This window comes from Rattus rattus, chromosome 5, assembly GCF_011064425.1.
Source record: "Rattus rattus isolate New Zealand chromosome 5, Rrattus_CSIRO_v1, whole genome shotgun sequence".
In the NCBI taxonomy this organism is placed as follows: domain Eukaryota; kingdom Metazoa; phylum Chordata; class Mammalia; order Rodentia; family Muridae; genus Rattus; species Rattus rattus.
The window spans coordinates 109,747,661-109,819,749 of record NC_046158.1 but is presented as its reverse complement, the minus strand read 5'-3'; the positions used below and the strand labels follow the sequence as shown (position 1 = coordinate 109,819,749).

The 72,089-nt window shown below is 37.9% G+C and overlaps 1 protein-coding gene across 1 annotated transcript; it reads right to left on the bottom strand.

The window, feature by feature from the left end:
- Positions 1-35,934: 35,934 nt before the first annotated feature.
- Nxph2 (neurexophilin 2) lies at positions 35,935-59,737 on the bottom strand. The gene is made up of 2 exons (XM_032902608.1): positions 59,714-59,737; positions 35,935-36,770 (listed from the first exon to the last, which is right to left on the bottom strand). Exons 1-2 carry the CDS (start codon positions 59,735-59,737, stop codon positions 36,036-36,038), a joined length of 759 nt encoding a protein of 252 aa, XP_032758499.1. The 3' UTR covers positions 35,935-36,035.
- Positions 59,738-72,089: the final 12,352 nt, after the last annotated feature.

Sequence of the window (72,089 nt, the reverse complement as noted above, 5' to 3'; positions counted from 1 at the left end):
GAAGAAATAAAGAAATTAAAGACTTCTTAGAATATAATGAAAATAAAGATACAACATACCCAAACTTATGGGACACAATGAAAGCAGTGCTAAAAGGCAAACTCATAGCTCCGAGTGTCAGCCAAAGGAAACAGGAGAGAGCATATATCAGCAGATTGACAGCACACCTAAAAGCTCTAGAGCAAAAAGAAGCAAACACACCCAGGAGGAGTAGAAGGCAGGAAATAATCAAATGCAGGACTGAGACCAACCAAGTAGAAACAAAAAGGACTATACAAAGAATCAACAAAACCAGGAGCTGTTTCTTTGAGAAAATCAAGAAGATAGATAAACCCTTAGCCAGACCAACCAGAGGGCAAAGAGAATGTATACAATTTTAAAAAGTCAGAAAGGAAAAGGGAGACATAACAACAGAATCTGTGGAAATTCAAAAAATCATTCAGATCCTACTACAAAAGCCTATATTTAACAAAACTAGAAAATCTAGAGGAAATGGACAACTTTCTAGACAGATACCAGGTACCAAAGTTAAATCAGCGGCAAATAAGCCATCTAAACAACCCCAGAACTCCTAAAGGAGTAGAAGCAGTTATTAAAAGTCTCCCAACAGAAAGGAACCCAGGATCAGATGGGTTTAGTGCAGAATTCTATATACTGTCCAAAGTATTCCACAAAATAGAAACAGACAGAGCATTGTCAAATTCCTTCTATGAAGCCACAATTACTCTTATACTGAAACCACACCAAGACCTAACAAAGAAAGAGAACTTCAGAAGTGGGGAAGATGCTTAAACACATAGGCACTGGGGAAAATTTCCTGAAAAAACAAACAAACAAACAATGGCTTATGCTCTAAGATTAAGAATTGACAATTGGGACCTCATAAAACTGCCAAACTTCTGTAAAGCAAAAGACACTGTCATTAGGACAAAACGGCAACCAATAGATTGGGAAAAGATCTTTACCAACTCTACATCTGACAGAGGACTATATCTAAAATATACAAACAACTCTTAGAGTTAGACTGCAGAAATCCAAATAATCCTATAAAAAATCAGGTACAGAGCTAAACTGAGGAATATTCTCAGCTGAGAAATATCAAGTAGCAGAGAAGTACCTAAAGAAATGTTCAACATCCTTAGTCATCAGAGAAATGTAAATCAAAACAACCCTGAGATTCGATCTCACACCAGTCAGAATGGCTAAGATAAAAAACTCAGGGGACAACAGATGCTGTCGAGGATATGGAGAAAGGCGAACACTCCTCCATTGTTGGTGGGATTGCCCAGTGGTTCAACTCCTCTGGAAATCAGTCTGGAGGTTCCTCAGAAAATTAGACATTCTTCTACCCAAGGACCCAGCTGTACCCCTCCTAGGTATATACGCAAATGATGCCCCAACATACATTAAAGACACATGCTCCATTATGTTCATTGCAGCCTTATTTATAATAGCCAGAACTGAAAAGAACCCAGATGCCCTTCAAAAGAGGAATGGAATAAAAAAATCTGGTACATCTACACAATGGAGTACTTCTCAGCAACCAAAAACAATGACTTCATTAAATCCATAGTCAAATGGATGGAACTAGAAAATACCATTCTGAATGAGGTAACCCAATCATAGAAAAACACACATGGTATGCATTCACTGATAAGTGGATATTAGCCCCAAAGCTCGAATTACCTAAGATGCAATCCACAGACCACAGAAAGCTCAAGAAGAAGGATGGCCAAAATGCAGATGCTTCCAGTCCTTAAAAAGGAGAACAAAAATATTCTTAGGAATGCATTTGGAGGCAAAATTTAGAGCAGAGACTGAAGGAACAGCCTTTCAGAGCCTGCCCCACATGTGACCTATATATATATATATCTCCACCAAAACTAGATAAGATTGATGAAGCTAAAAAGTGCATGCTGAAAGGGATCGGATATAGAACTCTTCTGAGAGACACAACCAGAACATGTCATATATAGAGGTGAATGCTAGCAGCAAAGCACTCAACTGAGTCTGGACCCCCTTGGGGGAATTAGAAGAAGGTTTGAAAGATCTGAAGTGACTTACAACCCCATAAGAACCACAGCTTCTAGGGAATAAACTGCTACCCAAAGACTATACATGGACTGACCCAGGGCTTCAACTGTATATGTAGCACAGAATAGCTTTGTTGTTGTACCAGTGGAAGGGGAAGCCATTGGTCCTGCTAAGGTTGAACCTCCAGTGCAGGGGAATGTCAGAGTGGGGGGTGGTAAGTGGGGACACCCTAATGGTGGAGGGGTAGGGGATAGGGGGCTCATGGACAGGAAACTGGGAAAGAGAATAACATTTGAAATGGAAAGAAAAAAATATATCCAATAAAATAAATAAATAAATAAATAAATAAATAAATAAATGTCGAACAAAAAGAAAGAAAAGAACAAAGACAATTAGACAACATTTAATATGACTTTAGCCAATTCTTAGGCTGAAGCAGCTTTTTTATTTTCCAATCGGCTTTTATACCACTTTAATTAGATGCAGAATGATAAGATCACTTCTGAGCCAAGAAACAAGCAATTATAAACAAAATTTTATAAACACCTTTCTAGGGGCTAGTCAGGATGACCAAGACAAAAAACTGCCACACAGGCTTCTGCTGAGCCTGCCTTGACCTTTGCATTAACTCAAATGTAAATGTTCTTAATCAGGGCCCATTTCCTGAGCTCAAGCTCAAAGCCATATTCCTGCCCTGGACTTATTTCTTTTGTCCTCATAATGTCAAATTCCCACCAAGTGTCTAGAAGCAAGTAGCCCCACAAAGCTCTCTATAATCAGGGAAATTTAAATTAAATTTACAAATAAAATTACTTTGAGTTTTCATCTTAATTGAGTCAAAATGGCCATGATCAAGAAACAAATGGTAATGCATGCTGGTAAGGATGTGGAAAAAGGGAACATTTATCTATTGCTGATGGGAACGCAAACTGGTACAGTCACTACACAAACCAGTATAGCAGTTTCTTAGAAACATGACAATTAATCTACCTCAAGATTAGTTATATCATTCTTGCGTATATGCAAAACAGATTGCATTCTACTACAAAGATACTTGAATATCCATGTTCTTCACAATAGCCAGAAACTGTAAATAGCCTATATGTACATAAACTGGTAAATGGCTAATCAAAATATACTTACACAAAAGAATAGTATTCTGCTGTTGTTAGGTAGCTGTTGGGTGGAGCCTAGAGGAATTGCTAACACTTTTCTATTTAAAATTTTGTATGTATGGTATATGAACATGTGTTTGTTCTCTCATGCATATATATACATATATATAGGTACATGCATAGAGGGACAAAGATTGACGTTGGGTGTCTTTTTCTGCTGGTTTCTACATTATTTATGTTCTATGGCTAACATAAAGTGCTTTTTTTGTGTGTTGTGGGTGGGGAGCTACTCTAATTAACTAGCTTGCTTGTGGGATTCTGTCTTTGCCTCCCAACTACTGTGATTGTAGGCAGGTCACCATGTTTGCCCAGATTTATGTGGATTTTAAGAATCTGAAGCACAGCTTGTAAGGGTCTTAAAATCACTGAAGGAAGACCCCAGACTCAGAGACTATACAAAGACAAAGCGTTTATTCTGCAGAAACAAACAGAATGCAGGAGTCAACAATTCTCAAAAATGGTGACCCCAGAGAAAGGCACACATGCCTTCTTATAGGGAAACAGGGGAACTCTGTAGAAAGATTGACTAATCTCTATGTGATTGGCAGGGGCCAAAGTGATGACATTAGTATAATGTTGATTGACTATTATTGTAGTTTTTCTATATTTAGAGAGTGGGTTAGGTGATCTAAAATTTCATTGGTGGGTTCTAGGGGGTCGCAGGTGGTCAGTGGTCTGCATTTCTATGTCATGCATGCACAGGATGAGATAGGGCTTTCCAATACAGATGGTCCATTCTGAGATAAGTTATTTCCTGATTTTTGTGGTCATCCTGAAAGAATAAAAAATGCAGCCAAGAAGTCAGAAGTTTAAAAATGCTATCTCACCCCTAAGGAGCCCTAAATACCTCAAATTCCAGACCCTGTAGGTAAAAGGTCACATTTCTTGAGCCGGCTCTCCCAGGAACTAGATAAAAGGGAGTAAGATATGGCCCTTAAGTATGTGAACCTGACCTAATAAATATAACAGGAAGTTTCTCCCAGGAATTAGCTGACCATCAAGTTAGATTACAATCTTAAAAGCAATCTTGAGAGACAGGAAGCTTCTCCTTGTGATTTTTCACTAGTATTCTCGACATTTTCCAATGATACCATCCCTATCCCCTTGGGTTGTGGCTTCTTCCTTTAAATACCCCTTCTCTCAGCTACTCGGGATTGAACTCCTCTACCCCTGCGTTGGATACAAGTCTCGACCCCAGTGCACTGGTTCCTATCAATAAACCTTGTGTAATTACAGCAAGGACGGTCTTACGAGAGTTCTTGGGGGGTTGCATCATCCCGAACTTGAGTGAGGGTCTCCCCGCTTTGGAGGTCTTTCAATCCTCAGGCTGTTCTTTGGAAGGGGATTTGACAGCCTTGTTTTTGGATTTTATGGTCTATTCCTGGAGTTCGTTCCTTATGATCTTCTTTAGAAATCAAGGTTAGTGATTCCCTCCAGAAGGAGGAAGACCAAAATGAGGATGCTTTAGACCTTCTTAGAAGGGGGAACAAAAATACTAACAGGAGGAAATATGGAGACAATGTGTAGAGCAGAGACTGAAGGAAAGGTCATCCAGAGACTACCTCACCTGGGGGATCCATTCCATGTATAGACACCAAACACAGACAATATTGCTGATACTAAGAAGAGCATGCTGACAGAAGCCTATTTTAGCTATCTCCTGAGAGGTTCTGCCAAAGCCTGACAAATAAAAAGGTTGATGTTCAGAGCCAATCATTGGACTGAGAACAGGTCCCCATTGGAGGAGTTAGATAAAGAACTGAAGTATCTGAAGGAGTTTTTCACCCCATAAAAACAACAAAATCAACCAACCAGATCCCCCAAAGTTCCCAGGGAATAAACCATCATCCTAAGAGAACACAGGTATGGAACTATGTTCCATATGTGGTTCCATCCACATATGTAGCAGAGGATGACCTTGTTGGGTGTCAATGGGAGGTGAGGCCCCAGTATAGGGGAATGTCACTATGGAGAGTGGGGAGTGGGGAGCAGGGAGGGAGTGGGTGGGTGGGTAGGTGAGGGAGCACTGTCATAGAAGCAAGAGGTGAAATGGGATTTCTACTTTATTAATTTCAGTCACAAGTTGTATTGTTGTCATTTACTTCTCTTTGGTATAATTATTTCTTTTTCTTTTTGAAGTATTTGAATATGTAAGTTGCAATATGAGATGTCTTCACATTTTTATGCTATGAACTTTACATTTAGCACAATATCATTGTGTCCTGTAGTTGATGGTATACTGTGTATTCAGAAAGAGGTTTTCTGGAGGGGAAACCAGGGAAAGGGATAACATTTAAAATGTAAATAAAAAGTCCAATAGGGAAAAAAGATGAAAAGATATGAAAGCCAAAAAAAAAAAATGGTTTCCAGGGAGCCAACTGAAATTGCAAGTAATATCATTTTTACTTTCCCAGGGATAACTGACACATTAAAAGCTACTTTTTATTAAAAGAACAGTCCTTCTGTTCAGAGTATTATGGTTGAGTCTACTGAATACAGATTTCTTTAATGTGGCCATGGACACTAGAAGACCACTAAACTTCCAATCCCAGCATATAGTAGAAATCAATATTTTATTACATTAAAAACAAAAAGGAAAAGTAAACTAAATTGCACAGTAGCAGCAGATAAAGGAAGGACTGCTTGACTGCTACCAGAGAGTGAGGAAGAGCCTCCAAGCTAGGTCCGTGGCAGTCCTCCTCAGATACAGCTGTTAGTAAACACCTCAGAGTTGGATAGGGAGAAGTGTATCTTTTTTGTACTAAAAAAAAATCACTGGCTCTTTGTAATTTGTAGATCTGAAAACAAAGGTAAATTCAAGTGTACTCCTCTGGTTACTTTCTATTGCATTCAAAAAAAAAAAAAAAAAAAAAAAAAAAAACAAACCAAAAAGAAAAGAAAAGAAAAAAAGAAATCAAAGGCTGGTCCTTAAATTGGAGACAAATAGAATTTATGTCATCATTTGAAGTCTTCACATTTGAAAAGAAACACTTCATAAACTAAACCACCTCTACAGCCCGAGGAAGCTTTTCTTTAAATTTGTATATTTTTGAGTATCATCCTCACTTTAGCAGCAGAACACTTATGGCATGCTTTCATGTACCCTGTTCACATCTCTTGTATATCCTAAAAGTCTTTTCTTTACAATTTCCTTCCCACGATTTGTTGATTCACCCTAACACCCAACTACATTAGATAACCCACAGGCTGCCACATAACAAGGTAGGCTGGCTGTTGACTTCTTTCTTCATCTGCTTCCCCAGATCCAATCCCATGTAAACACAGAGAATAAATACTCTCAGACAAACAAACAAAAAAGAAAAGAAAAAAGGGAAACATACACACTCACACACAAACCACCAGAATATCTACCACCCACAACAACAACAACAACAACAGCAGCAGCAACAACAACAATAATAAAATAACAGGAATCAGCAATCAGTGGTCATTGACATATCTCAATATAAATGTTCCCAATTCCACAATAAAAAATACAGAATAATAGAATTCATGTGAAAATAGGATCCATCCTACTGCTGCATCCAAGAAACATAGTTCACCATCAAGAATAGATATTACTTCTGCATAGAGAGTTGGAAGAAGTTACTTCAGACAAATAGATCCAATATCCAAGATAGTGTAGCTGTTTTGTAAGGCTTCAAGTGAGTCTTAACTTGGGAGACTGCCCAAATGAGACATGAGAACAAAGTTTGAGGCAATGCAAGAGGTTTATTTTTCTGGCATGTTGGAGTTGACCCTCAATTAGCCCCATGGGGCAAGTGACTAGAAGGTGACCCTGAATGGCTATAACAAGCAGTTTTTATAGTTTTTAGGGGTACAAGTTACATCAGCAACATTACAGTTTAAACTTATTGGCTAAGCATATTGACCTTTGAATTATTGGCAAGCAAGCATATGACATGAATTCAAACTCTATCTGGTACCAGAGGGTCAGGTGACTATCTGTACAATCTGCAGTTCTTTAAGAATGTCCCTGTTCCTCCTGAGAACTGTGGGTGGAGAATGGAACTTGGCCTACCCTTGACCCAAGGCAGTAAGCTGTTACTAGGCCTAATCTTGACTTGAGGTGGTGGGCATAAGGCTGATGAAAGCTCCTAGGGTCCTTCACATGAACCCAATAACCTACCTACTTTCTACCAGGCCAAGCCTCTTCATAGCTCTTACACTTCAGCAAGAACTAGGGTCCTTAAGTTTTAATATATAGCAAAATAGACTTCAAAACAAAACTAGTAAAAAAGGATAGGAAGAACACCACATACTCATTTAAAGAAAAGTCCACCAAGCTGGCAAAATGATATTTCATGTAGCAACTATGTCCCAAACAAAAGAATATCCAAGTTTATAAAAGAAACACTACTACAGATCAATCATGTAATAACTATCAGCATTAGTAGTGGGAGACTTTAATACCCTGTTGTCATAAATGGACAGGTCATGCAGACAAAAACTAAAGAGAGACATACTGGAGCTAAAAATGGTATAAGCCAAATGTTCTTAATGAATATTTGTAGAACATTTCACAAATTAAAAGAGTATACCTTGTTCCTAGCACATCATGTGACTTTCTCTCAAATTGGCCACCTTCTTGGACACAAAGCAGATCTCAAAAGATACAAGAAAATTTCAATAACTTCCTGTAACCTAGCAGAACTTCATGAATTAAAACTGGATGTCAAAAACAGAAAGCACAAAAAGTCTACAAATTCGTTGAATCTAAACACTGTTCACTGAATGAAACATATGTCAAGGCAGAAATAAAGAAATGACTTTCTGAATACTCAGTATACCATCAACTATGGGACACAATGAAATTGTGCTAAATGTAAAGTTCATAGCATAAAAAACTGGAGACATCTCATATTGCAACTTACATATTCAAAAACCTCAAAAAGAAAAAAGAAATAATTATACCAAAGAGAAGTAGATGACAATAATCCAACTTATGGCTGAAATTAATAAAGTAGAAACAAAGAGAATAATTCAAAGAATCAATAAAACAATGATTTGTTCCTTGAGAGAATCAACAAGATAGACAAACCCTTATTAAAACTAACTAACAGTCAGAGAGAAATTATCCAAATTAACAAAATCAGAAACAAAAGGGGACACAGCAATATATATTAAGGTTCACCAGAGAAATTTGAAAACATATTTTAAAAATCTGTATTCTAGAAAACTAGAAACTCTAAAAGAAATGAATAACTTTTTTGATAACTGCCATTGTCAAAGTTAAATTGACACCAGATAAACAATTCAAATAAACCTATGACCCAGAGTGACATAGAAGTCTTTAAATGTCTCACATCATCATCATCGCCATTGTCATTGTTATCAACAACAACAACAACAACAACAACAACAGGGCCAGAATTCTATCAGTCTTTCAAAAGGAATTAATGTCAATATTTCATAAAATAGAAACAGAAGGAGCATTGCTAATTCATTTTTAAGGCCACAATTACTCTAACCTTATAAATATTCAACAAAGGAAGAGAATTTATAGATTAATTTCCCTTATGAAAAAGGATGCAACACAATCAAAATATTTGTAAATGAATCCAGGAACATTTCAAAAAGGTCATCTACCATGATCAAGTATGTTTTATCCCAAAGATACAGGGATGATTCAATATATGAAAATCAAGAAATGCAATCCACCATAAACAAACAGAAAACAATAAACCACATGATCATCTTATTAGATACATTTGACAAAATCCAGAACTTTCTCATAACAAAAGAGATTAGAGATAGCAGCAAGACTATAGTCAACACCAAATTAAATGTAGACAAACTCAAAGGCATTCCACTAAACTCAGAAATAAGACAAGGTTATCAATTCTTTCCATATCTATTCAATATAATACTTCAAGACTTAGCTAGAGCAACAAGAAGGAGAGTGAAGTATCAAATTGGAAAGGAGTAATTCAGAGTTTCTTTATTTGCAGATGATATATCTACATATACATTAATCTTCATACATAAGTGAAGCTTAAAGTGCTGCCAGGGTCTTCCTACAGCAGATATATAATTGGATTGAAGTAGCTGGATACACAATTAAATCACAAAAATTAGTAGCCATCAAATATAGAACAAATTGAGAAAAAAATCAGTCTTTGGATAGCCTCTAATAAGTAACATAGTAAATCCTACAGATTCAAAATAACCCCTACCAAAATTATGACACCATTATTTACAGATCTTGAAAATGTAATCTTCAACTTTATATGAAAAACAAAACAAGGCAAAACAAAACAATAAACAAAAATATAAGAAAAAAAGGACTGTTAAAAGTCTCACCATTGCCAATTTCAAGTTGTACTATGAAATTATAATAACAAAAACTGCATGGTATTGGCATGAAAAAGATATGTTGATCTATGTGACCATATCGAAGACCGAGACATAAATCCACACACATAAGGACACCTGACCTTGATAAAGAAACAAGAAATATGCACTGGAAAAAGGACATCTTCACTAAATGGTACTGGTTATATAGGTGTCTGAATGTAGAATGTAAAGAGTTTCATCCTTGTGACCATGCCCAAAACTCAATTAAAAATGGATCAAAGACTTGATCATATATTCAAACACTCTATTGAGTGTTATAGAATAGAAAGTAGAGATTAGACTTGAACCCACTGGCATAGGAGCAGACTTTCTGGAAAGAACACTGATAACTAAGCTCAACAATTAATAAATGGAAATATATGAATCTGAAAAACTGTAAGGGAAAGGACACATTCATTTGGACAAAGTGGCAGCCTACAAAAGGGGTCAAGATTCTCACCAACTCACAACCATATAGTAGAAGACTATATATATATATATATATATATATATATATATATATCAAGAAATTATCAAAAATCTAGTAACTTAAACAAAAACAAGGTACAGATCTAAAAAAAGAATTCTCTATATAGAATATTTAATGGCTGAGAAACACTCAAAATGTTCAATACCCTTATCTTTCAATGAAATGAAAAGACTATTTTGGGATTCCATATTACATCTCAGATCAAATGACAAGTTGGTATATTTATAGCTCTGTGTTCTATTCAGCCCATCATCAGAGAGGATTCTTCCTGAAGAAGATAGGAATAAATACAGAAACTTAAGCCAGAAATTATGGAGAGAAAGAGAGAGAGAGAGAGAGAGAGAGAGAGAGAGAGAGAGAGAGAGAGGCAGAGAGACAGAGACAGAGAAAAAGAGAGAGACAGATACAGAGAGATATAGAGACAGAAATATATCTTGGAACACACAACTTGAAATAGGATGTCATCATCAAATCCCCCCTCTCAGAACTCAGGCAACCTCAAGAAAAGGAACACAGAATATATGAGCTAGAGGATATGGAGAAAAACACTGTGATTAATTAAACAAGATGCATATGAGGTCACAGCGACTGAAGTGGCAAGCACAAGGTTTACATGGGTCTGCATCAAGTCCTCTGTGCATATTTTATATATTTCAGTTTATTATTTCTGTGGAACTCCTGAGTGTGTGAACAACTGGGTCTCTGATACTTATTCCTATTTTTCTGGATCTTTTCCAGCCTCAGTGTGATGGTTCTTGCTTTATCTTACTATATTTTATTTTGTCATGCTTGATTGTTATCTATTAGAATCCTGCTCTTTTTTTTCAGAAATATATATGTTTTATTCCATTAATAAATAGTGCCTTTTACAAAATTAAAAGTCATATAATAGATACAGCATACTCAATGCTGTCACTAATACAGGTTAAAATTCAGATGTCTTGAAAAGTTTTTGAACAAATTTTGCTAAACATGATAGTATGAGGGTAAGAAGATAGAAACATTAAGTCAGTGAGTTGAAATTCTAAAGATTTTTTTGAAATTGCATGTGAAGTTAATTGCTAAGATAAACATTTTATTTTAATTAAATATGAATATGAATGAAGACATGTCAGCCTCAGACATAATTCACCTTCATTATATTATGACTTTTTTCCATTTTTTATCTTTATTAACTTGAGTATTTCTTATTTACATTTCGATTATTATTCCCCTTTCCGGTTTCCAGGCCAACATCCCCCTAACCCCTCCCCCTCCCCTTCTATATGGGTGATCCCCTCCCCATCCTCCCCACATTACCACCCTCCCCCCAACAATCACATTCACTGGGGGTTCAGTCTTGTCAGGACCAAGGGCTTCCCCTTCCACTGGTGCTCTTACTAGGCTATTCATTGCTCCCTATGAGGTTGGAGCCCAGGATCAGTCCATGTATGGTCTTTGGGTAGTGGCTTAGTCCCTGCAAGCTCTACTTGGTTGGCATTGTTGTTCACATGAGGTCTCGAGCCCCTTCAAGCTCTTCCAGACCTTTCTCGGATTCCTTCAACAGGGGTCCCGATCTCAGTTCAGTGGATTGCTGCTGGCATTCATCTCTGTATTTGCTGTATTCTAGGTGTGTCTCTCAGGAGAGATCTACATCTGGTTCCTGTCAGCCTGCACTTCTTTGCTTCATCCATCTTATCTAATTGGGTGGCTGTATGTAGGTGCCACATGTGGGGCAGGCTCTGAATGGGTGTTCCTTCAGCCTCTGTTCTAAACGTTGCCTCCCTATTAGCTGCCAAGGGCTTTCTTGTTCCCCTTTTAAAGAAGGGGTGAACCATTAACATTTTGGTCATCCTTCTTGAGTTTCATGTGTTCTGTGCATCTAGGGTAATTCAAGCATTTGGGCTAATAGCCACTTATCAATGAGTGCATACCATGTGTGTTTTTCTGTGATTGGGTTAACTTATCCAGGATGATATTTTCCAATTCCATCCATTTGCCTATGAATTTCATAAAGTCATTGTTTTTGATAGCTGAGTAATATTCCATTGTGTAGATGTACCACATTTTCTGAATCCATTCCTCTTTTGAAGGGCATCTGGGTTCTTTCCAGCTTCTGGCTATTATAAATAAGGCTGCTATGAACATAGTGGAGCATGTGTCTTTGTTATATGTTGGGGCATCTTTTGGGTGTATGCCCAAGAGAGGTATAGCTGGGTACTCAGGTAGTTCAATGTCCAATTTTCTGAGGAACCTCCAGACTGATTTCCAGAATGGTTGTAGCAGTCTGCAATCCCACCAACAATGGAGGAGTGATCTTCTTTCTCCACATCCTCGCCAGCATCTGTTGTCATCTGAGTTTTTGATCTTAGCCATTCTGACTGGTGTGAGGTGAAATCTCAGGGTTGTTTTGATTTGCATTTCCCTGATGACTAAAGATGTTGAACATTTCTTTAGGTGTTTCTCAGCCATATGGCATTCCTCAGCTGTGAATTCTTTGTTTAGCTCTGTACCCCATTTTTTAATAAGGTTATTTGTCTCCCTGGGGTCTAACTTCTTGAGTTCTTTGTATATTTTGGATATAAGCCCTCTATCTGTTGTAGGATTGGTAAAGATCTTTTCCCAATCTGTTGGTTGCCATTTTGTCCTAACAACAGTGACCTTTGCCTTACAGAAGCTTTGCAGTTTTATGAGATCCCATTTGTCAATTCTTGATCTTAGAGCATAGGCCATTGGTGTTTTGTTCAGGAAATTTTCTCCAGTGCCCATGTGATCGAGATGCTTCCCCACCTTTTTTTCTATTAGTTTGAGTATATCTGGTTTGATGTGGAGGTCCTTAATCCACTTGGACTTAAACTTTGTACAGGGTGATAATAATCCTGCTCTTATAGTGGGAGACAAAAAAAGGAGTACGTCTCCAGGGAAGGAGAGTTGTGAATAATAGAGAAACTGGAATAATAGAGGGAGAAGAAAATGTAATCAGAACATATTATATGAGAAAAGAATCCTTTTCAATAAGAGAAAATGAAAAAAGTATATTTTTAGTATGAAGAAAATGTAATTGATGCTATCCCTGAAATGACAATATTGCTTATTTAAATGTTTGCATATGCTTTATTTTAAATGTACAACATGGTGTTTAGAAATCTGGGAAAAAGGCATCAGAAGTAGTTGTTTCTGAAAAATAAGTTCAAAACTTTATGGAAATAAATGTTCTTCAGAAGGATTTGAAGAACCTTAAGTGGAAGCACTTCTACCTGAGAACTAGTTTTTAAGGTACCAGAAACCACATTCTTATCCAGCTGTGATGGTTGTGAAATACAATGGTCGGCATGTGATGAAGATCCTAAAGGTGAAGTACAAGTGTGCATACTATGAAGATAACTAACAATTATCTAAGTGGACTTATAACACACTCAACAAAAGAGAAATCATGTTGGAAACCTAGCCAATTATGTAGGGGTAGAGAATTCATGGATCCTGGAGGAGAACCTACAACCACCACTTTAGCAAAACCATATAGTCCTTAATTACATTCTAAATATTTGTTGTCACACTCCCAGGTATAGACAGTCCTTATACCTCATCAAAAAAAAATTCCTATTGAAACAGAGACAGACCACTACCAAAAACAATACTCATGTAAAATGCAGTTTGTAGGCTAGTAACAATAGAAAGATCTACAAAACACTCCAGCATTTAAAGTTCTGGGAACACTGCAGAAAGGATAGAATTATTGCAAGAGAGGATCAGAATTTTGCTATGTCTCCTAGCAAACAGAGTCATTGTTTTCTCATGACATAGGGGAATAAAACATTTGCAAAATACAGTGTCAGAAGCTATGCCTGTGAAGGAAACCAGGCCCACACCTAAAATAGTAAAAGCAATATATAGCAAACCAGTAGCCAACATCAAATTACATGGAAAGAAACTTGAAGCAATCTCATTAAAATCAGGGACTAGGCAAGGTTGCCCATTATTTTTCTACCTATTCAATATAGTACTCTATTGTATTGAATATAGTTCTAGCCAGAGAAATTCAACAACAAACAGATACAAATTGGAAAGGAAGAAGTCAAGATATCACTCTTTGCAGATGATATGATAGTATACTTTAGTGACCCCAAAAATTCCACCAGAGAACTCCTACAACAGATGAATAACTTCAGCAAAGTGACTGGATATAAAATTAACTCACACAAATCAGTAGTCTTTCTCTACTCAAAGGATAAGAAAGGCTGAGAAAGAAATTAGGGAAATGACACCCTTCACAATAGTCACAAATAACATAAAATACCTTGTTGTAACTCTAATCAAACAAGTGAAAGATCTGTATGATAAGAACTTCAAGTCTCGCCACAGTTCACTGCTCCCAAGCACCTTGGGAGAGAGAGCTCGCCGCCCGGACAGGTGGGCACTCCTGAGACTGCAGAGTGAGAGAGACCACCAATACTTCCCACCCCTGCACATGTCCCTGGCCCAAGAGGAAACCGTATATGGCCTCTGGGAATCGGAAGATAGGAGCACTGGAATGGCAGACCCTCTGCAGTCCAGACGCTGCCCAGACCTGAAGGGAATCCATAAGAGTTCTCTGCACCCAAATCCTGTGGGAGGGAGAGCCAAACCTTCAGAGGGGCAGACACAACTAGGAAGCCAGAAGAGAGTACACTCTACCCACATTTCTGACTCCAGAGGAGAACACCTAACGCCATCTGAGACACTGGTGCATGGTGCAAAGGACCAGTAAATATCTTCAACAAAATCATAGAAGAAAACTTCCCTAACCTAAAGAAAGAGATGACCAGAAACATGCAAGAAGCCTACAGAACTCCAAACATGTTGGACCAGAAAAGAAACTCCTCCCATCACAAAATAGTCAAAACACCAAATGCACAAAATAAAGAAAGAATATTAAAAGAAGTAAGGGAAAAAGGTCAAGTAACATATAAAGGCAGACCTATCAGAATCACACCAGACTTCTCACCAGAGACTATGAAAGCCAGAAAGAAGATCCAGGACAGATGTCACACAGACCATAAGAGAACACAAATACCAGCCCAGGCTACAATATCCTGCAAAACTCTCAATTAACATAGATGGAGACACCAAGATATTCCATGACCAAAACAAATTAACACAATATCTTTCTACAAATCCAGTGCTACAAAGGATAATAAACAGTAAAGCCCAACATAAGGAGGCAAGCTACATCCTAGAAAAAGTAAGAAACTAATTGTCTTGGCAACAAAACAAAGAGAAGAAAACCACACAAACATAATCTCACATCCAAATATGAATATAACAGGAAGTAATAATCACTATTCCTTAATATCTCTCAACCTCAATGGCCTCAACTCCCCAATAAAAAGACATAGATTAACAAACTGGATATGCAATGAGGACCCTGCATTCTGCTGCCTACAGGAAACACACCTCAGAGACAAAGACAGAACTACCTCAGAGTAAAAGGCTAGAAAACAACTTTCCAAGCAAATGGTCTGAAGAAGCAAGCTGGAGTAGCCATTCTAATATTGAATAAAATCAATTTTCAAATAAAAGTCATCAAAAACGATAAGGAAGGACACTTCATATTCATCAAAGGAAAAATCCACCAAGATGAACTCTCAATCCTAAATATCTATGTTCCAAATACAAGGGCACCTACATACGTAAAAGAAACCTTACTAAAGCTCAAAGCACACATTGCATCTCACACAATAATAGTAGGAGATTTCAACACCCCACTCTCATCAATGTACAGATCATGGAAACAGAAATTAAACAGAGACATAGACAGACTAAGAGAATCATGAACCAAATGGACTTAATAGATATGTATAGAACATTCTATCCTAAAACAAAAGGATATACCTTCTTCTCACCACCTCATGGTACTTTCTGCAAATTGACCATATAATTGGTCATAAAACAGGCCTCAACAGATACAGAAACATAGAAATAATCCCATGCATCCTATCAGACCACCACGGGCTAAAGCTGGTCTTCAATAACAATAAGGGAAGAACGCACACATATACATGGAAGTTGAACAATGGTCTACTCAATGATAACCTGGTCAAGGAAGAAATAGAGAAAGAAATTAAAGACTTCTTAGAATTTAATGAAAATGAAGGTACAACATACCCAAACTTATGGGATACAATGAAAGCTGTGCTAAGAGGAAAACTCATAGCTCAGAGTACCTGCAGAAAGAAACAGGAGAGAGTATGTGTCAGCAGCTTGACAGCACACCTAAAACCTCTAGAACAAAAAGAAACAAATACACCCAGGAGGAGTAGAAGGCAGGAAATAATCAAACTCAGAGCTGAAATCAACCAAATAGAAACAAAAAGGACCATAGAAAGAATCAACAGAACCAAAAGTTGGTTCTTTGAGAAAGTCAACAAGATAGATAAACCCTTAGCCAGACTAAAGAGAGGACACAGAGAGTGTGTCCAAATTAACAAAATCAGAAATGAAAAGGGAGACATAACTACAGAATCAGAGGAAATTCAAAAAATCATCAGATCCTACTACAAAAGCCTATATTCAACAAAACTTGAAAATCTGTAGGAAATGGACAATTTGCTAGACAGATACCAGGTACCAAAGTTAAATCAGGAACAGATAAACCATTTAAACAACCCCATAACACCTAACGAAATAGAAGCAGTCATTAATGGTCTCCCAACCAAAAAGAGCCCAGGTCCAGACAGGTTTAGTGCAGAATTCTATCAGACCTTCATAGAAGACCTTATACCAATACGATCCAAAATATTCCATGAAACTGACACAGATGGAGCACTACTGAATTCCTTTTATAAAGCCACAATTACTCTTATACGTAAACCACACAAATACCCAACAAAGAAAGAGAACTTCAGACCAATTTCCTTAATGAATATCAACACAAAAATACTCAATAAAATTCTGGCAATCCGAATTCTAGAGCACATCAAAACAATCATTCACCATGATCAATTAGGCTTATCCCAGGCATGCAGGGACCATTTAATATACAGAAAACCATCAACGTAATCCATTATATAAACAAAGTGAAAGAACAAAACCACATGATCATTTCATTAGATGCTGAGAAAGCATTTGACAATATTCAACACCCTTCATGATAAAAGTCCTGGAAAGAACAGGAATTCAAGGCCCATACGTAAACATAGAAAAGCCATATACAGCAAACCAGTAGCTAACATGAAACTAAATGGAGAGAAACTTGAAGCAATCCCACTAAAATCGGGGAGTAGACAAGGCTGCCCACTCTCTCCCTACTTATTCAATATAGTTCTTGAAGTTCTAGCCAGAACAATCAGACAACAAAAAGAGATCAAAGGGATACATATTGGAAAAAAAGTCAAAATATCACTATTTGCAGATGATATGATAGTATATTTAAGTGTTCCCAAAAGTTCCACCTGAGAACTACTAAACCTGAAAAACACCTTCAGCAAAGTGGCTGTGTATAAAATTAACTCAAATAAATCAGTAGCCTTCTTCTACACAAAAGAGAAAAAATCAGAGAAAGGAATTAGGGAAACTACACCCTTCATAATAGTCCCAAACATTTAAAATACCTTGGTGTGACTTTAACCAAGCAAGTAAAAGATCTGTATGATAAGAACCTCAAGCCTCTGAAGAAAGAAACTGAAGAAGACCTCAGAAGATGGAAAGATATCACATGCTCATGGATTGGCAGGATTAAAATAGAAAAAATGGCCATTTGACCAAAAGTGATCTACAGATTCACTACAATTCACTGCAATCCCCATCAAAATACTAATCCAGTTCTTCAGAGAGTTAGAACAATTTGCAAATTCATCTGGAATAACAAAAAACCCAGGATAGCTAAAACTATCCTCAGCAATAAAAGGGCTTTTGGGGGAATCACTATCCCTGAACTCAAGCAGTATTACAGACCAACAGTGATTAAAACTGCATGGTATTGGTACAGAGACAGACAGATAGATCAGTGGAATAGAATTGAAGACCCAGTAATGAACCCACACACCTATGGTCACTTGATTTTTGACAAAGGAGCCAAAACCATCCAATGTCAAAAAGATAGCATTTTCAGCAAATGGTGCTGGTTCAACTGGAGGTCAGCACGTAGAAGAATGCAGATCGATCCATGCTTATCACCCTGTACAAAGCTTAAGTCCAAGTGGATCAAGGACCTCCACATCAAACCAGATACACTCAAACTAATAGAAGACAAGGTGGGGAAGCATCTCGAACACATGGGCACTGGAGAAAATTTTCTGAACAAAACACCAATGGCTTATGCTCTAAGATCAAGAATTGACAAATGGGATCTCATAAAACTGCAAAGTATCTCTAAGGCAAAGGTCACTGTTGTTAGGACAAAACGGCAACCTGCATATTGGGAAAAGATCTTTACCAATCCTACAACAGACAGAGGACTTATATCCAAAATATACAAAGAACTCAAGAAGTTAGACTGCAGGGAGACCAATAACCCTATTAAAAATGAGGTTCAGAGTTAACAAAGGATTCACAGCTGAAGAATGCCATATGGCTGAGAAACACCTAAAGAAATGTTCAACATCTTTAGTCATAAGGGAAATGCAAATCAAAACAACCCTGATATTTCGCCTCATACCAGTGAGAATGGCTAAGATCAAAAACTCAGGTGATAGCAAATGCTGGAAAGGTTGTGGAGAAAGAGGAACGCTCCTCCATTGGTGATGGGACTGCAAACTTGTACAACCATTCTGGAAATCAGTCTGGAGGTTTCTCAGAAAATTGGACATTGATCTCCCTGAGGACCCAGGTATACCTCTCTTGTACATACACCCAAAAGATGCCTCAACATATAATAAAGACACATGCTCCACTATGTTCATAGCAGCCTTATTTATAATAACCAGAAGCTGGAAAGAACCCAGATGCCCTTCAAAAGAGGAATGGATTCAGAAAATGTGGTACATCTACACAATGGAATATTACTCTGCTATCAAAAACAATGACTTTATGAAATTCATAGGCAAATGAATGGAACTGAAAAATATCATCCTGAGTGAGTTAACCCAATTACAGAAAAACACACATGGTAGGCACTCATTGATAAGTGGCTATTAGCCCAAATGCTTGAATTACCCTAGATGCACAGAACACATGATACTCAAGAAGGATGACCAAAATGCGAGTGGTTCACTCCTTCTTTTTTTTTTTTTTTTTTTTTTTCTTTTCGGAGCTGGGGACCGAACCCAGGGCCTTGCGCTTGCTAGACAAGCGCTCTACCACTGAGCTAAATCCCCAACCCCTCACTCCTTCCTTAAAAGGGGAACAAGAAAGCCCTTGGCAGCTAATAGGGAGGCAAAGTTTAGAACAGAGGCAGAAGGAACACCCATTCAGAGCCTGCCCCATATGTGGCCCCTACATACAGCCACCCAATTAGATAAGATGGATGAAGCAAAGAAGTGCAGGCTGACAGGAACCAGATGTAGATCTCTCCTGAGAGACACACCCAGAATACAGCAAATACAGAGGCATGAATGCCAGCAGCAATCCACTGAACTGAGATCGGGACCCCTGTTGAAGGAATCCGAGAAAGGTCTGGAAGAGCTTGAAGGGGCTCGAGACCTCATGTGAACAACAATGCCAACCAAGTAGAGCTTGCAGGGACTAAGCCACTACCCAAAGACCATACATGGACTGATCCTGGGCTCCAACCTCATAGGGAGCAATGAATAGCCTAGTAAGAGCACCAGTGGAAGGGGAAGCCCTTGGTCCTGACAAGACTGAACCCCCAGTGAATGTGATTGTTGGGGGGAGGGTGGTAATGTGGGGAGGATGGGGAGGGGAAGCCCATATAGAAGGGGAGGGGGAGCAGTTAGGGGGATGTTGGCCCTGAAACCGGAAAGGGGAATAATAATAGAAATGTAAAGAAGAAATACTCATGTTAATAAATAAAAAATAAATAAAAATGGGCATTTCCAATTGTTAAAAAAAAACTTCAAATCTCTGAAGAAAAAATGGAAGATGTCGGATGATAGAAAGATCTCCCATGTTCATGGATTGGCAGGATTAATATAGAAAAAATGACCACTTTGCTAAAAGCAATCTACAGATACAATGCAATCCCCATCAAAATTCCTATTCAGTTGTTCATAGAGTTAGAAAGTGCAATTTGGAAATTCATCTGGAATAACAAAACAACAGGATAACCAAAATTATCCTCAACAATTAAAGAACTTCTGGGGGAATCACCATCCCTGACCTCAACTTGTATTAAAGAGCAATAGTGATAAAAGCTGTATGGTATTGGTAAAGAGACAGGCAATGCAATAGAATTGAAGTCCCAGAAATTAACCCACATACCTTTTGAATTCGATTTTGACAAAGGAGCTAAAAGCATCCAATGGAAAAAAGATAGCATTTTCGACAAATGGTGCTGGTTCAACTGGAGGTCAACATGTAGAAGAATGCAAATTGATCCATTCTTATCTCCTTTTACAAAGTTCAAGTGCAAGTGAATCGAAGACCTCCACATAAAACAGATATACTGAGACTAATAGAAGAGAACATGAAGAAGAGCCTCAAACACATGGGCACAGGGGAAATTTTCCTCAAGAGAATACCAATGACTTATGCTCTAAGATTAACAATACACAAATGGGACATCATAAAATTGCAAAGCTTCTGTATGGCAAAGGACACTGTCAATAGAACAAAATGGCAGTCAACAGATTGGGAAAAGATCTTTGTCAACTGTACATCTGATAGAGGACTAATATCTAACATGTACAAAGAATTCAGGAAGTTAGACTCCAGAGAACCAAGTAGTCCTATTAAAAATGGGCTACAGAGCTAAACAAAGAATTCTCAACTGAGAAATATCAAATGACTGAGAAGCACCTAAAAATAAATTCAACATCCTTAGTCATCAGGGAAATGCAAATCCAAACAACCCTGAGATTCCACCTCTCACCAGTCAGAATGGCTAAGATCAAAAACTCCAGTGACAACCAATGCTGGCAAGGATGTGGAGAAAGAGGAATACTACTCTATTGTTGATGGGATTGCAAGCTGGTACAACCACACTGGAAATCAGTCTGGAGTTTCCTTAGAAAATTGGACATAGTACTACCTAAGGACCCAGCTATACCTTTCCTGGGCATACACCCCAAAAAAATGCTCCAACATATATCACGTGCCAAGCATGCTCAGTCTCAGGAATTCTTCCCAGGAATATTCTGCTCCTTCATTATACGGTCCCTATCTTCTCAGGAATGATCTGCTCATTATATGGTCCCTTTATTTCCAGGAAATTTAAGCCAATTACAGCCTCAGGCCTTGGGACACCTAGCCAGTTGTCTTTTCTTATCAGTGTATAACTGCAATTTATGGTTTAGTGCTATAGGGAGGGTCGTGGCAGTGATGGATCGTTGGTCTTGTGTAACCTTCTCACCTGCTTGTCTTTTTAAGCCACTGTTTTTTAAAATAAAGTTTGAGAGCTTGATCAGAACACAGAATTGCTCTCCTTTGTGCCTCCTGTCCCCCATTCTTTCGCCCCCTCCCAAGTCTACTCTGAACCCCTGCTGTACAGAGCAATCAAGGACAATTGCTCCACTATGTTCACAGCAGCCTTATTTATAATAACCAGAAGCTGGAAAGAACCCAGATGTTCTTCAACAGAGGAATGGATACAGAAAATATGGTACATTTACAAAAGCAAGACTACATGAAATTCTTGAGCAAATGGATAGAACTAGAAAACATCATCCTGAGTGAGGTTTCAATCACAAAAGAGCACAAAAGAACACATACTCACATACAGTAAGTGTGCACTCACTGATAAGTGGATATTAGCCCAAAAGCTAAGAATACCCAAGATACAATTTACAGACCACATGAAACTCAAGAAGAGAAAGACTAAAGTGTGGATGCTTCAGTCCTTTTTAGAAGGGAGAACAAAATTCTCACAGGAGGAAATACAGAGAGAAAGTGTGGTTCAGAGCCTGAACGGAAGGCCATCCTCAGACTGCCACATCTTGTGATCCATCCCACATATAGTTACCAAACCCAGGCAATATTTCTGATGCCAAGAAAGAGCCTGATATACCTGTCTCCTGAGAGGCTCTTTAGAGGCTGACACAAATCCAGAGGTAGATGCTCACAACCATTGAACTGAAAACATGGTCTCCTGTGGAGGAGAAAGACCGAAGTAACTGAAGGGGTTTGCAACCCCTTAGCAAGAACAACCACAGCAATCAACCAAACAGTCAGGAAATGTCCAGAGTAGGGGATATAGTCTTTTCTAGGGAGCAGAGCATCTGTTAGTTATCGAAAAACCAAGTGGTCAGTCCTGAAAACACACATACACGTAACATTATATGGACTGAGCAGGTTATATTAGGTAGTATGTATATGTATGCATACACATGTATTTTAAACAGAACAAAGAGCATATATGCAAGGGTTTGAGTGGATAAAAGTGAATGCAAATACAATGAAATCTTATTATAATCTCAGATGTAAAAAATATTAAAAATAGGGACACATTGATAATGAACATAAGAATAGGCATCATCTTCGGGTACTTTTTTGTTTTACTTTCAATCTTGTCAACTCTTTCATTCCATAGTCTTTATTTTTTTTATCTTGTCACATACTTGCACTTGCTGTTGGACATATATTGTGCTGATGGCAATTGGGATTATTTCTCATTTATTGCTTATTATGGAAAACAAGGGATATTGCTGGTAGGTTGCATGCTAAACTAAAATGGAGTAATTTTTGAATGAAAATGCATTCAATAGATGTATTCAAGTTGTAATTTTTATTAATGATCCGTGAAGGAATGCTAAACATTCCCTTTACCTAGTGTCTGCTACCTTGCCACTAACTGTAGATGAGTAAGTGTCTGGCTGCTCTGCTGTTATGGATTGTGATACCACAAGACAAAGCAGGAAGAATAAATGGGATTTGACTTCATTGGTTTAACCTCGAGAAGAATCATGAGGCTAGGAACAGAGGCTGTGGAAGGGGATCAATAGTTGTCAAATGAGATGAGGCATTTGGAAGGTGCATTTGTTTTCACATGACATAGAAGAATAAGTCACTTGCAGAATTCAAGTCAGCATTGTCCTTGGCAAAATAACACTAGCTTTACTCTGAAATGTCTAGTAACTATAGCACAAAGAGTATTTTAAAAATAATATAATTATTGGAGGAAATTTGAGGTATAACTACCCAAACTATTGCTTGCCTCAATTAATTATTAAATGTAACATAAAATTATTTGAGAGAATTGAGTTATTTTACACGCTAAAATGTGATTATTGTGCTAGCAATATTTTCTTGAAGTAGAGGAGCTAATAGTCTGCCACTGATATATGATATCTATGTTTTATTATTGCTTCCTGATTTTCGCTCACCGATTGTATTGCTCTACCATTTACTTTTATAACAAATTTATTCTCCCAGCCATCTTTGCATATAATATAAATGTTTGTTCCTTTCTTGATATTTTTATCTATCTTGCTTCTTATCTGTTCTCTGCCAATCCTGTTTTAGTGGCATGTAGCTTAAGGCAACAGATACAGATGTGCTTTACTACTAAAATAAGGCTATGTGGGTATTTGTTATTGCCCAGATTCAAAGTGCCTTCTCATATTGGATCCCAGGATGAAAGAATATTGTCACAAGAAGGGCAGAAATACAAGACAAAGTCGAACTCATTCCATAATTACATGTTGTTGTATGGCATTTTTCTATAATTTGCAACATTCCCCCAGAGATCGAAACTCCTGGTCCAGAAAGTGAGGGGAGTCTAGTGAGTCTCAGAAGGTAAAGGAAAGGTCAAATAACAAGGAGACCAGAAAATTGCTAGATTTTTGAGGGCCTCTAACCAACCAATGCAAAATATTGCTAGGAGTAGAGACTTAGTAGAAGTCAAACTTCAGAAAGAAATATACTGTGAAACTGCGTGCAGGCTGTAATGAGAGATCCAGGGGTAGTTGTCAAGAGTCTTTACCATGTAGGATGGCTTTTCTATAAATTTAGCTGCATTTGAGTTACATCTGTTCCTCATAAGTAACCACACACTCATACTCCTGTTCTTAATCTCAATAAAACTTGCCAATTCCCCAAATTGGATGTTGGTGCAAATGTTATTGTAGGCTCCTTTCCTGTGGTGAAATGACATATGTGTTGTGATCTTCCCTGGAAAATTCTCTCCCTCTCTCCCTCTCTCCCTCTCCCTTTCCCTCTTCCTCTCTCCCCCCACTCACGCATGTATATACACACACACACATGTGTATACACACACACATACACACACACACCTAAGAGAGAGAGAGAGAGAGAGAGAGAGAGAGAGAGAGAGAGAGAGAGAGAGAGAGAGAGAGAAAGAAAGAGAGAGAGGAAAAGAGAATTTACTTTTTAATTACACAACTGAAAATTTCACAGATCAAAGTGAACAAAGCATATAACATGACTTTCAAGACTCAGAATGAGAAGGTTTTGCACTGTTAAGACTTATCTTTCCCATGCATACTCCCTTTTGGTGTTTGCTTCCCTTTCTTCCCTTTCTGGTCCAAAAGTTTATTTGTTCTCTTGTTTTTGTGAGAAAATGCAAGAGGGTAACATGCCACAAGTGTCAGAATCCAAAGAGAACTACTTCTTAATCTTAATTCAATGCTCTCAGATAAGACAGAAAATGCTTGAGCATGGGTGATGTTGTCACTTGCAGAGCTGTAGACAGGACACATCAAGCAAAGTCACACTGAACAAGGTAACTACTAGGATCCAGCAACATTGCAATGGTGATTGTGTTGAAGTAAAATTAACAGAAAAAGACAATACCATCATTATGTAGATTTCATTTTGCCATAGGTTGCTCTTTATGGATCATTCCTTTTTAAACATTTAAATACAATTATTACTGCAATTTTTGTTTCTTATTAAAAGAAAACTGAACTTTATAATATGAAGATTTCTTGCTCCTACTTTGAAAATATATGACTTTCTTCTTGCAAGATCCCATCCCCAAGTTTCCAATTTTTCTCTAATACATAAATAAAAATTATCATAAACAGATGTCATTCCAATGATAGGTAAGACATTAACATGGCTGTTTCCTTACATAGACAATTTCGAAGGTATTTTCAATGATTGATATTAGCAAAATTTTGGAGCAAGATACTGAATCAAAACAATGAAGTTTATTTATAATAGTCTTTATATATCTACACTGTCCATAAGTAATAGCATCAAGTAAATAAGAAGTATTATATTTTTAAATTATTGCTATATTTCACTGTTTACAATCTATGTGTCATTTGATTCGTTGTCCATGGTTAAAGACAGAAATTATAACTCCATGTTAAAGATAAGACAAGTTGAGTAGCAGGATAATGGTGCCATTGTTATTAAAAGATATATTCAAAACATAAGACAAGTTTAGATTAAATTTTTCTTACATTTTATTGAATTTTTAATTTACATTTTAAATGTTATCTCCTTCCCCAGTTTCCTGCCCATTAACCCATCCCATTCCCCTCTCCTTCTATAAGGATGTTCCCACACTTAACCACCCACCCCTTCCTGCCTCCCACCCTGATATTCCTCTACACTGAGGGTTTCAGACTTGGCAGGATCATGGGCTTCTCTTCCCATTAGGGCCCAACAAGGCCATCCTCTGCTACATATGCAGCTGGAGCCATGGGTGTGTCCATGTGTACTCTTGGGTGGTGGTTTAGTCGCTGGGAGCTCTGTTTGGTTGGTATTGTTGTTCTTATGGGGTTGCAAGCCCCTTCAGCTCCTTCAATCCTTTCTCTAACTCCTCCAATGGGGACCCTGTTCTCAATTCAGTAGTTTGCTGCTAGCATTCACATCTGTATTTTTCATGCTATGGCTGAGCCTCTCAAGAGACAGATATATCCAGCTCCTATTAGCATGCACTTCTTGGCATCAGCAATATTGTCTGGCTTTTGGTGGCTGTAAGTATATAGGCTGGATGGTCAAGTGGGACAAGCTCTGAATGGGTATTCCCTCAGTCTCTGCTCCAACCTTTTTCTCTCTATCTCCTCCTATGGATATTTTTGTTCCCCACTTAAGGAGGACTAAAACATCTGCTCTTTGGGAATCCTTCACCTTGAGCTTCATGTGGTTGGTAGATTGGATCTAGGGTAATTTGAGCTTTTGGGCTAATATCAGTGAATGTATATCATTTTTTTGTGATTGAGTTACATCACTCAAGATATTTTCTAGTTCCATCCATTTGCCTATGAATTTTATGAAGTCATAGTTTTTAAAGGGTGAGTAGTACTCCATTTTATGAAGGTATCACATTTTCTGAATCCACTCATCTGTTGAAGGACATCTGGGTTCTTTCCAGTTTCTGGCTACTATAAATAAGGCCAATATGAATATACTGCAGCATATGTCCTTGTTATTTGTTGGAGCATCTTATGGGTATATACTCAGAAGTGATATAGCTGGGTGCAGTTTTCTGAGGAACCACCAGACTGATTTAATCTGTTGTAACAGATTAAAATCACAACACCAATGGAGGAGTGTTCCTCTTTCTCCACATTCTCAACAGCATCTGTTGTCACCTGAGTTTTGATCTTAGCCTCTGTGACTGGTGTGAGGTGAAATTTCAGGGTTGTTTTGATTTGCATTTCCATGATGACTAAGGGTGTTGAACATTTCTTTAGTTACATCTCAGCCATTCACAATTCCTCAACTAAGAATTCTTTGTTTAGATCTGTACCCCATTTTTAATTGGGTTATTTGATTCTCTGGAGTCTAACTTCTTGAGTTCTTTGTATATATTGGATATTAGCTCTCTATCAGGTGTAGTATTGGGAAAGATCTTTTCCCAATCTGTCAATTGCCATTTTGTGCTAGTGACAGTGTGTTTTGCCTTACTGAAACGTGGCAATATTGTGAGATACCATTTATTGATTTTTGATCTTAGAGAATAAGCTATTGGTGTTATGTTCAGGAAATTTTACCCTGTGCCCATGTGTTTAAGGTTCCTCCCCACTTTTGACAAAATTCAACACCCCTTCATGATAAAAGTCCTGGAGCGATCAGGAATTCAAGGTCCACACCTAAACATAGTAAAAGCAATATACAGCAAACCAAGAACTAGCATCAAACTAAATGGAGAGAAACTTGAAGCAATCCCACTAAAATCAGAGATTAGACAGGGCTGCCCACTTTAAACCTACTTATTCAATATTATACTCGAAGTCCTAACCTGAGCAATCAGACAATGAAAGGAGGTCAAAGGGATACAAATTGAAAGAGAAGAAGTAAAAATACCACTATTTGCAAATGGTATGATAATATATTAAGTGACCCCAAAAGGTCCACCAGAGAACTACTAAGCCTGATAAACAACTTCAGCAAAGTGTAGGGGTATAAAATTAACTCAAACAAATCAGTAATCTTCCTCTATTCAAAGGATAAAGAGACTGAGAAAGAATTAGGGAAACAACACCTTTAACAATAGTCACAAATTATATAAAATATCTTGGTGTGATGTTAACCAAGCAAGTGAAAGATCCATATGGCAAGAACTTCAAGTCTCTGAAGAAAGAAATTGAAGATCACAGAAGATGAAAAGATCTCCCATGCAGGATTAATATAGTAAAAATGGCCATTTTGCCAAAAGCAATCTAAAGATTCAATGCAATCCAGATCAAAATACCTACTCAATTCTTTATAAAGAAAGAAAGAGCAACTTGCAAATTCATTTGGAATACCAAAAAACCCAGGATAACAAAAACTATACTCAACAATAAACAAACTGCTAGGGGAATCACCATCCCTGTCCTCAAGCAGTATTAAAGAGCAATAGTCAACTGTATGGTATTGGTACAGAGACAGGCAGATAGACCAGTGGAATAGAATTGAAGACCCAGAAATGAACCCACACACCTTTGGTCACTTGATCTTTGACAAAGGAGCTAAAACCATTCAATGGAAAAAAGATAGCATTCTCCACAAATGGTCTGGTTCAACTGGAGGTAAGCATGTAGAAGAATGCAAATAGATCCATTCTTATCCCCCTGTACAAAGCTTAAGTCCAAGTGGATCAAGGACCTTCACAGCAAATGAGATATACTCAAATAATAGAAAAAAAACTGAGGAAGAGTCTCAAACACCTGGGCACTGGCGAAACTTTCCTGGACAAAACACCAATGGCTTATTCTCTACTATCAAAAATTGACAAATGGGATCTCATACAACTGCAAAGCTTCTGTAAGGCAAAGGAGACTGTCATTAGGACAAAGCAGCAACCAACAGATTGGAAAAGGTCTTTACCAATCCTACATCTCATAGAGGGCTAATATCCAAAATATACAAAGAACTCAAGAAGTTATATTCCAGAAAGTCAAATAATCCTTCTAAAAATGGGGTACAGAGCTAAACAAAGAATTCTCAGCTGAGGAGTACTGAATGACTGAGAAGCACTTAAAGAAATATACAGCATCCTTAGTCCTTAGGGAAATGCCAATGAAAACAACCCTGAGATTCCACCTCCATACTAAGGATGTAAAGAAAGAACACTCCTCCACTGTTGGAGGGACTGAAAACTGGTATAACCACTCTGGAAATCAGTCTGGAGGTTCCTCAGAAACTTGGACATTGCACTACCTGAGGACCCAGCTATACCTCTCCTGGGCATATACCCAAAAGATGCTCCAGCATACAGCAAAGACACATGCTCCACTATGTTTATAGCAGCCTTATTTATAATAGCCAGAAGCTGGGAAGAACCCAGATGTCCTTCAACAGAGGAATGGATTTAAAAAATGTGGTATACCTACCCAATGGAGTACTACTCAGCAATCAAAAACAATGACTTCATGAAATTCATAGGCAAGTGCAATGAACTAGACATCCTGAGTGCTAACCTAATCACAGAAAAACACACTTTGTATGCACTCATTATAAGTGGATATTAGCCCAAAAGCTTGAATTACCCAAGATGCAATCCACAGACCACAGCAAGCTTAAGAAGAAGGATGAGGAAAATATCCATAGGAGGGAATATGGAGGCAAAGTTTAGAGCAGAAACTGAAGGAATGGCCATTCAGATCCTGCCCCGCATGTGGCATATATATACAGCTACCAAAACTAGATAAGATTGATGAAACTTGGAAGTGCATGGTGAAAGGGACTGGATATAGATCTCTCTTGAGAGACACAACCAGAGCATGTCAAATACATAGGTGAATGCTAGCAGCAAACCACTGAACTGAGAACAGGACCCCCTTTGGGGGAAAGATTGAAGGATTGAAAGAGCTGAAGGGGCTTGCAACCCCATAGGAACAACAATGCCAACCAACCACAGCTTCCAGGGACTGAACCACTAACCAAGGACTATACATGGACTGACTCAGGGCTCCAACTGCATATGTAGCAGAGAATAGCCTTGTTGGGGCACCAGTGGAAGGGGAAGCCCTTGGTCCTGCCAAGTTTGGAACCCCCAGTGCAGGGTAATGTCAAGGGAGGGGGCAGGTGGTAAGTAGTGGTGGATGGGGGGAACTCCCTTATGTGGGGAGAAGGAGGGGATGGGGGCTTATTGAGAGGAAACCCAGAAAGGGAATAACATTTGAAATTGAAATAAAGAATAATATCCAATAAAAAGATAAGGAAAATTAAGTGACAAGTGCTGATCAAGTATGTTTTTGTGATGTTTAATGATGTTTTTCTCTTGACAGATAGTTAGAATAGCTGGTAAAACCTTTCCTGATGCAACTGTGAGGCTCTGTAAGGGAAAATTAAGTGTGAAAGTTGTCAGAGTTAAGATATACTTCCACTAATATCTAATACATTTGTGTCTGGATATAACACAAGATTCTACCCATAGAGGAAAAAAACTCTTTTCTCTTTTTATCTGAGACACTCACTGTCTTCTGTCTTGTGCCATTAAAACATAGGTCCTTTGTCTGTAGGCTGTGGCTGTCCAATGAATATTTCACCTGTGCTCTAGTTTTTTGGATTTCCTGGCTTCCACAATAATGTGAGCCAATTCACCACAATAGCTCTTTAATATCTCTATCTCTATCTCTATCTCTATCTACATCCACATCTATATCTATGTCTAAAACTATCTATCTGTCTGTCTACCTGTCTACCTGTCTGTCTGTCTGTCTGTCTGTGCTTTGTTCCTCTGTAGAAACATGCCTATTATAGTATTAGACCAGATAGTCACCCAGGTGTTGTAGAGGACACCCAGACTTAACTTATTCTCTCAGATGACAGATTACATATGCTTTAAGGGGAAGCTAAATTAAATGAATGCAGGAAAAAATTAAAATGAAGCAGGATGGAATGTGTTCCCAGACATAGAGACCTCACCACAGAGGATAACATTGTTCACAAATGCATCCTATAAGTTTTGAAGAAAAGTTTTCCTGTTGTTTATCTTTTATAACTGGCAATTTACCTCATTGATGATTTGGTTAATTAATTTTTAGTTAATTATTATTTTACTATAAGTAAAATGCATGAATTTTTCCTCTTTTTATAGGTTAGAGATTCAATTTGATATTCTTTATGGGGAAAAACCAAAGCTTTTGGCAATAATATTATTCTAGACAATTTCACAATTTTTACAATATAGTTTTTGGTACATTTTAAACCTTCTTCAAATGAAATGTTATATTGATACTAATTGCTTTTCAGGTGTATCGTTGGATAAAATGGCTGCATTTTGACTTTTTCTAAATTTTCAGTTTTTAAAAATTCTGAATTCATAGGGAATAATAATCCTAAATATTTTGTAGGAAGAATATTTTGAATGCCAATTTATTGTCATGTCAATCTTTTGAGCCATGACTTTGACACATCTGTTGTAATTTATTGAATTGTCTGTCTACTTAGCAATCAGTAGAGAGGCATTTTAGCCTAAGTTGTTGCTTCATTTCCTCTTTTGTATTACTGTCAACACATAGAAATGACAGCTAACAGTGCCCTTTCAGAAGTATTCTTATGCTAATTTGGGCTATGCACTTCATATTTGGTTATTATCTTATCTTCTAGTTTAACACATTAAAAGCATTTATTTCTTATTTTTTGTATAGTTTGTAATTGAATCAGAAAGTTACTTATATTAATGTCCACTTACTTAACTCAGTGCTAAAAAGCAGCAATGGTTTTTACATGTACATTTGCATATTGAAATAGAGTCTGACTGATAATATGACAAGTGCCATCACTGCTTATCATTCAGTTTGAAATGAAGTTATAACTTTTTTTTGCATGTTTTTTTAAATCTATGCCCACAAAGAGCCTTGGTACATGCCATTGATAATATTATTTATTTATAGATACATGTTGACTTGGAGAAGTGGGACAAATTAATGTGTTGTATTAACATAATGTAATACTCTACCACAATGAAAGGAAGACAATATAGATATAACCAATAGTAAAATCTGAAATATACTGTTTAAAACCAAACCCCCAAATACACACATTGTATGATTCTCTTTGGATGAAATGTTCAAGATGATCTGCACCAGAATGCAGATTGAGATTCTCTGAAGTCTTTTGTGATGTGGTGGAGACTGACTGCAAAATTGATAGAAGGCACTTTTTGTTGCATAGAAATGCTCTATACGTCAATTGTGGTATGTATTAAGGTGCTCATTTGTCAAAATTATTAACTTTACACTTGAGTCTGTGAATTTTACTCTGAGAGTTATATCCCAATAAAGTTGATTTAGAAAGAGAAGCAAGGCTAATGTGGAGTTATTTAGAAATGAGCAGGGCTTATCATTTTTGCTTCTCCCTACTGGATGGCAAGCTGTTTATTCACTAAGAGCCATCAGTTGTCATTAGGCTTTTCTAAATCAATGCCACTTAGATTTTATAGAAATAATTTGTCTTCTGTGAAGTTATCTTTCAGTATTTTATGTAAACCTTGTTGTTTTACAGCTGTAATTATAAGCATAAATGGCATCTAACAGATTTGAGAATTCATAGAGCTGACTCATCCTATGTATGCAATTCAACTGGGGACAGCTGAGTGAGAACAAATCCTAGAACATAGTGGTTGTGATTTAGCATGCTAGAAGAGCTTCATGTGTTTAAAGTTTGAACTAAGAACTTACCTCCCTTATTCAAGTAAAATAGTTTGGTTAAGCTAAAAAATGCTATACCTAAGTAGTGCAAAATAGATGACTAAATATATCACTGCATTGCCATGCCTTACCCATGGATCTGGTGGTATGGAGGACAGTGTCCAAGGAAGGTGACTGGTGATGGAGTGATATGGCTACTTAAAATCTCCTTCCATTCTAGAAAAGATGTTTTCACAAAATGGTGGAAATAATGAAGCAGTATTATTAGCCACTGAACATTAATCCAGACTATGTTTCACATCAGTGTCAATCACCTAAAAAGACAAAAATGAACTCTTATTTTTTAGAGTACAGTGTGTGCTTATTAGATGTATTTATCAAAAGGAAACTAAGTTTCTTGTATCTTTCTGATAAGCAAGTAATTATATCTTGGAGGTAAAGTTCCACAAAGAAAGGGGGTACAAGGAAAGAGGGAACAATCTTTCATGCTTGTACTTGTATATATGTGTGTGTGTTGTGTGTATTGCATATGTGTGGACACACATAAAAGTATGGCCTCGTGTGTGTGTGTGTGTGTGTGTGTGTGTGTGCATGTGCATGCATATATGTGAAGCTGAATGTTGACACCTGGCATCTCCTTGACCACTCTCTAGCTCATGTATTGGGGCAACTGAATACAGAGTTCTCTACCCAGGCTCAGCTGGATACCCAGCCTGCTCTGGAAATCCCCAGTTTCTGACCTCTGAGAGAGGAATTAGATGCAAGCTCCCCATATACCTGTTTATGTGGGTTTGGGGATCCAAACTCTAGTCTTTACACTTATATACCAAATGCTTTATCATTTGAGCCTTCGTTTCTTCTGTTCTATGTTTTTTATTTCTAAAAGAGATGATTCCTTGGCTGCCACAAAAAAAATGTGCTTGGGGTAGAAAATTAGCAAGAGGTCTCATTATAATTGTACTCATGATCTCAATTTTTTAAAGGAATTTTGCTAAAGAGAAAGGGAAGGGAGAAAGTTCTTCATTCTTATACACTAAGAAAAATTCCCAAACTCCACCCTTGCTGTTCCACCCCTACCCCCTCCTACTCAGTTCCTTCCTCTATCTACCCCTAATGTCCATGTCTATTCTATCATCCCTTCCCAGTGATATTCAAATATCTCTCCTTGGGACCTCCTTGTTACTTAGCTTCTTTGGGTCTGTGGATTGTAGCATAGTTATCCTGCACTTTATGGATAATGTCCGCTGATAAGTGAGTACATTAGGTATATGCCCAGGAGTGCTATAGCTGGGTCTTGAAGTACATCTATTCCCAATTCCTTGATTTGCATTTCCTGATGACTAATGATGTTGAACATTTCTGTGCTTCTTTGCCATTTGAGAACCCCTTGTTGAGAATTCTCTGTTTACCTCTGTCCCCCATTTTTAATTGTATTATTTGGGTTGTTGGTGTCTAACTTCTTGATCTATTTTTTTTTTATTAACTTGAGTATTTCTTATATACATTTCGAGTGTTATTCCCTTTCCCGGTTTCCGGGCAAACATCCCCCTAATCCCTTCCCTTCCCCTTTTTTATGGGTATTCCCCTCCCCATCCTCCACCCATTGCCGCCCTCCCCCCAACAATCATGTTCACTGTGGGTTCAGTCTTAGCAGGACCCAGGGCTTCCCCTTCCACTGGTGCTCTTACTAGGATATTCATTGCAACCTATGAGATCAGAGTCCAGGGTCAGTCCATGTATAGTCTTTAGGTAGTGGCTTAGTCCCTGGAAGCTCTGGTTAAGTTATAACTTTGAAATGGATGTGACATGTGTTCTACATCACTTTAAAACTATGTAGGGTTGGGAATTAGCTCAGTGGTGAGCGCTTGCCTAGCAAGCGCAAGGCCCTGGTTGGTCTCCAGCTCAAAAAAAAAAAAAAAAAAAAAAAAAAATGCCTGTGGGAAACTTGAAAAAAATCACAAATTCTGTTGAATTAAAGAATTGTAAAAGTTGATTTTTAATTTACATCTTTACATAGAAATGTTTATACCTCTCAGTTTTTGGACCTCAGATAATTTAAAAGCTAATTTTATGTTTTGAACAGCACAATCAGAATACCTACAGGGTTTTTATTATGTGATGTCAGAACATTTGCTACATGTTTCCCATTTCTTCTACAATCTTTATAGCCTCCTGTCCTACGTAAGGTGTATACAAAGAGATTCTTAATATTTTATTGATATTCACACACACACACACACACACACACACACACAGAGAGAGAGAGAGAGAGAGAGAGACTGAGTCATGAAATTTTGTGAGGAAAAAGCAAGGAAAATCTCTTTAAAAAACTATGTAGAGTCATGTGCAGAGCTTGCAAATTATTTTATTTACATAAAAATGTACACATACCTCATTTGTGTGAAGAAAATTCCAAGTATATATGTTCACACATAGTTTACAACAAACACTATTTGTTCATGTTTCTAGATGAACATAGAAGATGCCTCAAAATATTATTTACTAACAACAAAATCAAGCACCCAATGATCTAAAGGAGAAATATCAAACATGGTCTACCATTTACAAGCCCAGCACAACTTGTACAAAAGACAAAGTAAGACACAGTAAGTATTTCCAGGAAAAGGACAGAATAGAGATGTAAAGTACAGAACAAAGCTGTAGGCTTTCTGAAGAATGTGATAAGAGCACATTTGTTGGTTAGGACTTACCTTACATGAGTCCTATTTAAGTATTTTACTTGTTTAACACTGTACAGATGAGTATTTAAGTAGAAGTTAATATCTATTAGAGGAGACTAACTACAAGTCTCGAGTCCTACCAGTCTTCTTCCCTTTATCTGTTCTCATTCAGTCTCATTACCCATCCTAAAGATGGCCATTCAACTCTTCTCGAAGATGAGGACACTGAGAGTAAAGTAATCTCAAAATGTCAGTGATACAGGCATTGTAAATATCAGTACTTATTTTTTAGAAATACTCAAATGTAACTAATTATTTCTACATAGAACTCTTATTCTCATTTTGGTGATAACAAATGCAAAGAAAACCTAATCTGAGGGCCTACAAATAATGAGTCCATGACTGTGGAATGGTTTTGCCCAGAAATACTTTCTTTCAATTTCAGAATTGTTCCACAAATGTATATATAAAATCAGACTATCAAATAATGGGACTGAAGTCCTTACTTTAATGTGAATAAGAATTAAAAAAAGAATCCGCAACACTGAAGTGTCTACAAATATCATCTTCATTATTGTTGAGTTGACTTACACCTACATTTGCTTATCTAGTACCCAAGTGGTATGTTTCAATACCACTCAAATGAGAATCATAATAGTAAAGTGCTTCAATCACTTTCTATGCAGACTGCTGAGATAGTATTGTGTTTGATTTTCCTGTGACATTGTAGCTATTAAAATTGACATCAAGAGATAGTAATTTTAAAAAACAGTTCAATACCAGAAACACAATCCATCTCTTAAATACCATCTTTTCAATTATTTTACTGAACCTACTCTTTGAAAATTTCTAAAACACATCAAAGATAGGCTCATCACATGCACAATTGAACTGTTTGAAGAACAGTGCTTATCACATGCACAATTTGGTTCCTCCTTTTACACATGGCTACTGCTGATGCTTCTTACAGAGAAGCAACATTTCCAGAATGTTACCATCTTACATGAAAATGATGGTTTTTTACAATCTGTTTAACTTTTTAGATAAGGATAATATCACCAAAATAAATCAACTTCTCATTTGAATATATTTTTTAATGTGAAATATGGACAAGAAATTACAGTCTATTGCCAGAAATAGAAGGGTCTTTTGCCAGGGAAAGCTGGGCCTGTTTTATTGGCATTCTAGGTAAATTGACATGAATATTTCATTTCTATTACTGAGAAAAGATTTATCCAGAAGTTAAGTATGGTGTCTCACTATGGTAATTGTAGTCAGGACAAACCTTTTGTACAAGTTTATAATCAACACTGTAAAAGGCAATGTGAATGCAGATGACTTTAAATGGTTTGGAACATAACCAGGACACATGACTTTGAGTCTGCTCCTGGTAACAGATTTTGGATGGGTCAAAATTGCACAAAGCAGTCTTCTTTGCCCGATCTGTTTTTTCATACTCAATATGGCAGTTAAAAGATTTGGATTCCTTAGTCTCCAAGGAAGACTGGGTGGACACTTCAAATTCTACTATTTTAGAGGGAGGTACCAAGCTCACTGAAACATTGCCCAGGCCTGTTGAATTGTGCCGGAAATAAACACTAAACGTTCCATTTCCATGATCGACAATTTTTCCTGTGATGAGCAGGTTAAGTTTGACAGTTTTAATGTTAGAATGGAAGTCACCCCACCCAAACATTTTCTTAAATTTTCCTGTCTTCACTATTGGCCGTCTTTTAGTTCTTGCTAGTGGCTCTTGAATCTCTGTTCTGTTTGCCAGCCAATCCCCAAAGTTTTCCAAATTGTCTGCATATGCTGGCTTTGAACCCAGAGGCTGTTTAACAAAGAGATGCACAGGACTGGTAATCCTTGAATGTACCACATTTCTAACCAACGTTCCAGGAACAGTTCTGTCTTCCCAGTCCACACTCTCTGAGGTACGTATCACTTTCCCACTGTCACAGAATAGCTGTAGGAGAAAAAGAAAGAAAAATACGTTGGGACAGGGTTTGAATATAAACATAGATTGATAAGGCAAAAAGAAGTGAGATGATTTAGATTCCAGCAATCAGTTAACACACAGGTATGTTCAACAATATAATTACAAGAACATTCGATTCAATCCATCTACAATACTAACAAAAGCTAAACCATGTTAAATGGTGAGGTTAAAATGAGGCACATCAACTTAGTTCTTGCTTTTGTTCTCTCTATCCTCAGCTTTTTATTTTGCAGATTGACTCAAGTATTGATTTTTTTTTTTTTTGGTCCTCATGCCAAACCAGAGTATTTCTGAGGAGTAGTTCTTTTAGATAGGTAAATATGTAAAACCAAAGGTTTTTTCTTTGCCAAGGATCCATATGTCATTTAAATATAAGATATTGATAAAATTTTCAAACATATTTCAAAAGATTATGGCATTAATTTATTCAGATTCAATATAAAAACTTCAATTTTCATTACAATTCTATTTCAGAATCTGTAACAAAATGATTGCTATTTGATTTTCCATAATAATTTTAGATGAAAACATAACTATATATTTAATTGTCATACATTATGAGGAAAAATTATGTGAAAGTTATAAATTTAATGATTAAAAGACTATATAGCTTAATATATTTCAATTGTCCATACATATACAAAATATATTATATTTTATTAGCAATACAGATGCTAAGAAAGACTTACATATTTATTTTGTAGGTTTCAAATCTTTTGGATCAAACTATTGCCTCTGAGACAGAACATTTATTTAGACTAGTTTTTCCTTTTTATTGGCTTAGTAGGAGAAATCCTCATAATTATCACAAATCATTTACTTATGTCCTTGTGGATTTCGAGGGGAAAGATTATTATGTATATAAAACTGTTACTTTAAATGAATATTTATGAATTAGTTATACAGTCTGGAAAATAGAAGTTCCTGGAAGAAACATACTCTATTATCTTAATGGTACAAAACAGCTGTTGTAGTGATTCTACAAAAAAAACTATCAGCATGATGAAGAGGAGGAGGCATAAAGTGAGACTGGAGACTTGCACTGTTTTTCTAGCCTGTTCAAACTTCCAAAACATTTGTCAAACCAGCTTCAGATTATTCTTAATATTATTATTTGTAATAAAATTGCAGAAGAGAATAAATATGGCATGGAATGAAAATATCACATAGTTTGATGTTTGAAAATGTGAAGTCTTGACACAATACTGTGGTTCAGACACCGCCCAGATCTGAAGGGACCTGGTCAAACAACTCCCTACGCCAAATCCTGTGGGAGGGAGAGCTAACCATCAGAGGGGCAGACACTCCTGAGAAGCCAGAGGAGACTACTGTCTGCCCACATTTCTGAATCTAGAGGAAAACGCCTAGTGCCATCTGGGCCCACTGTGCACAGGGTCCCGAGCGAAGGTGGGGCAGGCCCATCTGGTTGCTGCCTCACGGAGAGCAGAAACCTGGCTCTGAGAAGCAACTCCAGGCCTGACACCAGAGGTAAGACCAACTTTTCTGCTTCAAGTGACCTGCCTGGTGAACTCAGGGCACATGCCCACAGGAACACCTGAAGATCAGTAGACAGAAACGATTACATGCCTGAAAGCAGAATACTCTGTTCCCATAACTGGCTGAAAGAGAACAGGAAAACAGGTCTACAGCACTCCTGACACACAGACCTATAGGATGGTCTAGCCACTGTCAGAAATAGCAGAACAAGGTAACACCAGAGACAAGGTGATGACAACATGCAAGCGCAGGAACCCAAGCAACAGAAATCAAGACTACATGGCATCATCAGAGCCCAATTCTCCCACAAAAGTAAACATGAATATCCAAACACACCAGAAAAGAAAAATCTAGATTTAAAATCACATTTGATCATGATGATGGAGGACTTCAAGGAAGACATAAAGAACTCCCTTAGAGAAATGCAGAAAAACAGAAATAAATAAGCAGAAGCCTATAGAGAGGAAATGCAAAAATCCCTGAAAGAATTACAGGAAAACACAATTGAACAGGTGAAGGAATTAAAAATGGAAATAGAAGCAATAAAGAAAGCACAACCCTTGGATACAGAAAACCAAAGGAAGAGACAAGGAGCCATAGACACAAGCATCATCAACAGAATACAAGAGATAGAAGAGAGAATCTCAGGAACAGAAGATTCCATAGAAATCTTGACACAACTGTCAAAGATAATGTAAAAGGGAAAAGGGTACTAGCCCAAAACATACGGGAAATCCCGGACAGAATGAGAAGATCAAACCTAAGGATAATAGGTATAGAAGAGAGTGAAGACTCCCTGCTCAAAGAACCAGTAAATATCTTCAACAAAATCATAGAAGAAAACTTCCCTAACCCAAAGAAAGAGATGCCCATAAGCATACAAGAAGCCTACAGAACTCTAAATAGATTGGCCCAGAAAAGAAACTCCTCCTGTCACATAATAGTCAAAACACCAAATGCACAAAACAAAGAAAGAATATTAAAAGCAGTAAGGGAAAAAGGTCAAGTAACACATAAAGGCAGACTGTGAAAGCCAGAAGATCCTGGACAGATGTCATATAGACCCTAAGAGAACACAAATGCCAGCCCAGATTACTGTATCCAGGAAAACTCTCAATAAACATAGATGGAGAAACCAAGATATTCCATCACAAAACCAAATTTACACAATATCTATCCTCAAATTCAGCCTTACAAAGGATAAAAAATAGTATAGCCCAATACAAGGAGGCAAGCTATGCCCTAGAAAAAAAACAAGAAACTAATTGTTTTGCAACAAAACAAAGAAAAGACAAGCACAAAAATAGTCTCACATCTTAACAGGAATATAACAGGAAACAACAATCACTATTCCTTAATATCTCTCAGCATCAGTGAACTCAATTCCCCAATAAAAAGAAACAGATTAACAAACTGAATACGCAATGAGGACCCAACATTTTCTGCCTACAGGAAACACACCTAAAGACAAAGACAGACACTGCCTCAGAGTAAAAGGCTGGAAAACAACTTTCCAAGCAAATGGTCTGAAGAAGCAAGCTGGAGTAGCCATTCTAATATAGAATAAAATTGATTTTCAACTAAAGGTCATCAAAAAAGATAAGGAAGGACACTCTATATTCATCAAAGGAAAAATCCACCAAGATGAACTCTCAATCCTAAATATCTATGCCCCAAGTACAAGGGCACCTACATACGTAAAAGAAACCTTACTAAAGCTCAAAACACACATTGCACCTCACACAATAATAGTAGGAGATTTCAACACCCCACTCTCATCAATGGACAGATCATGGAAACAGAAATTAAACAGAGATGTAGACTGACTAAGAGAAGTCGTGAGCCAAATGGACTTAACAGATATTTATAGAACATTCTATCCTAAAGCAAAAGGATATACCTTCTTCTCAGCTCCTCATGATACTTACTCCAAAATTGACCATATAATTGGTCAAAAAACGGGCCTCAACAGGTACAGAAAAATAGAAATAATCCCATGCGTGCTATCGGACCACCACGGCCTAAAACTGGTCTTCAATAACAATAAGGGAAGAATGCCCACATATATGTGGAAATTGAACAATGCTCTACTCAATGATAACCTGGTCAAGGAAGAAATAAAGAAAGAAATTAAAAACTTTTTAGAATTTAATGAAAATGAAGGTACAACATACCAAAGCTGCTGATATATGCTCTCTCCTATTTCTTTCTGCAGGCACTCAGAGCTATGAATTTTCCTCCTAACACAGCTTTCATTGTGTCCCATATCAGCAGCTTGACAGCACACATAAAATCTCTAGAGCAAAAAGAAGCAAACTTACCCAGGAGGAGTAGAAGGCAGTAAATAATCAAACTCAGACCTGAAATCAACCAAGTAGAACAAAAAGGACTATACAAAGGATTAACAGAACCAAAAGCTGGTTCTTTGAGAACATCAACAAGATAGATAAACCCTTAGCCAGACTAACCAGAGGGCACAGAGAATGTGTACCAATTAACAAAATCAGAAATGAAAAGGGAGACATAACAACAGAGCCAGAGAAAATTAAAAAAAAATCATATCCTACTACAAAAGATAATATTCAACAAAACTTGAAAATCTGGAGGAAATGGACAATTTCCTAGACAGATACCAGGTACTAAAGTTAAATCAGGAACAGATAAACCATTTAAACAACCACATAACTCCTAAAGAAAAAGAAGCAGTCATTAAAAGTCTCCCAACCAAAAAGAGCCAAGGTCCAGATGCAGAATTCTATCAGACCTTAATAGAAGACCTCATACCAATACTATCCAAAATATTCCATGAAATTGAAACAGAAGGAACACTATCGAATTCCTTCTATGAGGCCACAATTGCTCTTATGCCTACAAAAGAGAAAGACCCAACAAAAAAAGAGAACTTCAGACCAATTTCCCTTGTGAATTTTGATGCAAAGATATTCAGTAAAATTCTGGCAAACCGAATCCAAGTGTACATCAAAACAATCATCCATCATGATCAAGTAGGCTTCATTCCAGGGATGCAGGGATGGTTTAATATACAGAAAACCATCAACGTAATCCACTAGGTACACAAACTGAAAGAACAAAACCACATGATCATTTCATTAGATGCTGAGAAAGCATTTACAAAATTCAATACCCCTTCATGATAAAAGTCCTGGAAAGAACGGGAATTCAAGGCACATACCTAAACATAGTAAAAGGCATATAGAGCAAACCAGTAGCTAATATTAAACTAAACCAAGAGAAACTTGAAGCAACCCCACTAAAATCAGGGGAAAGACAAGGCTGCCCACTCTCTCCCTACTTCTTCAATATAGTTCTTGAAGTCCTATCCCGAGCAATCAGACAACAAAAGGAGGTCAAAGGATACAAATTGGAAAGGAAGAAGTCAAAATATCACTATTTGCAGATGATAAGATAGTATATTTAAATGATCCCAAAAGTTCCACCAGAGAACTACTAAACCTGATAAACAACTTCAGCAAAGTGGCTGGGTATAAAATTAACTCAAATAAATCAGTAGCCTTCTTCTACACAAAAGAGAAACAAGCAGAGAAAGAAATTAGGGAAATGACACACTTCATAATAGTCCCAAATAATATAAAATACCTTGGTGTGACTTTAACCAAACAAGTGAAAGATCTGTATGATAAGAACTTCAAACCTTTGAAGAAAGAAATTGAAGAAGATCTCAGAAGATTGCAAGATCTCCCATGCTCGTGGTTTGGCTGGATTAATATAGTAAAAATGGCCATTTTACCAAAAGCGATCTACAGATTCAATGCAATCCCTATCGAAATTCAAACCCAATTCTTCAAAGAGTTATACAGAACAATTTTTAAATTCATCTGGAATAAGAAAAAGCCCAGGATAGCTGAAACTGTCCTTAACAATAAAAAGACTTCTGGGGGAATAGCTATCCCTGAACTCAAGCAGTATTACAGAGCAATAGTGATAAAAACTGTATGGTATTGGTACAGAGACAAACAGATAGACCAGTGAAATAGAATTGAAGACCCAGAATTGAACCCACACACCTATGATCACTTGATCTTTGACAAAGGAACCAAAACCATCCAATGGTTTTGAAAAAGACAGCATTTTCAGCAAATGGTGCTGGTTCAACTGGAGGTCAGCACGTAGAAGAATGCAGATTGATCCATGCTTGTCACCCTGTACAAAGGTTAAGTCCAAGTGGATCAAGGACCTCCACATCAAACCAGATACACTCAAACTAATAGAAGAAAAGGTGGGGAAGAATTTTTTTAAATTTTTTAATTTTTTTCCCATTTTTATTAACTTGAATATTTCTTATTTACATTTCGATTGTTATTCCCCTTCCCCGTTTCTGGGCCACCATCCCCCTAATCCCTCCCCCTCCCCTTTTATACAGGTGTTCCCCTTCCCATCAACCCCCCATTACCACCCTCTCCCACAACAATCATATTCACTGGGGGTTCAGTCTTGGCAGGACCAAGGGCTTCCCCTTCCACTGGTGTTCTTACAAGACTATTCATTGCTACCTATGAGGTTGGAGCCCAGGGTCAGTCCATGTATAGTCTTTGGGTAACGCCTAATCCTGGAAGCTCTGTTTGGTTGGCACTGTTGTTCATATGGGGTCTTGAGCCCCTTCAAGCTCTTTCAGTCCTTTCAAAGATTCCTTCAACGGGGTCCCGTTCTCAGTTCAGTGGTTTGCTGCTGGCATGCACCTGTGTATTTGCTGTTTTCTGGGTGTGTTTCTCAGGAGAGATCTACATCCGGTTCCTATTGGCCTGCACTTCTTTGGTTCATCTCTCTTATCTAATTTCTTGGCTGTATATGTATGGGCCACATATGGGGCAGGCTCTGAATGGTTGTTCTTGAACACATGAGCATTGGGGAAATTTTCCTTAACAAAATACCAATGGCTTATGCTCTAAGATCAAGAATTGACAAATGGGATCTCATAAAGCTGCAAAGCTTCTGTAAGGCAAAGTACACTGTTGTTAGGACAAAACAGCAACCAACAGATCGGGAAAAGATCTTTACCAATCCTACAAATGTTAGAGGGCTTATATCCAAAATATACAAGGAACTCAAGAAGTTAGACTGCAGGGAGACAAATAACCCTATTAAAAAATGAAGTTCAGAGCTAAACAAAGAATTCACAGCTGAGGAATGCTGAATGGCTGAGAAACACCTAAAGAAATGTTCAGCATCTTTAGTCATAAGGGAAATGCAAATCAAAATAACTCATAGATTCCACCTCACACCAGTGAGAATGGCTAACATAAAAAACTCAGGTGACAGCAAATGCTGGCGAGGATGTGGAGAAAGAGGAACACTCCTCCATTGTTGGTGGGATTGCAGACTGGTACAACCATTCTGGAAATCAGTCTGGAGGTTCCTCAGTAAATTGGACATTGAATTCCCTGAAAACTCAGCTATACCTCTCTTGGGAATATAACCAAAGATGCCCCAATACATAACAAAGACAGGTGCTCCACTCTGTTCATAGCAGCCTTATTTATAATAGCCAGAAGCTGGAAAGAACCCAGATGCCCTTCAACAGAGGAATGGATACAGGAAATGTGGTACATCTACACAATGGAATATTATTCAGCTATCAAAAACAATGACTTTATGAAATTCATAGGCAAATGGATGGAACTGGAAAATATCATCCTGAGTGAGGTAACCCAATCACAGAAAAACACACATGGTATGCACTCATTGATAAGTGGATATTAGCCCAAATGCTTGAATTACCATAGATGCACAGAATATATGAAACTCAAAAAAGATGACCAAAATGTGAATGCTTCACTTCTTCTTTAAAAGGGGAGGGAAGAGGGAGGCAAACTTTAGAACAGTGGCAGAAGGAATAGCCATTCAGAGCCTGCCCCACATGTGGCCCATACATATACAGCCACTCAATTAGACAAGATGGATGAAGCAAAGAAGTGCAGGCTAACAGGAACCGGATGTAGATCTCTCCTGAGAGACATAGCCAGAATTCAGCAAATACATACGCGAATGCCAGCAGCAAACCACTGAATTGAGAATGTGATCCCCGTTGAAGGAATCAGAGAAAGGTCTGAAAGAGCTTGAAGGGGCTTGAGACCCCATACGAACAACAATGCCAACCAAGCAGAGCTTCCAGGGACTAAACCACTACCCAAAGACTTTTCATGGACTGTCCCTGGGCTCCAACTGCATAGTTAACAATGAATAGCCTAGAAAGGGCTTGGTCCTGCCAAGACTGAACCCCCAGTATGTATATATGTATGTATGTATATATGTATGTATGTATGCATGTATATATGTATATGTGTATATGTATGTGTGTCTATGTGTGTGTGTATGTTTGTATGTTTTTATGTGTAATGTGTGAAGTTGTTGGATGTGGCTTTGCTTTATCCATTGTGTGTGTGTGTGTTTGTGTGTGTGTGTGTGTGTTTGTGTGTGTGTGTGTGTGTGTGTGTGTGTGCTATTATTTCTCTCCTTTTGTCACCAGCCACAAATATTTTGCTAGTCTTATGGAAATATTAACTGTTCTCAGTGAATCAAGCTTTGTTCCCTCAGAGAAACGTCTTCTGAGTCATCAATTACTGACTCTACACACAGCTTCAATTTACCCTGACTTATCAAAGCTGGCCTTTGACACATATGCACATGCTGAATTGATAATTCCTAGTACCAGCTTGGCAGGCATGAAGCTATTCTAAAGGAAGATACTTATTCTACTATATTTAACTAAGAAACTAGTTTTTAAAAATCTCAGAAAAATTGAAATTTCCCTAGGAATCTCATGATGGGAAAGAGAAAGGCTGAAGCTTGTTGCCATCCAGATGATGAAATTGTCTTCTAGGAAGAGATTTTACACAGGTCTGACAACGTTATCAGATGATCTCTCTTCAGAAGAGATAGGAACAAAGCTAATGATAGGCAGCAGGACATCTTGACTGAGACTGCTTAGTTAGTTATGCATACCTTTTCTGTCTATTTAAACCTAAATCATATCACCAGTTTCCCAAGAAGACTTGAAGGGATCAGTAGACCTGTTTATTTTTTCCTTCTCCACAAAGTAGAAAATTAAATATACATTCTTTTTCTAGCTTTTGTTCTCTATCAATATTTGTCTCTTTAGTTGGTGTATTCAGGATGGGTGGCTTAGCATAGCAAGATAGGGTTGCCTGGTTTCAGTGTTGTGCCCATGACGGGCAACAGATTTAGCAGTGAACTATATCTTTAGCTCTTTGCTCATGTTTATTTTGAGGTAGGATTTTAGAATTTTTATCTAAGTTGTCCTCAGATTCATGAGGCTCCTGACTCTACACCTTCAACTGTTGCTATTACAGGTATGTGCTGCCATATCTGATTTCATTCCTTCTATCCCTGTTGAATTAAGGATGGCATGTTCCCAAAGGAAAGATTTAGGATTTGGGGATCAAATCACTTGTGTCCAGTATGTTGTGAGCTTTGCCTTACATAAGAAACATTTTAGATACTCATTCTGTTTGCAGAGCATCCCCTGAACATGATCTGTTCCTTTACTTCCTGATCTATACTCAAAGTGGCAAAACTTCAAAACTTCTTTTCTTATCCTTGCTCTCCTTCCTTTCTTCGATTTGCCATATTCCTTCTGACCTCCCTTTAAGATGATTTTATACCTATATTGTTACTTTTTTAAAATAATAGGGCTGGAGAAGAGCTCAGTTTTTAAAAGTACTTGCTGCTATTGCAAAGGCCCTGAGCTCAGTTTCCAGAACCTGTCAGATCTCTCACAGCAAATTCCATGAACTAGATCTAAACCCAAGACTCTAATGTCATCATCTGACTTCCTGCAAACACAAGTACATTCCCATGCATATATATGTCAATAATTTTTTAAAAGATTTTGATTCACATCGTCTTTTTTTCTTTGAGATAGTAATACAATTACACTTCCCTCTCCCTACATACATAACCTCTCACATAACACTCTGTGCAATTTCTGGCTCATTTTTTTTTATTCATTGTTGTTATCTACACACAAACACACGCACACACACACACATACATATATGAATATATATGTTCATAACTGTATAAAGTAAAAACAATCAATCTGTATAATGTTAATCCTTTGTAAGTTTTCAGAGCTGACCATATGTTACTAGATAACTAGGATTAATTGGGGTAGACCAGTTCTCTCATTTTCACCATTTCTTGCATTTTTCTTTTTTTTTTTTTACATTTTTTATTAGATATATTTCTTTACTTACATTTCAAATGTTATTCCCCTTCCCAGTTTCCTTTTGATAAGCCCCCATTCCCTCCCCTCCCCATCGCTCATACAGGTATTCTCCCAATACATCCACCTTACTACCCACCCCCATATTCCCTTTCACTGGGTGTCCAACCTTGGCAGGACCAAGGGCTTCCCCTTCCACTGGTGCCCCAACAAGGCTATTCTCTGCTACATATGCAGTTGGAGCCCTGGGTCAGTCCATGTATAGTCTTTCGGTAGTGGTTTAGTCCCTGGAAGCTCTGGTTGGTTGCCATTGTTGTTCTTATGGGGTTGCAAGATCCTTCAACTCTTTCAATACTTCCTCTAATTATCTCCAAGGGGGTCCTGTTCTCAGTTCAGTGGTTTCCTGCTAGCATTGACCTCTGTATTGGACATGCTCTGGATGTGTTTCTCAGGAGAGATCTATATCAGATCCTTTTCAGCATGCATTTTTTAGCTTCATCATTCTTATCTAGTTTCAGTGGCTGTATATATAATCGGCCAAATGTTGGTGCAGGCTCTGAATGGCCATTCCTTGAGTTGCTGCTCTAAACTTTGCCTCCATATCCTCTCCTATGGATATTTTTTCCCCTTTTAAGAAAGAGTGGGAGCATCCGCATTTTGGTCATCCTTCTTCTTGAGCTTCCTGTGGTCTGTATCTTGGGTAATTTGAGCTTTTTGGCTAATGTCCACTTATCAATGAGTGCATACCAAGTGTGTTTTTCTGCGATTGAGTTACCTCACTCAGGATGTTATTTTCAAGTTCATTCCATTTACCTATGAATTTCATGCAGTCATTGCTTTTGATAACTGAGTAGTACTCCATTGTGTAGATGTACCATATATTTTGAATCCATTCCTCTGTTGAAGGGCATCTGGGTTCTTTCCAGCTTCTGGCTATTATAAATAAGGCTGCTATGAACATAGTGGAGCATGTGCTTTGTTGTATGTTGGAGCATCTTTTAGGTGTATGCTCAGGAGGTATAGCTGGGTCCTCAGGTAGTGCAATGTCCAAGTTTCTGAGGAATCTCCAGACTGATTTCCAGAATGGTTGGACCAGGTTGTAATCCCACCAACAATGAAGTAATGTTCCTCTTTCTCCCCATCCTTCCCAGCATCTGATGTCACTTGAGTTTTATATCTTAGCCATTCTGACTGGTGTGAGGTGGAATCTCAGGGTTGTTTTGATTTGCATTTCCCTGATGACTAAAGATGTCAAACATCTCTTTAGGTGCCTTTTGGCCATTCAATAATCTTCAACTGAGAATGTTATGTTTAGCTCTGTACCACATTTTTTAATAGGGTTATTTGGCTCTCTGGAGTCTAACTTCTTGAGTTTTTTGTATATTTTGGATATTAACCCTCTCTAAGATGTAGGATTGGTAAAGATCTTTTTCCCAATCTGTTGGTTGCCATTTTGTCCTAATGACAGTGTCTTTTGCCTTACAGAAGCTTTGCAGTTTTATGAGGTCCCATTTGTCGATTCTTGATCTTAAAGCATGAGTCATTGGTGTTTTGTTCAGGAAATTTTTGCCAGTGCCCATGTGTCTGAGACTCTTCCCTACTTTTTCTTCTATTAGTTTGAGTGTATCTGGTTTGATGTGGATGTCCTTGATCCACTTGGACTTAAGCTTTGTACATGGTGATCAGAATGGATCGATTTGCATTCTTCTACATGCTGACCTCCAGTTGAACCAGCACCATTTGTTGAAATTGCTATCTTTTTTCCATTGGATGGTTTTAGCTCCTTTGTCAAAGATCAAGTGACCATAGGAGTCTGGGTTCATTTCTTGGTCTTCAACTCTGTTCCTCTGATCTATCTGCCTTTCTCTATACCAATACCATACAGACTTTATGACTAATGCTCTGTAATACTGATTGTTGTGAGGGATGGTGATTTCCCCAGTTCTTTTATTGTTGAGTATAGTTTTCGGTATCCTGAGTTTTTGTTATTAAAAATAAATTTGCAAATTGCTTTTTCTATCTCTATAAAGAATTGAGTAGGAATTTTGATGGGGATTGCATTGAATTTGTAGATTGCTTTTGGCAAAATGGCCCTCTTTTCTATATTAATCCTGCCAATCTAAGAGCATGGAGGTCTTTCCATCTTCTGAGATCTTCCTCATTTCTTTCTTTAGGGACTTAAAGTTCTTGTCATATAGATCTTTGACTTGCTTGGTTAAAGTCACACCAAGATATTTTGTAATATTTGGGATTATTGTGAAGGGTGTCATTTCTCTAATTTCTTCTCAGCCTGTTTATCCTTTGGGTAGAGGAAGGCTCCTGATTTGTTTGAATTAATTTTATACCCTGACACTTTCCTGAAGTTGGTTATCAGGTTAAGTAGTTCTCCGGTGGAACCTTTGGGGTCACTAAAGTACACTATCCTATCATCTGCAAATAGTGATATTTTGATTTCTTCTCTTCCAATTTGTATCCCTTTGACCTCTTTTTGCTGTCTGATTGTTCTGGCTAGTACATCGATTACTATATTGAATAAGTAGGGAGAAAGTGGGCAGCCTTGTCTAGTCACTGATTTTAGTGGGATTACTTCAATTTCTCTCCATTTAGTTTGATGTTACCTACTGATTTGCTGTATATTGCTTTTACAATGTTTAGGTATGTGCCTTGAATTCCTGATCTTTCCAGGAATTTTATCATGCTGGGGTGTAGAATTTTGTCAAATGCTTTCTCACCATCTAATGAAATGAACATGTGGTTCTTATCTTTGAGTTTGTTTATATAGTGGATTACATCGATGGATTTTTGTATATTAAACCATTCCTGCATTCCTAGGTTGAAGCCTACTTGATCATGATGGATGATCATTTCGATGTGTTCTTGGATTCAGTTTGCAAGAATTTTATTGAGTATTTTTGAGTCAATATTCATAAGAGAAATTGGTTTGAAGTTCTCTTTCTTTGTTGGGTCTTTGTGTGATTTTCTATAAGAGTTATTGTGGGGGGCTGGAGAGATGGCTCAGTGGTTAAGAGCACTGACTGTTCTTCTAGAGGTCCTCAGTTCAATTCCCAGTAACCACATGGTGGCTCACAACCATCTGTAATGAGATCAGATGCCTTCCTCAGATGTGTCTGAAGAGAGCTACAGTGTGCTTATATATAATGAATAAAATAAATCTTTAAAAAATTTAAAAAAAAGAGTTACCGTGGCTTAGTAGAAGGAATTTGATAGTACTCTGTTTCTATTTTGTGCAACACTTTGGATAGTATTGGTGTGAGGACTTCTATGATAGAATTCTGAACTAAAGCCTGGGGCTCTTTTTGGTTGGGAGACTTTTAATAACTGCTATTATTTTTTTTTAGGAGTTATGGGGTTGTTTAGATGGTTTATTTGCTCCTGATTTAACTTTGGTACCTGGTATCTGTCTAGATAATTGTCCATTTCATCCAGATTTTCCAGTTTTCTTGAATATAGGCTTTTGTAGTAGGATATGATGATTTTTTAAATTTCTTCAGATTCTGTTGTTGTGTCTCCCTTTTCATTTCTTATTTTGTTACTTTTGATACACTCTCAGTGATCTCTGGTTACTCTGGCTAAGGGTTTATCTACCTTGTTGATTTTTTCAAATAACCAGCTCTTAGTTTTGTTGATTCTTTGTATAGTCCTTTTCTTTTCTTTTCTACTTTGTTGATTTCAGCCCTGAGTTTGATTATTTCCTGGCTTCTACTCCTCTTGGGTTTATCTATTTCTTTTTGTTCTAGAACTTTAGGTGTTCTGTCAAGCTGCTGACATATGCTTTCTCCTGTTTTTTTTTCCAGGCACTCAGAGCTATGAGTTTTCCTCTTAGTACTGCTTTCATTGTGTTCCACAAGTTTGGGAATGTTGTATCTTCATTTTCATTAAATTCTAAGAAGTCTTTGATTTCTTTCTTTATTTCTTCTTTGACCAAGTTGTCATTAAGTAGAGCATTGTTCAACTTCCATGTGTATGTGGGCTTTCTCTCATTATTCCTGTTATTGAAGATCAGTCTTAGTGCATGGTGATTTGATAGGATGCATGGGATTATTTTTATCTTCCTGTATCTGTTGAGGCTTGTTGTGTGACTGATTATATGGTCAATTTTTGAGAAGATTCCATGAGGTGCAGAGAAGATGGTGTATCCTTTTGTTTTAGGATAGAATTTTCTATAAATATCTCTTAAATCCATTTGGTTCATGACTTCTCTTAGTCTGTCTATGTCTCTGTTTAATTTCTGTTTCCATGTCCTGTTCATTGATAAGAGTGGGATGCTGAAATCTCCTATTATCATGTAAGGTGCAAATGTGTGCTTTGAGCTTTAGTAAGGTATCTTACTATGAAAGTAGGTTCCCTTGCTTTTGGAGCACAGATATTTATGATTGAGAGTTCATCTTGGTGCAATTTTCCTTTGATGAATAAGAAGTGTCCTTCCTTATCTTTTTTAATGACTTTTGGTTGAAAGCCAATATTATTTGATATTAGAATGGCAACTCCAGCTTATTTCTTTGGGCCATTTTCTTGGAAAGTAGTTTTCTTTCAATTTACTCTGAGATAGTGTTTGTCTTTGTCTCTGAGATGTGTTTCCTGCATGCAGCAAAATGCTGGGTCCTCTTTACATATCCAGTCTGTTGGTCTATGTCTTTTTATTTGGGAATTGAGTCTGTTGATGTTGAGCAATATTAAAGAATAGTAATTGTTGCTTACTTTTATTTTCATTATTAGAGGTGGAATTATGTTTGTTTGTCTCTCTTTTGGTTTCATTGCAAGGAAATTATGTTCATGCTTTCTGTACAGTGCAGTTTCTCTAGTTGTGTTACAGTTTTCCATCTATTATCTTTTGTAGGGCTGGATTTGTAGAAAGATATTGTGTAAATTTGGTTTTGTTATGTAATATCTTGGTTTTTCCATCTATGTTAATTGACACTTTTGCTGGATACCATAACTTGGGCTGGCATTTGTGTTCTCTTAGGGTCTGTATGACATCTGTTTAGGATCTTCTGGCTTTCACAGTCTCTGGTGAGAAGTCTGGTGTAATTCTTATAGGTCTGCCTTTATATGTCACTTGACCTTTTTCCCTTACTGCTTTTAATATTCTTTCTTTGTTTTATGCATTTGGTGTTTTAACTATTATGTGACAGGAGGAATTTCTCTTCTGGTCCAATCTATTTGGAGTTCTTTTGTCTTCTTGTATGTTTATGTGCATCACTTTCTTTAGGTTAGGGACATTTTCTTCTATAATTTTGTTGAATATATTTACTGGCTCTATAAGTTGGGAGTCTTCCCTTTCTTCTATACCTATTGTCCTTAGCTTGATCTTCTCATTGTGTCCTGGATTTCTTGTATGTTTTTGACTAGGAGCTTTCTGCATTTTACATTAGCTTTGACAGTTGTGTCAATGTTTTCTATGGTATCTTCTGTTCCTGAGATTCTCTCTTCTATCTGTTGTATTCTGTTGGTGATGTTTGTTTCTAAGGCTCCTTGTCTTTTCCTTAGGTTTTCTATATCCAGGTTTATCTCCCTTTGTGCTTTCTTTATTGTTTCTATTTCCATTCTCAATTCATTCATGTTTGGCTGTGTTTTCCTGTAATTCTTTCAGGGATTTTTGTGTTTCCTCTCTAAGCGCTTCTACTTGTTTACTTGTTTTTCCTGCATTTCTTTATGGGAATTCTTTATGTCTTTCTTAAAATATGCCATCAGCTTCATGGTGGCTGACGCCGCAGAGAGCTCGTGGGCAGCACCCCGCGAGTGAACTTGAGCCTCGGGACCACAGGTAAGACCAACTTTTCTGCTGCAAGAGAACTGCCTGGTGAACTCGGGACACACAGAGGCAGAATTCCTGTAGGACCGGGCACTTCCTGTGTTTACCGGGAGTCCCACACCTGCGGATCCCGGCCGGCAGCAGCTCTCTGCTCCCAGACCCCGTGGGAGAGAGACCTCACCGCCTGGTCAGGTGGGCACTCCTGAGGCTGCAGAGCGGAAGAGACCACCAACACTGCCCACCCCTGCCCACATCCCTGGCCCAAGAGGAAACTGTATAAGGCCTCTGGGTTCCCGTGGGGGAGGGCCCAGGAGCAGCAGGACCCCTGCGCCTGAGACACCACCAGAACCTGAAGGAACAGACCGGATAAACAGTTCTCTGCACCCAAATCCCGTGGGAGGGAGAGCTAAACCTTCAGAGAGGCAGACAAGCCTGGGAAACCAGAAGAGACTGCACTCTGCACACATCTCGGACGCCAGAGGAAAACACCAAACGCCATCTGGAACCCTGGTGCACTGAAGCTCCTGGAAACGGCGGCGCAGATCTTCCTGGTTGCTGCCACCGCAGAGAGCTCGTGGGCAGCACCCCGCGAGCGAACTTGAGCCTCGGGACCACAGGTAAGAAAAACTTTTCTGCTGCAAGTGACCTGCCTGGTGAACTCAAGACACAGGCCTACAGGAACAGCTGAAGACCTGTAGAGAGGAAAAACTACATGCCTGAAAACAGAACACTCTGTCCCCATAACAGGCTGAAAGAAAACAGGAAAACAGGTCTACAGCACTCCTGACACACAGGCTTATAGGACAGTCTAGCCACTGTCAGAAATAGCAGAACAAAGTAACACTAGAGATAATCTGATGGCCAGAGGCAAGCTCAAGAACCCAAGCAGCAGAAACCAAGACTACGTGGCACCATTGGAGCCCAATTTTCCCATCAAAACAAACATGGAATATCCAAACACACCAGAAAAGCAAGATCTAGTTTCAAAATCATATTTGATCATTATGCTGGAGGACTTCAAGAAAGACGTGAAGAACTCCCTTAGAGAAACACAGGAAAACATAAATAAACAAGTAGAAGCCCATAGAGAGGAGACACAAAAATCCCTGAAAGAATTCCAGGAAAACACAATCAAACAGTTGAAGGAATTAAAAATGGAAATAGAAGCAATCAAGAAAGAACACATGGAAACAACCCTGAATATAGAAAACCAAAAGAAGAGACAAGGAGCTGTAGATACAAGCTTCACCAACAGAATACAAGAGATGGAAGAGAGAATCTCAGGAGCAGAAGATTCCATAGTAATCATTGACTCAACTGTCAAAAGATAAATTAAAGCGGAAAAAAACTACTGGTCCAAAACATACAGGAAATCCAGGACTCAATGAGAAGATCAAACCTAAGGATAATAGGTATAGAAGAGAGTGAAGACTCCAGCTCAAAGGACCAGTAAATATCTTCAACAAAATCATAGAAGAAAACTTCCTAACCTAAAAAAAGATATCCATAGGCATACAAGAAACCTACAGAACTCCAAATAGATTGGACCAGAAAAGACACACCTCCCGACACATAATAGTCAAAACACCAAACGCACAAAATAAAGAAAGAATATTAAAAGCAGTAAGGGAAAAAGGTCAAGTAACATATAAAGGCAGACCTATCAGAATCACACCAGACTTTTCCCCAGAAACTATGAAGGCCAGAAGATCCTGGACTGATGTCATACAGACCCTAAGAGAACACAAATGCCAGCCCAGGCTACTGTATCCTGCAAAACTCTCAATAAACGTAGATGGAGAAACCAAGATATTCCATGACAAAACCAAATTTACACAATATCTTTCTACAAATCCAGCACTACAAACGATAATAAATGGTAAAGCCCAACATAAGGAGGCAAGCTATACCCTAGAAGAAGAAAGAAACTAATCGTCTTGGCAATAAAACAAAGAGAAGAAAAGCACACAAGCATAACGTCACATCCAAATATGAATATAACAGGAAGCAATAATCACTATTCCTTAACATCTCTCAACATCAATGGCCTCAACTCCCCAATAAAAAGACATAGATTAACAAACTGGATACGCAACGAGGACCCTGCATTCTGCTGCCTACAGGATACACACCTCAGAGACAAAGACAGACACTACCTCAGAGTGAAAGGCTGGAAAACAACTTTCCAAGCAAATGGTCGGAAGAAGGAAGCTGGAGTAACCATTCTAATATCAAATAAAATCAATTTTCAACTAAAAGTCATCAAAAAAGATAAGGAAGGACACTCTATATTCATCAAAGGAAAAATCCACCAAGATGAACTCTCAATCCTAAATATCTATGCCCCAAATACAAGGGCACCTACATACGTAAAAGAAACCTTACTAAAGCTCAAAACACACATTGCACCTCACACAATAATAGTAGGAGATTTCAACACCCCACTCTCATCAATGGACAGATCATGGAAACAGAAATTAAACAGAGATGTAGACAGACTAAGAGAAGTCGTGAGCCAAATGGACTTAACAGATATTTATAGAACATTCTATCCTAAAGCAAAAGGATATACCTTCTTCTCAGCTCCTCATGATACTTACTCCAAAATTGACCATATAATTGGTCAAAAAACGGGCCTCAACAGGTACAGAAAGATAGAAATAATCCCATGCGTGCTATCGGACCACCACGGCCTAAAGCTGGTCTTCAATAACAATAAGGGAAGAATGCCCACATATACGTGGAAATTGAACAATGCTCTACTCAATGATAACCTGGTCAAGGAAGAAATAAAGAAAGAAATTAAAAACTTATTAGAATTTAATGAAAATGAAGGTACAACATACCCAAACTTATGGGACACAATGAAAGCTGTGCTAAGAGGAAAACTCATAGCACTGAGTGCCTGCAGAAAGAAACAGGAAAGAGCATATGTCAGCAGCTTGACAGCACACCTAAAAGCTCTAGAACAAAAAGAAGCAAATACACCCAGGAGGAGTAGAAGGCAGGAAATAATCAAACTCAGAGCTGAAATCAATCAAGTAGAAACAAAAAGGACCATAGAAAGAATCAACAGAACCAAAAGTTGGTTCTTTGAGAAAATGAACAAGATAGATAAACCCCTAGCCAGACTAACGAGAGGACACAGAGAGTGTGTCCAAATTAACAAAATCAGAAATGAAAAGGGAGACATAACTACAGACTCAGAGGAAATTCAAAAAATCATCAGATCTTACTCTAAAAGCCTATATTCAACAAAACTTGAAAATATGCAGGAAATGGAGAATTTCCTAGACAGATTCCAGGTACCGAAGTTAAATCAGGAACAGATAAACCAGTTATACAACCCCATAACTCCTAAGGAAATAGAAGCAGTCATTAAAGGACTCCCAACCAAAAAGAGCACAGGTCCAGACGGGTTTAGTGCAGAATTCTATCAGACCTTCATAGAAGACCTCATACCAATATTATCCAAACTATTCCACAAAATTCAAACAGATGGAGCACTACCGAATTCCTTCTATGAAGCCACAATTACTCTTATACCTAAACCACACAAAAGACCCAACAAAGAAAGAGAACTTCAGACCAATTTCCCTTATGAATATCGACGCTTAAAAATACTCAATAAAATTCTGGCAAACCGAATACAAGAGCACATCAAAACAATCATTCACCATGATCAAGTAGGCTTCATCCCAGGCATGCAGGGATGGTTTAATATACGGAAAACCATCAACGTGATCCATTATATAAACAAACTGAAAGAACAAAACCACATGATCATTTCATTAGATTCTGAGAAAGCATTTGTCAAAATTCAAAACCCCTTCATGATAAAAGTCCTTGAAAGAATAGGAATTCAAGGCCCATACCTAAACATAGTAAAAGCCATATACAGTAAACCAGTTGCTAACATTAAACTAAATGGAGAGAAACTTGAAGCAATCCCACTAAAATCAGGGACTAGACAAGGCTGCCCAATATTTCCCTACTTATTCAATATAGTTCTTGAAATTCTAGCCAGAGCAATCAGACAACAAAAGGAGGTCAAGGGGATACAGATTGGAAAAGAAGAAGTCAAAATATCACTGTTTGCAGATGATATGATAGTATATTTAAGTGATCCCAAAAGTTCCACCACCAGAGAACTACTAAAGCTGATAAACAACTTCAGCAAAGTGGCTGTGTATAAAATTAACTCAAATAAATGAGTAGCCTTCCTCTACACAAAAGAGAAACAAGCCGAGAAAGAAATTAGGGAAATGACACCCTTGATAATAGTCCCAAATAATGTAAAATACCTTGGTGTGACTTTAACCAAGCAAGTAAAAGATCTTTACCATAAGAACTTCAAGACTCTGAAGAAAGAAATTGAAGAAGACCTCAGAAGATGGAAAGATCTCCCATGCTCATGGATTGGCAGGATTAATATAGTAAAAATGGCCATTCTACCAAAAGCGATCTACATATTCAATGCAATCCCCATCAACATACCAATCCAATTCTTCAAAGAGTTAGACAGAACAATTTGCAAATTCATCTGGAGTAACAAAAAACCCCGGATAGCTAAAACTATCCTCAACAATAAAAGACTTCTGGGGGAATAACTATCCCTGAACTCAAGCAGTATTACAGAGCAATAGTGATAAAAAACTGCATGGTTTTGGTACAGAGACCGACAGATACACCAGTGGAATAGAATTGAAGACCCAGAAATGAACCTACACACCTATGGTCACTTGATTTTTGACAAAGGAGCCAAATCCATCCAATGGAAAAAAGATAGCATTTTCAGCAAATGGTGCTGGTTCAACTGGAGGTCAACATGTAGAAGAATGCAGATCGATCCATGCTTATCACCCTGTACAAAGCTTAAGTCCAAGTGGATCAAGGATCTCCACATCAAACCAGACACACTCAAACTAATAGAAGAAAAATTAGGGAAGCATCTGGAACACATGGGCACTGGAAAAAATTTCCTGAACAAAACACCAATGGCTTATGCTCTAAGATCTAGAATCGACAAATTGGATCTCATAAAACTGCAAAGCTTCTGTAAGGCAAAGGACACTGTGGTTAGGATAAAACGGCAACCAACAGATTGGGAAAAGATCTTCACCAATCCTACAACAGATAGAGGCCTTATATCCAAAATATACAAAGAACTCAAGAAGTTAGACCGCAGGGAGACAAATAACCCTATTAAAAAATGGGTTTCAGAGCTAAACAAACAATTCACAGCTGAGGAATGCTGAATGGCTGAGAAACACCTAAAGAAATGTTCAACATCTTTAGTCATCAGGGAAATGCAAATCAAAACAACCCTGAGATTTCACCTCACACCAGTGAGAATGGCTAAGATCAAAAACTCAGGTGACAGCAAATGCTGGTGAGGATGTGGAGAAAGAGGAACACTCTTCCATTGTTGGTGGGATTGCAGACTGGTACAACCATTCTGGAAATCAGTCTGGAGGTTCCTCAGAAAATTGGACATTGAACTGCCTGAGGATCCAGCTATACCTCTCTTGAGCAAATACCCAAAAGATGCCCCAACATATAAAAAAAGACACATGCTCCACTATGTTCATCACAGGCTTATTTATAATAGCCAGAAGCTGGAATGAACCCAGATGCCCTTCAACAGAGGAATGGATACAGAAAATGTGGTACATCTACACAATGGAATATTACTCAGCTATCAAAAACAATGACTTTATGAAATTCGTAGGCAAATGGTTGGAACTGGAAAATATCATCCTGAGTGAGGTAACCCAATCACAGAAAAACACACATGGTATGCACTCATTGATAAGTGGCTATTAGCCCAAATGCTTGAATTACCCTAGATACCTAGAACAAATGAAACTCAAAACGGATGATCAAAATGTGAATGCTTCACTTCTTCTTTAAAAGGGGAACAAGAATACCCTTGGCAGGGAAGAGAGAGGCAAAGATTAAAACAGAGACTGAAGGAACACCCATTCAGAGCCTGCCCCACATGTGGCCCATACATGTACAGCCACCCAATTAGACAAGATGGATGAAGCAAAGAAGTGCAGACTGACAGGAGCCGGATGTAGATCGCTCCTGAGAGACACAGCCAGAATACAGCAAATACATAGGCGAATGCCAGCAGCAAACCACTGAACTTAGAATAGGACCCCCGTTGAAGGAATCAGAGAAAGAACTGGAAGAGCTTGAAGGGGCTTGATACCCCATATATACAACAATGCCAAGCAACCAGAGCTTCCAGGGACTAAGCCACTACCTAAAGACTATACATGGACTGACCCTGGACTCTGACCTCATAGGTAGCAATGAATATCCTAGTAAGAGCACCAGTGGAAGGGGAAGCCCTGGGTCCTGCTAAGACTGAACCCCAGTGAACTAGACTGTTGGGGGAGGGCGGCAATGGGGGAGGTGGGGGGAACACCCCTATGGAAGGGAAGGGGAGGGGGGATGTTTGTCCCGAAACCGGGAAAGGGAATAACACTCTAAATGTATATGAGAAATACTCAAGTTAATAAAAAAAAAAAATCTGCCATCATTATCAAAAATGTGATTATAAATCTAAATCTTGCTTTTCTTGTGTGTTTGGATATCCAGTATTTTCTTTGGTGGTAGAACTGAGCTCTGATGATGCCAAGTAGTTTTGGTTTTTGTAGCTTAGGTTCCTGTGCGTACCTTTAGCCATTGGGTTGTCTCTGGTGTTTGCTTGTCTTGCTGTTTCTGAGAGTGACTTGACCCTCTTCTAGGCCTCTTTCTCAGTACTCCTATAGAACTTTTTTCTTGTTTTCTTTCAGCTTTTTCTGAGAACAGGTGCTCTGATTTCAGATGTGTTAGAACTCATTGAGAATGTCTTTCAGCTCTAGGCGTGGGCAGGAATCAAAGAGTTCTGCCCCTCATTGCTCTTAGGTCCTTGCACCCAGTGGGCACAGTCGGTACTAGGTTATTCCCTCTTGGGTCTGGCCTGTAGGCAGAGGGTAGTCTCTTCTGACTTCTCAGGAGTATCAATACTTCGGAGGGTCCAGGTGTCTCCCCAATGGGATTTGGTTGCAGGGAGCTGTTTAGTGGTTCAGTTCAGTCCTGGGCACAGACCAGAACTACAGGTAGTGGTAGTTCTGTGTTCCTATATCCCTGGGTCCAGAGGCATTGGGCAATTTTCCCGTGGACCATGAATGTGGGCAGAAGTGTTCAGAGGTGGCAGTCTGTCCTGTGGTCTCAGGATGTCTGCACTCCTGGGTGTTCTGCTCTCTTCCCCATGGGACTTGGGTGCGGTGAACTGTGGGATGGTATCAGTTCACTTCTGGGCAGAGCCAGAAACAGGAAATGCCCTGACCCCAGAGGACTTCTGCCTCTGTGTGTCCTGAATTCACCAGGCAGGTCACTTGGTAGCAGGAAAGTGGGTCTTACCTCTGCTTTCAGGTGTGTTGACATTTCTGGAGACTGTCCTCCAGCTCTAGGTGTGGGCAGGGATCAAAGGGTCCTGCATCTGATTGCTTCTAAGTCCTTGTACCCAGCAGGCACAGTTGGCACTATGCGATTCCTCCTTGGGTCTGGACTGTGGGCAGAGAGCAGTATCCTCTGACTTCTCAGTATTATCCACACTTCTGAGGGTTCAGCTCTCTCCCCCAGAGTATTTGGGGCAGGGAGCTGTTTGCCCAGTTCAGTTTTGTCCTGGGCACAGACCAGAACTGTGGGTACTGGTGACTGTTCCTACATCTCTGTGTCCAGAGGCACTGTGCAGTTTCCCCTTGGACCAGGGATGTGGGCCGAGATGTGCAGAGGTGGCAGTCTGTCCTGAGATCTCAGGATGTCTTCACTCCTGGGTGTTCAGCTCTCTTCGCCATGGTATTTGGGTGCAGGGAACTGTCCATTCCTTGCTTTTATTGTGAGCTTTTCTTCACCCACTGTATATTGACTGTTATTATTTATGTTCAGATCATCCTCAGCTTAGTTTAGGTAGTCATATTGTAAGATGTTATGGGTATAACTTCTGATATTACTATGAGATCAGTATTTCTATCAGTATCATGGAAAACTCTCTGATTCTTTGGCTTTTACATTATTTCTTCACCTACTATTATTTCTGAGTCTTAGGTGCAAGAGTTATTTTCCAGAGGCCTGGACTTCACTATTCTGCACTTTGATTTGTTGTCATTTTCTATAGAGGACTACATTTGTTGCAATGAGAAATTTCTTTGATAAGGGGTGAGGACTATTCTTATTTTTGGTTATAAGGACACATAATTAGAATGTAGCTATGGATTCTGATTTTTTTAAATAGTCTTTGTAGAAGCTCCTCCAAGATCCATGAATTCACTAGCCCTGGGTACGTGGCTTGTTTTCCAGTATCACATATTATTTCCCTCTTGTTGAGTGGTTCTTAACACCAATTATATTACTTTTTTAATATAATTACTGCCAAGATATGTGTGTCACTACTGAAGCCTGAAGGTTATCATGCTATGCTGTGTGTTACTAGGTTTCATAGACATCACAGGTGTGTAAGACTCTTGTTTGACTCCCTCTTTTGTAAGTTTTCATGGTACTTTTTGGTACCATAAAAATTAGCTCTGCCTGAGGACTTCTCTTCTTCTTCTTCTTCTTCTTCTTCTTCTTCTTCTTCTTCTTCTTCTTCTTCTTCTTCTTCTTCTTCTTCTTCTTCTTCTTCTTCCTTCTTCTTCTTCTTCTTTTTCTTCTTCTTCCTCTCCTTCTTTCTTTTGTTTTTTTTTTGCGTTTTTTAATTGGCTATTTTTTATTTATATTTCAAATGTTATCCCGTTTCCCATCCATAAACTCCCTATCCTATTCCCCGACACCCCCTTCTTCTGTGAATGTGTTCCCCACCCAACCACCCACCCCCTCCCAACTCCCTGCCTTGACATTTTCCTACAATGGGGGATCCAGCCTTGGTAAGACCATGGCCTTCTCCTCCCGTTGGTTTCCAACAAGGCCAGAGGACTAACTTTCATTTTTGTTGGAATCTTTGAGACCTCTGAGCCTCTGGTACCTCTGTCTGAAGTGCATGGTATTTTCAGCTAAGGGACTTAAATTCATCTCTGGAGGACCAACCAAGACTATAGTCTGTAATATTTTGGGAGTTTCTTTAACAACCATAACCAACTCCTCAGAAGAGCTCTTCACATGTCTGGTATTGCCATTTTTATTAGATGGTTTCAACTCTTACAAGACCATTGTTAGCCCACACAGAAAACATTTAAACTCTATTAAATATCTACCATATTAAACTGCTTTAACTGTGTGTGTGTGTCTGGGGGGGGGTCAAGGCCAATTTTGAGGAGTTGATTCTTTCAGTTTACCATGTAGTTCTTAGGAAATTGAATTCAAGTAATGAATCAAGATTGGTAATGAGAATCTTTACTCACAGACAAATCTCCCCAGCCCCTAAAATCTTATTTTTTTATAATCTTCCTTCAATTTAGATTTTATTGGTAGAAATAAGATTTGTTTTTTTACTCAAAAATACTTTTGAAGCAAGTATGGAAAAAACAGTTTTTGCTATCAGAAATGGTATGTTCTTTTTTTCTTTTAAGTGTTTGTTGTATGTTACCTATATTCTTGATAATTTTCTTCTTAGAATATGTCTGTTGATTCAGTGATTTGCTCAATCTAACTGCCAGGATTTATTGTTTGATTGTTTTTGCAAGCCTATAAAAATTGAGCCCAATTCAATGGGAAGTATTTTCCAATATTATCTAATTCTGAAAAAAATTAGAACATGCAGTAGAACTTAGTAACTTTTAAGACCTTCCCCTTACTACTAAGACAGCTGATGTGGTAGTTCTGATCCTACTCACTTCCTTAGTGTTCTATTGCTGTAAAGAGATAACATAACCAAGGCAAGTCTCTAGGAAAATATTTAATTGGGGCTGGCTTTCAGGATTAGAGGATTAGTCTATTATCATCATGGCAAGAAGCATAACGACATACAGTCTGACTTGTGTCTGGAGAAGGGAGCCAAGATATCTCCATTTAGATTGACAGGTAGAAAGAAGAGTAAGAATAAGGGGGATAGGTTCTTAAAATCTCAAAACCCAACCAAGTGACACATATATGCCAACAAGGACATTCTAATAGTGACACTCACTAATTATGGAATATTCAAATACATGAGTCTTAGTTTACAATGAGCCTGAGCTTGTGGGAACTATTCATATTCAAACAACCACAATCACTAATAAACCTAAATGGCCATTCCAAATACATTTTCTAAAACAAATTTGTAAAGATAAAACAGAATTTCATTCAAACATATGTGGCTTCCTTAAGAAATGAGTCAAAATGGATAAACAAGCCACAGTTCTGGCCCTGTTGCATACATATAACCTTGTACACAGAGAAGCAATATGATATTGTGGGAAAGCAAACATTTAGTGATCATCAATATTCCTCTTCCATAAGTGTATGACCTGAAACTCAAATTTTCTTATTTATATCTCATTTTTTGTTTATTTTACAAAGAAAACAATGCTTAGAAGCTAATCTTAGCAAAAGGCCTTCAAAAAGCAGTATTTTTTCCATATCTAATGTAGAACCTCATGCCTCCTACTAAACACTGTCTCTAAGGGATTATGCAAGTTAATAATCCTCCAAAGAACTGATAAATGAATAGTTGAACACAGTGATCTGCGACACATGATAAGTAGAAATCCACCTTTTCAATCCAAGAGATCAATCATTTCCTCATATTTGTAATCTAACTAGCACTGATGTCAAACCTAGATCAGAGGCTCATGAAACTCTCTTTCCTGATAAAAATGTTTATGAATTTTAATATTTTTATAAAATTTGTTATAAAATGTTCAAAGAAATTAAAGCACTACATAATAAAATTAACTGCAAGCAGACATTATATAGCTTGATGTAATTCTACCTGGTTTGAATAGGTGTTCTGAATAAAAAAATCAAAGGTAAGAAGCTTCACATTAAATTTTATACTTTCAAGAATGAATATATTGAGAAGAGACTACACTCTGCCCACATTTCTGACTCCAGAGGAAAATACTTAATGCCATCTGGGACCCTGGTGCACAGGGTCTCCCAGAAAAGGCGGCGCAGGCATACCTGGTTGCCACCTTCACGGAGAGCTCAAAAACAACACCCCACAAGCAAACTTGAGCCATGGGACCACAGGCAAGACAAACTTTTCTGCTCCAAGAGACCTGGCTGGTAAATTCAGGACACAGGCACACAGTAACAACTGAAGACCAGTAGACAGGAAAAACTACATGCCCAAAAGCAGAACACTCTGTTCCCATAACTGGCTGAAAGAAAACAGGAAAATAGGTCTACAACACTCCTGACACACAGGCCTATAGGACAGTCTAGCAACTGTCAGAAATAGCAGAACAAAGTAACACCAGATATAATCTGATGGCGAGAGGCAAGCACAGGAACCCAAGCAATAGAAACCAAGATTACATGGCATCATCGGAGCCCAATTCTCCCACCAAAGCAAACACTGAATATCCAAACACACAAGAAAAGAAAGATCTAGATTTAAAATCATACTTGATCATGATGCTGGAAGACTTCAAGAAAGACATGAAGAACTCTCTTAGAGAAACGCAGGAAAACATAAATAAACAAGTAGAAGCCAATAGAGAGGAATCACAAAAATTCCTGAAAGAATTCCAAAAAACACAATCAAACAGTTGAAGGAATTAAAAATGGAAATAGAAGCAATGAAGAAAGAACACAGGGAAACAACCCTGGATATAGAAAACCAAAGGAAGGGACAAGGAGCCATAGATACAACCATCACAAACAGAATACAAGAGGTAAAAGAGAGAATCTCAGGAGCAGAAGATTCCATAGAAATCATTGACACAACTGTCAAAGATAATGGAACATGGAAAAAGCTACTGGGCCAAAACATATAGGAAATCCAGGACTCAATGAGAAGATCAAACCTAAGGATAATAGGTATAGAAGAGAGTGAAGACTCCCAGCTCAAAGAACCAGTAAATATCTTCAACAAAATCATAGAATAAAACTTCCCTTACCTAAAGAAAGAGATGCCCATAAACATACAAAAAGCCTACAGAACTCCAAATATATTGGACCAGAAAAGAAACTCCTCCCGTCACATAATAGTCAAAACACCAAATGCACAAAACAAAGAAAGAATATTAAAGGAAGTAAGGGAAAAAGGTCAAGTAACATATAAAGGCAGACCTATTAGAATCACACTAGATTTCACACCACAGACTATGAAAGCCAGAAGATCCTGCAAAACTCTCAATTATCATAGATGGAGAAATCAAGATATTCCATGACAAACCCAAATTTATACAATATCATTTTACAAATCCAGCACTACAAAGGATAATAAATGGTGAAGCCCAACATAAGGAGGCAAGCCACACCCTAGAAAAAGCAAGAAAATAATCTTCTTGACAACAAAACAAGGAGAAGAAAAGCACACAAACAAAATCTCACATCTAAATGTGAATATAACAGGAAGCAATAATCACTATTTCTTAATATCTCTCAATATCAATGGTCTCAACTCCCTAATAAAAAAGACAAAGATAAACAAACTGGATATGCAATGAGGACCCTGCATTCTGCTGCCTACAGGAAACACACCTCAGAGACAAAGACAGACACTACCTCAGAGTGAATGGCTGGAAAAAAATTTTCCAAGCAAATGGTCGGAAGAAGCAAGCTGGAGTAGCCATTCTAATATCGAATAAAATCGATTTCCAACTAAAAGTCATCAAAAAAGATAAGGAAGGGCACTTCATATTCATCAAAGGAAAAATCCACGAAGATGAACTCTCAATCCTAAATATCTATGCTCCAAATACAAGGGCACCTACATACATAAAAGAAACCTTACTAAAGCTCAAAGCACACATTGCATCTCACACAATAATAGTAGGAGATTTCAACACCCCACTCTCATCAATGTACAGATCATGGAAACAGAAATTAAACACAGACATAGACAGACTAAGAGAAGTCATGAACCAAATGGACTTAAGAGATATATATAGAACATTCTATCCTAGAACATAAAGATATACATTCTTCTTGGAACCTCATGGTACTTTCTCCAAAATTGACCATATAATTGGTCAAAAAACAGGCCTCAACAGATACTGAAAGATAGAAACAATCCCATGCGTCCTATTAGACCACTACAGGCTAAAGCTTGTCTTCAATATTAATAAGGGAAGAACGCCCACATATACATGGAAGTTGAACAATGCTCTACTCAATGATAACCTGGTCAAGGAAGAAATAAAGAAAGAAATTAAAGACTTCTTAGAATTTAATGAAAATGGAGGTACAACATACCCAAACTTATGGGACACAATGAAAGCTGTGGTAAGAAGAAAACTCATAGCTCTGAGTACCTGCAGAAAGAAACAGGAAAGAGCATATGTCAGCAACTTGGCAGCACACCTAAAAGCTCTAGAACAAAAAGAAGTAAATACACCCAGGAGGAGTAGAAGGCAGGAAATAATCAAACTCAGAGCTGAAATCAATCAAGTAGAAACAAAAAGGACCATAGAAAGAATCAACAGAACCAAAAGTTGGTCCTTGGAGAAAATCAACAAGATAGATAAACCCTTAGCCAGACTAACAAGAGCACACAGAGAGTGTGTACAGATTAACAAAATCAGAAATGAAAAGGGAGACATAACTACAGAATCAGAGGAAATTCAAAAAAATCATCAGATCCTACTACAAAAGCCTATATTCAACAAAACTTGAAAATCTGCAGGAAATGGAGAATTTCCTAGACAGATACCAGGTACTGAAGTAAAATCAGGAACAGATAAACCAGTTAAACAACCCCATAACTCCTAAGGAAATAGAAGCAGTATTAAAGGTCTCCCAAACAAAAAGAGCCCAGGTCCGGAGAGGTTTAGTGCAGAATTCTATCAGACCTTCATAGAAGACCTCATACCAATAGTATCCAAACTATTCCACAAAATTGAAACAGATGGATCACTACTGAATTCCTTCTATGAAGCCACAATTATTCTAATACCTAAACCACACAAAGACCCAACAAAGAAAGAACTTCAGACCAATTTCCCTTATGAATATCGATGCAAAAATACTCAATCAAATTATGGCAAACCGAATCCAAGAGCACATCAAAACAATCATCCACCATGATCAAGTAGGCTTCATCCCAGGCATGCAGCGATGGATTAATATACAGAAAACCATCAACGTGATCCATTATATAAACAAACTGAAAGAACAAAACCACATGATCATTTCATTAGATGCTGAGAAAGCATTTGACAAAATTCAACACCCCTTCATGATAAAAGTCCTGGAAAGAATAGGAATTCAAGGCCCTAAATTTAGTAAAAGCCATATACAGCAAACCAGTTGCTAACATTAAACTAAATGGAGAGAAACTTGAAGCAATCCCACTAAAGTCAGGGACTAGACAAGGCTGCCCACTTTCTCCCTACTTATTCAATATAGTTCTTGAAGTTCTAGCAGGAGCAATCAGACAACAAAAGGAGAACAAGGGGATACAGATTGGAAAAGAAGAAGTCAAAATATCACTATTTGCAGATGATATGATAGTATATTTAAGTGATCCCAAAAGTTCCACCAGAGAACTACTAAATTTGATAAACAAGTTCAGCAAAGTGGCTGTGTATAAAATTAACTCAAATAAATGAGTAGCCTTCCTCTACACAAAAGAGAAACAAGCCGAGAAAGAAATTAGGGAAACGACACCCTTCATAATAGTTCCAAATAATATAAAATGCCTCTGTGTGACTTTAACCAAGCAAGCAAAAGATCTGTACAATAAGAACTTCAAGCCTCTGAAGAAAGAAGTTGCAGAAGACCTCAGAAGATGGAAAGATCTCCCATGCTCATGGATTGGCAGGATTAATATAGTAAAAATGGTCATTTTACCAAAAGCGATCTACAGATTCACTGCAATCCCCATCAACATACCAATCCAATTCTTCAAAGAGTTAGACAGAACAATTTGTAAATTCATCTGGAATAACAAAAAACCCCGGATAGCTAAAACTATCCTCAACAATAAAAGACTTCTGGGGGAATAACTATCCCTGAACTCAAGCAGTATTACAGAGCAATAGTGATAAAAACTGCATGGTATTGGTACAGAGACAGACAGATACACCAGTGGAATAGAATTGAAGACCCAGAAATGAACCTACACACCTATGGTCACTTGATTTTTGACAAAGGAACCAAAACCATCCAATGGAAAAAAGATAGCATTTTCAGCAAATGGTGCTGGTTCAACTGGAGGTCAACATGTAGAAGAATGCATGTTAATCTGTGCTTATCACCCGTACAAATCTTAAGTCCGAGTGGATCAAGGACCTCCACATCAAACCAGATAAACTCAAAGTAATAGAAGAAAAAGTGGGGAAGTATCTCAAACACATGGGCACAGGAGAAAATTTCCTGAACAAAACACCAATGGCTTATGCTCTAAGATCAAGAATCGACAAATGGGATCTCATAAAACTGCCAAGCTTTTGTAAGGCAAAGGACACTGTGGTTAGGACAAAACAGCCACCAACAGATTGGGGAAAGATCTTTACCAATCCTACAACAGATAGAGGGCTTTTATCCAAAATATACAAAGAACTCAAGAAGTTAGACTGCAGGGAGACAAATAACCCTATTAAAAATGGGGTTCAGAGCTAAAGAAAGAATTCATAGCTGAGGAATGCTGAATGGCTGAGAAACACCTAAAGAAATGTTCAACATCTTTAGTCATAAGGGAAATGCAAATCAAAACAACCCTGAGATTTCACTTACACCAGTGAGAATGGGTAAGATCAAAAACTCAGGTGACAGCAAATGCTAGCGAGGATGTATAGAAAGAGGAACATTCCTCCATTGTTGGTGGGATTGCAGACTGGTACAACCATTCTGGAAATCAGTCTGGAGGTTCCTCAGAAAATTGGACATTGAACTACCTGAGGACCCAGCTATACCTCTCTTGGGCATAAACTCAAAAGATGCCCCAACATATAACAAAGACACGTGCTCCACTCTGTTCATAACAGCCTTATTTATAATAGCCAGAAGCTGGAAAGAACCCAGATGCCCTTCAACACAGGAATGGATACAGAAAATGTCGTACATCTGCATAATGGAATATTATTTAGCTATCAAAAACAGTACTTTATGAAATTCATAGGCAAATGGAGGGAACTGGAAAATATCATCCTGAGTGAGGTAACCTAATCACAGAAAAACACACATGGTATGCACTCATTGAGAAGTGACTATTAGCCCAAATGCTTGAATTGCCCTAGATGCACAGAGCACATGAAACTAAATATGGATGATCAAAATGTGAATGCTTCACTCCTTCTTTAAAAGGGGAACAAGAATACCCTTGGCAGGGAATAGGGAGGCAGAGATTAAAACAGAGACTGAAGGAACACCCATTCAGAGCCTGCCCCACTTGTGGCACATACATATACAGCTACCCAATTAGACAAGATGGATGAAGCAATGAAGTGCAGGCCAACAGGAACCTGGTGTAGATCTCTCCTAAGAGTACAGCCAGAATACAGCAAATACATAGGCGAATGCCAGCAGCAAACCACTGAACTGAGAACGGGACCCCCGTTGGAGGAATCAAGGAAATGACTGGAAGAGCTTGAGGGGGCTTGAGACCCCATTTGAACAACAATCCAAGCAACCAGAGCTTCCAGGGACTAACCCACTACCCAAAGACTATACATGGACTGACCCTGGGCTCCAACCTCATAGGTAGCAATCAATAGCCTAGTAAGAGCACCAATGGAAGGGGAAGCTCTTGGTCCTGCTAAGACTGAACCTCCAGTGCATGTGATTGTTGGGGGGAGGCTGGTAATGGGGGGAGGATGGGAAGGAGAACACCCATACAGAAGGGGAGGGGGAGGGGTTAGAGGGATCTTGGCCTGGAAACGGGGAAAGGGAATAACAATCGAAATGTAAATAAGAAATACTCAAGTTAATAAAGACAAAAAATTCTGTGTCAAACCAAATGTCTTTGTGGCATTAAAATGTCTACAGAAAAAAAAGAATGAATATATTAAAAGACCCAACAATCAGCTAAAAGATTCAGATGCAGATATGTGCACCCAAGCAATGAACAGTAGCTTCTGAAGGCTATGGTTGAATTAGGCAAAAGCTGAAGGAAGCTGAGGAGGAAGGCAACCCTGTAGGAGGACCAGAAGTCTCAATTAATCTGAACCCCTGACATCTATCAGACACTGGATCACCAACCAGGCAGCATACTTCAGCTGAGATGAGGCCTCCAACACAGAGGATTCCCGGTTCTGGGTTAAGTCAGAAAAGATACATCTAACCCTCAGGAGACTGGAGGCCCCAGGAAGTTTAGAGGTCTGGTGGGGTGAGTGGGTTGGGGACATCCTTGTGAAGATGGTGGTAGGGCGGTGGGAAGGAGGTATGGGATTTGAAACTGACAAGAAGGGGAATAAAAATTGGATTATAAAAATAAAAAATTAAAAGGAATGAATATATTTTATGTGTTCATCCACCATGAAATAAAAAAGTCCAAGACAGAATTAGAACTTGAACATCAATTGGTTTCAAAGTCTGTTCACTTTGATACTAATCAAATGAGTCCACAAGAGGTCTTGCATTAGGGTGGAACCTCTCAGTTCTGAGCAGTTTTGGTGAGAAAATATTCTAGAAGAAGATAGTATGCATCTCTTAACTTGGCAAATTTTTCCAGCAAAGAAAGGTTGTTCATTGTTACCTACAAGTCTAAGCTATGTCCATTTGGTTACTTCTGTATTTGCTGGAGCACTAATGCTAATATCAGTATCATCCCTGTTTTTTTGCCCAATCATCTTACAATAATAATACAAAAACACTTACCTATAAGCACAAAGTGTACTTCTGTAAAGAGGAAGAAAGAACAAGTGCTGAGTTTTATCTTTTCAAACATTCTCTGTTTTCAACACATTCATCAAAGCTTAAGTAAATTGTATTTTGATTGATGTATTAATCTCACAAATAACATATTAATTAGTAATCATAGCATCATATTAAGTTTTTTAGTTTTTAGAGAAGAATCCAAAAAGATCAATGAAAGCTCAACTGTCATCAATTAAATGAAACAGATGCAGAAAAGCAGGTATGGTAATAAGACAATTTCATTTCAGTACTTTTTGTTATGATGGTGTAAAGTGTAGCTGATAGATTCAAATCATTCATCTAAACAAGATGAAGTTGCATTTCATTGATAATTAAATGCATTTATCTTAGAGGCAGGAAAAAAATGCCATGAATTTTATAGTAGCAGATTCAAGAACTATCACCATTATAGAAATAATTCAGAAACTAAACAGCATATTTTTCTGAAAATATTCTATAATATTTTTCAATTGTATTGGGTACACAATTTTAATACATTTTAATTTTAAATAATTTTAATTAACACAGAAATTATACAGTATGGATTTTTTCAATGTGCTGTTATCAGTTTTCCTTATTGTTAACTTTTAACAATTAAGTGCAACAGTCATATTGAGTGTGGTACTAACATTGATACACATCATTATCAGGCTTGAATGGCCCTTATTTTTTCCAATATTGATATTTATTTACTTAAATTATGTAGGATATTCAGAAACTATATATATTTGCATATATATCTGGTTCAAGTGAACACATACATAGTTCAAATAAACAAAGGTAAACATTTCCACTGGACTTTGAAGCACTCTTTATTAGTAAACTCTGTATGTAAGCTCTAAAAAATAATAAGAGTTTTCTTAAGAAAATGAGCAAAATTAAAACTAAATTTGTGAAAATTGTAGCTGAGACAATTTAAATATTTTCTCATGTATCTTACTATAAGAGCATTTCTCCTAATATCATTTTCTTCTCCTGATACATAAACTTTCACACAGGTATTTATAGTCTTTATTTTAAAAATATAAATAGGTAGATAAATACTAAATATTAAAATGTAAAATAAAAAATGATAAAGTAAACTCTTTATTGAGGTATATAAGGATTCTTACTTCAAGATGTGAGGAGGTGTGGTGGTTTTTATATGCTCTGCTCCGGAGGTGGCATTATTAGAAGGTGTGGCCTTGTTTAAGTAGATGTGGCCTTGTTCTAGTAGGTGTGTCACTGTGGCCATAGGCTTTAAAAGCCTTATCCTAGCAGCCTGGAAGTCAACAGTCTTATAGCAGCCTTCAGATGAAGATGTAGAACTCAGCTCCTCCAACACCAAGCCTGCCTGGATGCTACTGTGCTCCCTTCTTCATAATCTTAACCCCTGAACCTGTTATTTTAATGTACTCTAGTCAAGTCAATACCAGGTCCAATTATGTAAACAGTAAAGTTTATTAACTTATGATGCTCAGGTTGTGGCTTAAGCCAACTTCTAGTCTTTGTGTAATATACTCTTTTTTTAAAATTTTGATTGTTCTCATCTTTAATAAAATCAGAAAAATATACAGTGAGAGCATACCATGCTGAAAGGAAATATCTTACAAAATTAAGACAGTATCAAATACTTAGGCATTGAGAGCAAGACAGGCAAGTCTGGAGAATGTTATTTAGGTCAACTCAGACAATGGCTGGAGTACTTAGATTTTTATCATATATAACATGGCTGACACATTGAGCTAGACACCTTAGCCTGTGATTAGAATTCTAGTACCTTCTGTTTCCCAACATGTTTTCACAAATGTGTAATACACGCTTTTATTCTGTAATTAATCAGGCTTTCTGAAGAAATCATCATAAATACCCAAATAGA

Excerpts from the sequence above, each read along its gene's own strand:
- Nxph2 (XM_032902608.1), bottom strand. The coding sequence starts at position 59,737 with ATGTCAACACACCTGAAAGCAGAG. Across the intron at positions 36,771-59,713 it reads CAACACACCTGAAAGCAGAG|CTATTCTGTGACAGTGGGAA; the intron begins GTAAGACCCACT and ends TTTCTCCTACAG.